Here is a 71,659-nt window from a genome sequence, read left to right as displayed (position 1 = left end):
TCATAATCTGTCGTGTTAAGTGACTTCACCATCATGTACCCGGACTAGCTCTAGCTCTGGTTCTCCATCTTCCCGGACCCCCTTAGTATTTTTGTACGGATTGATCACCCACATCCCACCTTACCCTACCCAACACATACTCACACTCTTGACTCTATCATTTACAGATTACCGTTCCATACACTGGAAGTTCTTGTTCAACCAAAGTCTATTTCTCCTAAATAAAAATAAAGTAAATGAGTAAAACAAACTGACAAACAAAAAACAACAAATAAAGAATACATTTATTACACAAGCAGACAAGGATGGTACTGTTTTTCAAAAACAGTCTGTAAGTATTTTGGTAGATTCTAAATTTCTGACAGTTTTATTGTGCAGATACTTTTTTGTATTCGTACGTATTTGTCATTTGAAATAAATTCCATTAACATAAAGACGACGTTCTGTTTCAAAGGGTGTGCATCTAAATAAATAATGTAATTTATACGCAATGGCTGGAGTTCGCAATGATGAGATGTTCTAGCCTAGATCGGTAGATGGATTACAAGGACAGATATCCTACAAACGTAGCAGCTCCGCCGAACAGTGTTCAATTATTTCACTGTTTTATATGACAAACAGGCAGATACTAGACTATATTTATTTAAGTGTCACGTGGACCGACTACATGAAATAAAATAGGAGCAGTATTCATTCACCCAGCCAATATGGCTTATGAGACACCATGTAATATTTAAAAACTATGTAGATTTCGTGTAAAAATAAGGTTATAAGAGACAGTTAAAATGGATAAGAATTGTCACAGGAATGAAAGTCGTCTTCTTAGTGTGTTATTCACATTAAAATACTTAGTAAGTGAACATTGTTTTCATAATTAAAAGCTTCATTTATAAGCTGATATCTAAGTTCCAGATAAATGTAACAGCTGAAAAGAAAATGTATCTCGTAAATGGAGTCTTCTTAATAGCTGACTAAAGTGACAATTACGTCACAATCATGATTGTATTTTCCACAAAAACAGTAAATGAACAAACGAGGAAGGACTTGTCGCTTTTCTTTATTTGACTCAGGTCGATTTGTCTGATGGTGGATATTTTGTCCTCGAGAATGCCACTAACATGATAACAATTTGGATAAAAATATTGAATGGACAAAACAGAAAGGATTTTGTAGACTTGACATACATTTCAAGAGCTACGGAGCACAGTTAGTAGATTATTATTAATGACATATAATTATTTACATAAAGCCACATTGGTTTACATTTCTCACTGATATGTATATTCCAATGGAATAGGAAACGTTCCCGTTGTATGCAAACCGTTCCTTCACCGAGTTTAGATGTGGATTGTTTTTCATTTTGCACCCACAAAGTTTAACCACATCATCAACAACTATAACACGCCGATTAAACAGTTTTTCGCGTATTTCAGATATATATTATATTTCGTAATATCCATCATGTATATTTTGGAGGGCTTTGTGTTCATTTTGTAATGAAATGTGTGTGTGATGTTTGTTAAATACTGCTGTCATTGATGGACAGGATTTACTCCACTTTTCCATTTGCAAGGTTATCATACCATATGTTCTACACGATCGCTTCATTCCCCTTTAAGGTTATGTACGTGTTTCGGTTTTTCCTCTTGGAATCATATGGCTTTTAATTAGAAGACAGTCACCATATTTTTCGGAGTGTCTTGTTTCTTTTAATAAATGTTGCAAACAGCAAATTTGTTTTTGCTTTTAATCTGAATACTAATGGTTTCTTACGAAGCACCTCCGAAATATTTTGCTGACGAGTATTAGCTATTTTGACTTAATCCTTGTCGTAAAAAATACAATTTGTAAAATGTCAATTTTTCACACCGATGTTTTAGGAAGAATGGCCGATATATATAATGAGCAACTTGAGACGTGAGGCACGCAAAATTGTTCCGGGACAGGAAATTACTGGTTCCGCGTAGATCGCATGAACGACTGAGTGAATGTGATTTTTCGCCGCTCTTAGCAACACACCAGAAATGTGCTTTATTCATTGTAACCATGTCGGCAATCGAATCTAGGATGCTATCTCCATAAAAGAATGATGTGAAATCAAGCGCATAAAGAAAAAAAATGTTAATCATAACACTTCGATAACTAAACATATTCTCTGTCGCTCTATGCTGCTAGTTTAGAATTAATTTCCAGGATCAAGAGTGTCTCTTCACAATTCCATTTGTTTGTTTGTTTGAGCGGAGAAGGGGCATGTATTTACAACTCACACTTATGATGAAACCACTTTGTGCGGTTGCCTCGTCCAACAAGCTGACCATCGATCCTTTGGAGCCATTGATCACAGCGTAATGTTAAATACGCGGTATGTGTTTTGGACTGGAAACCTGGGTAACACATCCCACTAATTATTAAACTGTACAGAGAGGTGTCACATACGCAGACTGGACACACCAGATTTAGATTTAAGAAATGTTAATGTACATGGAGCAGAAAAAACACAATATTTCAAAATCCAAATACTTAGTTTTCTGAACACGTAAAGTTGTAGATACACTGCACGCACATATGCATGACTTGATGAATATTTGTTTGACATAAGACATCGGGTGGTCAGGCTCGTTCACGTGGCTGGTTGTGTGTAGACGTGTTCCAGTACCGTGGATTAATGTTCATAGGGTGAGTCATTTGATTTTTTACTGACACCCTCGTATGCACGTAATTGGAATATGGTGGAGTGAGGCGTTGAAGGAAAAATAAATATGGAGACACATTTATAGGAAAATAGAGTTGTTAAGATTGCAGCGGCCGTGATGAAGTAACAAACATGGACATGATTAAAGAATTAGTAACACTCGTGAAATAAAAAATAATTAGTTTTACTATCAGGCAATTCGAATTCAATGGTTTATTTACAAGATCTATATAGGAATACTAAAACAGGCACAACGTAAGATCAGACTTCAAAATATAACATTATTTTGCTAATATAGGAAAACTTCCTAAATCAATATCATTCATTTCACATTGATTTCTTAATCCATGAAACCCTCGCAAAAATTACTACTTATTAATCCTTCGGTCTTTTCATTTGGGCACCATCGACAGATGTGAGCATTGTTAAGGACACTTTAGTGACTCGGGTCATCCAATTGAACACGCCCACCCGGAAACGGACGCCATCTTTGTTTTAGATTTCTAATCCGTTTGAAAAGGATCGGTCGTACAATCTGGCTAACGGTTTTTCCTTTTATTTTATAATTCATACCTTGAATATGTTTGGTTGGATACGGCACTTTTCGTGATTGAGCTTTGAATTTGAGTCGTGTTGGGCGTATCAGTCTGTCCAGCCCAAGGCTAAAATACAGGCTGACAAATTTGTAGATTAGCTGGAAATCAAACTATGGACAAAATTGATAAAATTGGGTCTTTCAGCAGCAAGTTACACAATACGGAATGAAACTTTAGAAATTAGATGCCAATATGATGTTCAAAAATTAAATCCCTTTATTTAAGACAAAGAAAGTGATGTCAAAGACAGTGTACCTCACAGTTTAATAGAGTGGTTGTGTAGTGTGAAATTGGAACTAAGATAAAACATCTAACATTGAACATCTAAAATGCGAGATCATTAAGGAATGGCGTACGCGTAATTACAAAAATCTACATTTAAATTATAAAACTTATCAAATAACCCAATTTGCATTGATAGAGAACAAGCTGGTGGAACAACAAAAGTGAAAACTTTCGACAGCCCGAGAACATCAGGGTTAAAATCAGTCTTCAGCAACTTATGTTTGTCAGGAGGAGCGACTACCGGTAACGGGTGGTCAGGCATGTTGACTTGGTTGACACACGTCATCGTGTCTCAGTGTGATCACCGTCAATCACTGGATAGCAGACTCGATTATTTTGACTGTCGCCATAAGGCTCATGCAAAGAGCAACAAAGCAGCAAAGTAGAAATATTATGCGGATGACCTAAATAATTTTATGAATTTTTCTTAAATATTTTACACTTTTAATTTTTTAATATTTTAGTCAATAAAATATCTTGTTCATCTATAACAACTTCTAAATGCCACTATAAGGCATTAAATGTTAATGTCTGGAAGAAAATCTAACATGCGGGTTTGTTTTATATAAAATGTAATAATTGGAGACAAAGTAATAAATCAACAACTTTTGGAGGACATATAAAATATATGAAAGCCGCTGAAATGAGCACCACATTATGGAGACAGTGAACACGTTGAGGAAATTAGAGACATACAAAAAGCTAACAAAAACAAAGGCAAAAAAAGTATTTAGAATGTATACAAACAGCTCATGCAGTGAAAAGCAATAAGGGCGAAATGCACGTACTGTTTTTTTCTCAGTGATAAGACGGAGTAATACATCTTCACGAATCCTGGCTATTTTACTCTCTGTGAAGTGTTTAGTTTAAGTTATAATTGAAACTTTAGTCCATTTCCTCTCCACACTACATATCGTATGCATGAATTAGTTCCAGGAAACGCCAGAAACGAGAGAGAGAGAGAGAGAGAGAGAGAGAGAGAGAGAGAGAGAGAGAGAGAGAGAGAGAGAGAGAGAGAGAGAGAGAGAGAGAGAGAGAGAGAGAGAGAGAGAGAGAGAGAGAGAGAGAGAGAGAGAGATGTGCTTGTCTATCGGTGTTTCATCAGTAAGTATACCTTCTAACATAATATCTCCCGTAAGGTGTTGTGACAAAACTGCCTACCTACCTACTACCGAGCTACATTGTTCTGTTGGAAGGATTTTGATACCATAGAACACTGTGTATCGTGTTTCAACAGCGAATTAATCTATGGTCTGATTGAAAGGTCATTAGATGTGTAACGAAGTTGCATTGAGATCCATGTCGCGAACAAAAGTCGATACCCGGACACTTTTAGGCCATCCTACCTGTCGTGTAGGCGGGTCTGTGCTCATGTTTCCTTATTATTTATAATGAATCAGTTTGTGGGTACAGATACCTCAAAGAGCTCCGACAGGGCGGAATGGACAGGACAAGAATTGACGGCGAAAGGACTCGAATGTGCTCTTAGATAAACTAACACGGGTGCTAATTAGCGAGACTGTAATGGTCTGGAAATAGAGCTGCGTGGACAACGGACCAGACGGCAACAATGGCCGGAGCAGGCGGACACAGCACGTGCTCCAGTGTTTTTGATCTGTTGCCCACCCCCCTTGGGTAAAATAGTCCACACTTAGAATCTGGCCTTTGACCTATAAATATACCCGGATGGGATTATATCGAACAATCTAGCGGTTTAGGACCTTGATTACATGTGTCCGGTGGGGCTTTATTGTCCGCCATTCACGTGGACCATCTTGCACGTGCACGTCTTGGGGCCCCGTATGTCGTGCTGGGTCGGAGGTTATACGACGATCGGCAGTCGCGGAGGTTTTCTCGTCTCGAAATCTCTCGAGATGTAAGGCGAGACTAACTAACACTATGACAGACCGTCGGTACGTAACCGAACGTCACAACACGTGCATCGCACGCGACGTGCACGCGTTACGTGAAATCGCTAGCTTTTCATCCGATCGTCAACTCGACGTTTCTTTATGTTTCAAAGCCTCCTGCGTTTAAAAAGCAATTAATCTGACAATGTCTCCTGTCGGTGTCCTTGTTAGGCCCATTGGTTAGGATAGGTTGAAAAGTTAATGCTATGTTTGGAACCAAAATAATCCACACGCTGCACAGAGGCAAGGCTAAACACGTGACGACAAACAATCTACCCAAATGGCGACATATTTCATGCACACTTTGACAAATAAACTTTGTATTTTCCCTGATTGTACGTTTGAAGAGACGGTTTAGCGCTTACCGAGTGTGATCGGGTGATAATGATAGTCATCATAATTTGATGTGGAAATATTGCCTGATATGTTTTTTCTTGTATGCCTTTTTCCATAATGTTTACTGTGTGATGTTTCGCTCCATTTGTTTTGTAGTGAGTGAGTATGCCTGGTTTGACTTCATTTCGCACAGTATTCCATTCAGAGTGCGGTGGGATAGCCTAGTGGTTACAGCGTGTGTTCAATGTTCAGTCCCACATGTGTTCAATGAATGAAGTAGCCCCTTTCTGGTATCCCCGCTGTGATATTGCTGGAGCATTGCTAAAAGCGGTGTAAAACGACACTCACCCACTAATTCAGATCACGGTGTGTCAGCTTTACAGGGAAACAATGACGAATACCGATATGGACTTTGATATCTTCATTACAAAATATATGTTTCCTTTTCGTTTACGTCATATGCTATGAGGAATTCATTAACGTAGACCGTTCAGCAGTCATCTTTGCGTGCTGGTTTATGTTTTAAATGCCACATTCATCTCTAAGGCTTGTCGACATGGTTGATTCGTCGATCGATGTTCATGATATCAATCACAGGATTATCGAGTTGAGTCTGGCCTTTACCGACCGCCGTTAAATAGGTGGACAACTGCTGAGAAGCCACCAAACAAGTAAAACTTACCAGTCTGTAACTGCAATCATTTGGATCACTGTTACTCGTACAGTTACTATTCCAACCACTAATGCCCTTCACTGTTATCTCATTGTTCCAACCACTACTGCCCTTTACTGTTATCTCACTGTTCCAACCACTACTGCCCTTCACTGATATCTTACTGTTCCAACCTTCTATGGCGTATACTGCAAGCTCTACTTTTACCTCAGTGGTTCGATTACTGCCTTGTCTTGTTATTATTACCTTTACCGTCAGCTGAACCGGGCACAACCAGTTAATATCTGTACAGTTGCTGCCGCGACAGTTCACACTACCGTTGTTGTTAGTTGTTCACAGGTGTTATTCCCTTAATCCAGTACTCCCGTTACGTCGCAATGATGTCATGTCTGTGCCGTGGTGTATTATGGCAAGGAACTCGTTTCGCATTTTCACCGAGGTCATTTTTTCACGATGTTTTCACGGTGCATCGCGTACCAGCATACCAATCGTATTAGTTTCGTGAATTCTTTTTATGAAATATGTTTAAATATCTGAAACCATACGTCCAAGTTCACGTTTTATACACAAATTGAGCAGACTTAAATAGGAGGAGATATGAAGAAATCAGACACTACGCCGCTCCGTCTCATATCCCACCGACATAATGTTAAGCTAATATCCAATTCATTAAAATGGATAAAAAGTGAAAAATGAATCTTATGGGTAATATCGAGGAATTTACATTTTTCTCTCCACTCAAATCCCCCAAAAAGTCTTTGTAAAGTAACACGTTCTGAAACCAACATGGTGCATTTTATGGGTTTGTCTCAGTTCTATTAATGGAATCACATTTCATTATTTCCAGGTCACTGCGTGTAGGCCGTCGTGTTAGACACATTGTCTAAAAAAGAACTGTTATCCAAATTAAATATTCAGTGTTTTTGGTCCGTTGCTGGTTTGTTTTTTTGCATTCCATATACAATCTGATGTAGTGTTCTACGTACAAGGAAGATGCCATGTTGAAATAGCAATGTCATATTCACTAACAGTAATAGTTCATGCATTATGTTAAGCTTTTGTAATGTTTGTAATGTAATATGCTTGTAATGTTTTCTGAAAGTGTCCCTCTCAACATGGCCCAAAACTATTTACACTTCCAGAGAGGTTGAGAATAATCATCTACGACACAGTATATATATGGACAGACTTAGGGATGTGTTGAAACCGTATTCATATTTGGTGTGTTTTTAGAACATATGAGCCAGACACCAAAATCTAAGCATGTTTTTAATGTTATATGTTTTATATGTTTACATTCTGAACTTCTTTGAAAGAAAAAAATGTTTAGACATGTTGCACCGCCAGCTACAACTTATCAGAAGTCTTGTCTGTTTACATTTTATGTTGAAAACATTAGTTTAGTCTTCAACATACAGTTGTGGACACGGGGACACATACCCTTGCGTCTGTGAGCTGGTGACTGTGGACAGATCTATGGTCCAAAGGAGCATACGTTTATTGAATAATTTCTTTCAGTGTTTGAGTTATCAGTCAATTATATTTGCATTGTTGGGGGTATGTGTCGTCATTAAAACTGTTGAGAGAGACAACAAATCTCAAAGTTGTGTTTTTGTATCATTTACTTTACCATGGCTTATGATAATGTGCAATACCGAGATGTTCTTCATCAACGTTATGTTAACAAATGTGTTAGATTGAAGTGTCACAGCTGCAATGCAGCCAACATGCTCAGTGGTAATACATGTATGTACACAAAATATAAAACTCCCGATTCCAAGCATGTGTTAAAGAAGAAAAACTATGAAATTACAAAATATAATGCTTATTGTACAGGCAGTAAGTCAGTAAGTGCGAGTTCTTTTAATTCTAGTCATCTTTCCTCAAACTATTTACTGAAAACATTATATGTTATTTTGTATTTAATCACTATTACCACTATAGGATACACGGGGATAACGAATGCTAAACATACGTTGCGAGTATATTAACGTAAATGCATTCTACACTGTGGACACAAAGAAAGGGGGGAAAAGAAAACAAAAGTACAAAAATCCCAACAACAACAAAACAAAAAACCAAAAAAAAACCTGCTCAGTGGTCAGACCCGGCGTACATGACATACTTGTATTAAAGCATCCGTTTTAGAGTTACAGGTACATAGGTAAATATTGTCGAAATCTTTTGGTAACTGTCACGCTAACAGACGTCAGTTGTGTTCCATCCTATACAAATAATGCACATAATATATATGACGATGTTATCTTATTTCAGGAATATAAATCATTATTAATTTACTCGTAAAATATATATGAATAGATGAATTCCAACTGGATGATAAACTACGTCGCCTGTCAAACCTAATTTTTTTTATCAGAACTGGTAAGTCCTTTGGATGAAATGACTTTTTAAGAGTGAGTGAGTGTGTGTGTATGTGTGTGTGTGTGTGTGTGTGTGTGTGTGTGTGTGTGTGTGTGTGTGTTTTCGTACCGATGCAATTTCCCTTGGTCTATGTGTGTATGCCTGCGGAGTCCTATGCATAACACTAGTACTCCGCAATGCTGATCGTTGTCATTACCTGAATGAAGAACATTATCATCAATACATGATTTGTTTGATTGGCATTATATCATGGCATTATTATCATCAATACAGTTTGTCTTTATCTGACTCTTCAATTTGTGAAAATGTTTGTGACCTTGTTAAAAGGTGTTGGAGAATTACCGTACGTTTTCCTACACAGTGTCGCTTTCGGAAAGAGGGGTAATTTTAACGAAATATATGGCAACATGCAGGGGATGTTATGGTTGCATAAATAAATTTGTATGTATTTGAAAATTCACAGAAGTGGTAGGGCGACAAGAATAAGTTTATAATGAGACTTTATAATCAATGCAAACATAGCGGACTTACAGAAAGAGACGCTTGCTTATGAACACGGCGTCACGGACATCTATACTAATCGTGGTGCCTTCTGCAGACAAATTACATGTCTGGGGCACGGTAGTACATAGGTACCAGCTTCCAGAAAATTCGACAAATCGGGTGTCAGAGCTCGTTGCCCCGCATGGCCTAAATGCCGATAATATTGCAGCTGCCGTTAACATGTTCACAAATTAGCGACAGGACTGATTCGGAATTTATCACTTCCGAGAGGCACTGCCGCCTCGGAATTCTCATGTGTCCGGGAACTTCCTAATTTCCTCATGCTGCCATTATGTTGAAGGCGAACACACGTGAATACCGGAGACACGCGTGTGAATCAGCTCTAGCGTACAAAACATGTTCACACCTTACTTGGTGCTACGGCTGAGTCGAGTTGTCATACACTGACATGTCTGGCGAAAGTCACGTTTAACAATACGACACTGCTAGAACAGTGTTAATCGCGTTAATACCGATTACGTATTATAGAACAATTGAGAGAGAGACATGAGAAGCTCATGTGGATTATTAATATAGATTGAAACTGGTTTGATCATAATTAATTAGACTTAACTTTCTGTTTTGATGTTAACGCTGGGAGACTTTGGCTGAACTAGTTGGGTTAGTATGTTGACTGTTTTCGATTTATTTATTTCCATTCCTTTATTGTAACAGAACATTACTTACACTTAGTACAATTTATTGTTTAGATGTCTTCATATTTGCTCTGAAATAAATGTTTAAATTAAAGAATAAACACAGAAAGACCCATCGTGGGCCAATTCTAATGGTAAACTTCAAATTTGATAACAGTGTATCAAATTAATGCTGACGTACATCACGGTTCAAACCAAAGTATTTCACCTCCTTAATATCTACAGGTTATCTACATGGCATTTGTCTTATGCAATTCCGTGTAGGAACTTTTCAGGAAACATTAATGCGGAGCTTCTTGCCTTGCCTGACCGAGGACTGTCTGTCTGCGGAGAAGAAACTAACGCAGGGAGATTTAGGGAAATCGATCGCAAATTAAATAAGTCACCAGCGTTCAAAACACGAACCAATCAGATTGCTGCTAGAGCTAATTAATATCAACAAATATAACCATCGCCGCGACAATACTGTCTTGCCGGAAGCGAGCACCAGGGGGCGCGACTATAATAATACGGACTGAGTCGAATCGGACCAAACCCGTCAATACCAGAGCTGGGACGGGACTAGTCGTGGCTACTCTGACGCTTGGACCTCGAGTTGAGGAAACCGGGTAACAGGCTTGCTGCAGAGGTCTTCTGACTGACGACAAGGAGCCAAGGCAAGAGACATTTAAGTTGGGTTCCGCGAAGCCGAGACAGGTTAGGATTTAGGCTGATGAGGACGGTGTCATCGTTGCGTCTATGGGTCCCAAGTAGTTTTTAATCAGTTGGCATCAGCGGTGACGACATCCACCAGCAGGTACGTCTTCCCTCGAGGACAGCGACTTTGGCAACAACTGAGACTTTGCGTTTACTGACATCAATATTGAACCACCTCAAAGGAAGAGTTTCAGGATGGTTTAACGGAAGAGGAACTCACGTATTTCTATCGCCTGAACTTCTAGACATGGCTACTTGATTGTTAACTGGTCGACACACTATAAGACAAATGAGAGCCTCACCGTTCGAACCCCACCCCCACAGGTGAGTGAAGTTTACTTATCATGGATGTATTTTGCTCTTGTGTCTAATTTGAAGTTAATTTCGTAAACTAGACAATGCTAACTGTCGTTCTGTTGTACTGTTTTTTCAGAGTTCTTGAAACAAGATTTATTCTCGCTGAGACTTGATTTACCTTTCCTTGAATAATTAAATCAAACAACATGCATGATTTAAACATCCACTATTTGTATCATGTTGGTATGTGAGAAAACTGAAATGAGTCTAACTGGGGAATATGTGTTATCAGGTTGTCTAAGTGGTTACGAAATTTGAGTCTATGTGATCATCACAGGCTGGTGTTCCTGCCAATCTGTCAGTGAGATTTGTAGGCTGTGGAACTTTTAGCGTCCTGATCTGGTTTCATGTGTCAGCTTTCAACCAAGTTTTAAACATCTGAATGTGTCATATATGTCAAGCATGAGCATGTCACTGTGGGCATCTCTACACACTGCAGGAAAAACGTGACTTTATGTGACAAAAAACATTGTGCGGATTGGATGAATTCGTAACAAGGCATGGCCGAAATATTTACTCATTTACGCGAAGATATGTACATGATACTGTTTAAGTACCTACAATGTACATGAATATATATTCACACTGTGCTTTGGAACCTAAACCAGAGTTATAGGAGCTGATATGTATGCACTGACATTCGTGAAGAAATCCCAATAATTACGAATATATCAGTGATGTCACAATATTCATAACGGACTTGTATTTGACATTGTTAGATTGATTGGGTGTATAGAGCTTTTTGCTGTTCATTTATGGTATTTAGAACTGTCTCTCTTATGATAACGACGAATATTTGCCAAATTCTTCTACTATTAAACTTTTTAGAAACTATTCAGAATTGAAAACAATTAAAATTCTTTGTGCATCTTTATGAATCGTCATGATTACCAGAATAAAATTAATTGGTATTGATATTTGTCACTTTGTCAGAATATTTCCACCAAAAGACTTGTATCCTTTGTGATAAAATCCATGAACCCTCCTTAATCAAGATTAACGATTATTGAAGATTGTTTGTTATAAACAAAAACAAAAACAAAACCCCATCCTATCCCTTTGGAATTATTTGTTTAAAATCACGTTATGTCTAATCACAGGGTGATAAATAAAGAGAACGGATTCAATCTTCTTAGAATTTGTTATGACAATAGTTTCGTGTTTGTTTGGAAAATAATAAAAAATCACGAAATATCCGAGTCTGGATCAGATTAACGTGTGACCGGCTTAAGATGAAATGTCAACGAGCCTAACCACTCGATCCCGTTAGTCGTCTCTTACGGACAGTTGATAATGTACCCACATTTCGGAAAACTGTTTGAAAATCATACGACTGAAAACGTCTTCCTAATTCCTCATCCACAAACATGTAATTATCCGCACAATATAGTTATTGTTGCAATGATTTAAAAGGTTTGAAATTGCCACTGAGGCTTTAGTCAGCATGTTCTAACGATAGCTAATCACAGAGCACTGCACAGGGCTCCAATCTCAGGTTATTCGATGCACGTGTGCGAACAAAGGTGTGTTACTTCTACCTGTAATTGGAGTCGCCTTGACAGGTGCGTGGGTGTGGGTCAGGTGTTAATTGCAGGTACATGAGACATCGATGTAGAGAGATGGAATTATTGCCAACAGATACAAAGGTGTCATAGCCGATATCTCAGCACGATCAGAGGGTTATAACATGCAAACAATTGATTCTATATATGTCAGGTTATATGTAGTTATGTGTCGAACGTTCGCACTGGATATAATCAGAAAGGTTCATTATTTACCAAAGCACTACTGACAACGTAATTACGTAATGTGACAATTGAACAGAACGTAACTGCAAAAAGGCAATTTCATATCGCAAATATGAATTACAAATGAACCATCATATATAACCCACTTTGACTCCTAGACGCAGGTTATAGTCGAACGATATCGTAATAGTTTATTGGTTTTAATTAACATAAACCATTTATAACTGGTAAACTCTCACATCTGGGATAATACCTATCATTAGTTTCATATCTGTTAAGATATCATAAAACAACGAAGGGTCGTTGATACGAAAACTGAAATATTTGGAAGAAACTGATGATTCAACAGTAAATTTTAACGCGACATATTATGTATGCCTAATTCGGTACTTTTTTTATTAAGTCGATACGCACTAATTTATCACATGAAAGACATTTATTTGTCAATCGAGTTATTATGAATCGTGCTCTTGGGCAACGAACGAAGTTCCTATACCACATTTAAGGAAACAAGCATATTGCTAAAAATCGATCTTCAAAACATACAGTCCAGGTATTATGATGAAATTGATATCCACGACAACGTAAACGGAAACAACATAGCAATATCAATACAAAGACAACATGCAAAGAAAGCGTCCAATCTATAGAAGATACACTGTACTCTATTATACATATACAGACTCATATTGATATTATTTAAATAGCGATATGACTTTTATAAATATGAGCTCTATTCAGGCGTTAAGTTTCCAAGTTTGCAAAATTATACCTACTCATTTTATGTACTTGTTTTCGTTCTCGCAAAGAACTGCCAGTCTCCGTTTCTTGTAATTATATTCTGTTTACACTGCATACTTATAACTAGCATTCATCTGTCTAATTCTACAGCCCCACGTTTCCCTCTAAAGAATCTGCCGTTTCATTAACTTTATGTTGGAATTTGCAATCAACAAGAAGGAACTGTTCTCTCTTACAATGTTATTCATATTAGCTTATACAAACCGTTACACAACTCATATAAATCTGCGATAACAGTAGGCCATAGAAATCAATTGAAATTGTCAACGGCTCTCTGTTCCGCGTCCCCAAACACGGCTTATTGAATTGATCGTGCGTTTAATCAAAGGAAAGGCGATCTATGCTAACCAGATTACGGGGCAGTAGAGGGATTATTACCATCATGAGGAAAAGCTAGTTTGTCAGTGGAGAGACGCTGTGTCCAAGTTTTAGGACGGGTCAATTTAGTGAGAGTGCAAATTAATTACGTCGTGTGAAGTTAAATGCACTTGTGATATATTCCATGGAAGGACGCGACAGAGGAACATCATATTCTGTAGGTTGCTTCAGTTACCTGTGAAGGATGCGACAGGGAAACGTCATTATCTTAAGGCTAGTTCAATGATATGTAAAGGATGCGATATAACACTGTCTTCTTCTGAAGGAGGGTTTGGTGATACGTGATGAACACAAGAACCGACCGATATTTTTCTGAAGATTAGAAGGGGATTAACGGGTGGTCTGACTCGCTGACTTGGTTTGCACATGACATCGTATGCAAGTTGCTTAGATCGATGCTCATGCTGTTAATCCCTGCATCGATTGTCTCGTGCTAACCCGGTTATTTACAGACCCCGTCATATTTTACCAAGGTATTTTATGGATTTAAGCTTCTATATTCTTTCCCACAAAGTGTCGTCATATAGCTGGAATATTACTGGGGGCGTTGTTAAGCAACAGACACAATCAATATTTCAATATGTAACATTCTGTTCATTTTGGTGACCGTGCAGTATGATGTTTGCTTTGCCCTTTTGCCATGTTAAACAGAACGTTGTATTACGAACTTGGTAGTGTTAGTGTTACTGACAGCTACCATGTTTGTATCACTGGATTGGTGGTAGTTAAGTGGTCACAACTACCGTCTTTTTTTGGAAACAATATATTGTAGTATTTTGATATCCACAAAGTTTCGAAAGGCTCAGGTCCTGCGTTTCTTAGCACATTACGACATGGCTGGAATACCACCGAAATGGCGTTGAACGCTAACTCAAACACACTTCCTCAAATGCGGGGCATATATTTATATACATATTTATGTATTTATATACATATTTGAGAATCTGATTTGACACAATCTGAGTCTCAAAATTTGCTAGTCAGCAAACTAGAGTCATTGCAAGACGGTGCACATTTGAACCATGATCCTCAGATTAAATACATTACCATCGAATAACCATTTCTTGTTTCTTTCATTTCCAGCTACAGTTATCATGCGTGCCTGCGTTCATTTGACCGTCTGTTTATTATTTCAGTGATATTTCCTTTTCCATTATTTTCGGTATTATGAGCTATAATGATAGCAGTATCGGCTAAAATCTATTCCTCTGCGTTTTAACAAAAGCATAATGCCAACATTACATTGAAGCAACCCGCCATCCTGATGGATTCTACAGAGGAAATACCACCAACCATATTCCACAGTTCAACCCGAAACGAGGCGGACCAATTTCTTTCAAATCCATAGAAAAATGTCCATCATACTGAAAATAATCCTCTCAGAAAATTTGACAAATTAAGCATCCTAAATTCCCTGGCCAGATCAAGAAATTCGTGGAAAAGTCAAAGGCATCATTCATAGGATTTTGCCATCAAATTAAAATTCATAATTTTAATCATCCCCCTAAATTCATATCTGTTTTGGGGTCCCACATTAACAAAGGCAAGGTCAGGATGAGCTATCCTAGCCATCTGGCGAGCACATCGCACCACAGTCAACGGTTTGTCGCTAATACTGAGGACAGCAGGAAGCTGGTCATCCCGTAAAGCGGATTCCTAGGTCGGAGTTTGTGGATACTCTCTCAATAGCAATAAACTCTCCTTTAGTATATATCCTGCATAGATAGATAGAAATCGACCGCTCTGTTTATTAATTTATTTCTCAGTTCATGGATCTAAACATACGTTTATAAAACAAAAAAATGTGAAAAATGTCTCTGCTAAAAGCCTATAGCATATCCAGCTATAAGAATGAGCATGCGTTTATGAATCATAATTCTAAGGAAACGTTTGCAACAACAAAAACATGTTAGCATATTGACGTATGGATGGATCTTAAAGCCAGTCGAAGAAGGTGACTCATATATTGATTGTTGAATCATCTCATTTACTAGAACATTTCATCCATAAATATTGTTTATCGGTTCATATATATATTATTCTACCTTCTTTCATCGTGTAATGATAAATACCAGTTCATGTTAAGGTATGCTATTTTAAAGTACAATACATGCAAGAATATACCATTTTGCAAACTACATAACAAAACGTATGCATCGAGGTCTGAAGTATATAGAAACCTATAACCAGTGTATGGAGATTATTAAGTGAAGGTCACAAATACCATGTAAAATTATTTTCCAGAACAGAATGGAAATATATCCATACGCAATAAAGCAAACTAAACATATTTGTAACTAACATTATTAGTCTACTCTAATAATTGAACGTATAATTCGTGAAAGAAATACCTGGTTAACAAAACAGTTTGGAAGACTTTGTGCCGAACTGGATTCAACCAAAACCAACTCAATGAAATTCACGAAGTGAAAGTTTTATAATGCTGACAGGACGAGACGATCCAGAAGAAAGGTATTTGGTTCTAGTCTGTGTAAGCGTTAAGTGACTGAGGGTCGCTATCCTGTCTAGAACTTGACTCAGCATTACCACAGCCTGCACTCCATCTCACTCACACAGTCTGATAGAACTGTCACGTTGAATTTATGTTGCCCGTATCTTCGTCCTTTCGTCTCAAGCTTTACTTAAATTTGTGCTGGCGATGATTTGTTTCAATGCGTTTGGAATAGCAATTGCCGCTCTCTTGTAAAGCAAGTGGACTTGACTTGAAGTTGAAAGATGAAAAGAAAATAATTTGGGCAAGGAGAGAACTCTTCTTAAATGGTGTTGGTCTGGTGACTGACTTGGCACAAGTGGAATAAATAGTAACCTTCCCACACCATCCAAATGACTTGTCTTTTCGAGTAACCTGTTTCAAATACGTGTAGCTGCTTTTGTTCTCGGTATTTGAAGGATAATTTGTAATCATCATTTAGAGATAATTCAGGTCCTATATCAAACAGATCTCTGGGCACCTACTGGAAAAATATAAGCCTTGTTTCAAAAGCATTGACGTAAAATCCTGTCATTCCATAGAAGTTTTATGGGATTAGAAAATCGGATGATCTTCAAGTTGGTTTCAAGTATTTGTTTGTGTTACATATGTTGGCTTTGATGACGACAGAGAGCTTGTGGGCATAAACGTAAATGCTGCAGGTTCAAAATCTTCAGTATGATGCCTTAGATTTTCATGAAGTTGCTTTTTTAATACTGGTAATAAACATATGAATTTGAACCGATGAAATCGTTACATAGACGTCTAACGATTATATTTTTCTCTCCTGCATTTTAGGATTATGGTGAATTCGAACTGGGGCTGGGTTATGTTTTGAAGTCATTAGTTAGTCCTGGCCAACAATCACAAAATTACTATGGATATTAACTACTTGGTTGCATACGAATTACAAAAGTCAACAAATGTAAACTATCTATCTATCTATCTATCTATCTATCTATCTATATATCTATCTATCTATCTATCTATCTATCTATCATCCATCTATCTGTAAAAAAGACCAAAAAGGAAACAACAACAAAAAACAAACAACAGAAACAAAAAAATCTAACGAAAAAAATCATTTAAAAAAAAAGAAAAAAAGAAAGAAAAAAAAAACCCCAAACAAAAAAACCAACAACAAAAAACAAACAAACAACAACAACAACAAAACCCAACACCCCCCTCCACAAATAGCATATGTTATTATACCTTTGCTTCTATTAACGTGTAATAATATTAGCAATGCTCATGACACAACAAACAAATAACCAAAACGAATTCTTGGGTAATCAAATTCCTTGCCCACAAATTCTTCTCATTTCCAAAAATTCAATTTCAAAAAGTCCTTTCCTAACAGAAACGACTTTGAAGCTATCTACGCTGTCGAATCGTATCCAAATTATGCGACAGATTGCGTTTCAATTCCTGGTCACGTGACCCCTCTCACAACCCTTGTTCACCTCCCCTCGGGAATTCCCGTAATTCCGAATGCAATTGACTCGGGTTTGAGAACTGTCGTTTCGCTAAGTGTGCTCCCAATGTTTGGATAGAGCCTCCGTGTTAAGATTCGCACACAATGGAGACTACACTCGCATGTTATCACGGCAAATTTCCTGAGATGAAATTATCCACACCAGCATAAAATGAACAATACTGATATTTTAGAGGTTCATCTCGCGGAGCGTAAATGACGTTAAGGTTTGAATAATATTCAGTTTCAGAATAATTCACATATGATATGTTACGTCTGTATAACATAATAATATATATATATGATATTATATATATTGCAGTGTTTAGGCTGGATGTATTTCCTGTGGCAAAAATGAGTATGTTTCACATTAAAAAGGAACTGCTTTGTTTCGAATCATTGAAAAATATTCTGTTTGTCAGCGTGGTTATTTATCGATGAAAATAAACTAGGTAAAATAACCATTATTTAGTTAATGAAAGCGAGATATTTTATCATTCTGACAAAAACATTCATCTGGATTTACACAAATATTATCCAATACTTCTAGTGTATAATTCACCTTCCGCACTGATTTCGATATTCTGAAAAATATATCCGAAATAGTGAAAAATACGAACGAAATGATCTGTATGCGAACCGTCGCAACAATCAATTTTACAAACCCTAACACTTACACTTCATACGATAATGGTCCAAATGTTATTGTCTGATCATTTTCGCAAACACCTGGTGTCAGCACTGATTTATATCGATCCGTGCATATTATGTCAGAAGTAAATGTGTTTGGTTAAATGAGACTACTAGAGATATGTTGTTGCTCTGATGTTGAAACTTTGTATTTATATGGGCATAACTTAACTGTTTGATCAGTCATGACTGGGATAGAGTCTTAAGATATTACCATTCTGCCGCCGGGTGGGAAGATTAAAAGATCGTCTTCATAAACAATTTGTGTGAATAGTGATATTTAAATATATTTAAATAGCTGGAAGAATATGCTTAGTGTTTATGAACTTTAGTATGTAAAGGATACAATCGCATATAGCTGCAAGACAATATATTAAAGCGTATTTCTAAAACAGGAATGAATTCCAACCAGCATTTTTCAATAATTGTTTCTAGCCGATTGAACTTGGGATAATCGTTTTATTGTACGTTGAATGTGTGTGCTATAAAACACACATACACACACACAGACAAGTAAGCACAAAAGAGCAAACATACAAACACAATCAGAACAAAGTACCAAGGTTAAGTTCCTAAAGAAATAAGAAAATAAGCGCAGTGTCATCAATTTAAAAAGAAAAAAATCGCTTACTCAGCATATTGTCGATATTTCGTTAACATACAAACAGCGAGTGAGTATGGTTTTACCCATCTTTTAGCATTATTCCAGTAATATCACTGCGGGGACATCAGAAATAGGCTTCACACATTGTACCCACAACATACAAACACTCCAGTTGAGAACATTTATCTTTCATTGCTAACGGATTCAGAGAACGTAACCCTATCATGTGACGGCAATATCAACTTCGACAATAAATAACTCTATTAAAATCAACACCAGTCTTAATCTCCCATTCGACGTCCCAGATGTGTGACTCTCCAGGCAAATATTTTCTGACAGCTTGTAAACTATTCTCCTACGACTAATATCTGAGGGGAAAGGCTCTTATTCGGTAGGGGTCCCGTGCCGGTGATAATAATGGATTTTAGCCACATCCTAGAATATAATCGCTTCTGAGCAGATTATCCTCACAACTACTGTTAGGTTTTGATCGCTGTCTGGGGATTTGTTGTGAAATGACTGTTGATTTATTATCTGATCAGTTTTGTTTGTCTGAAGAAATAGGTCAGCTAAAGAATTTGAAAAGAAGCCTAAACGCTAAGTTAAAGGATCGATGTTTTCCCACAGATATTGCCATGTGGCCATTATGTTTCTTCATTTCGTGCACCGTAACATGCACATGTAGTGAAAGTTCGAGATAGTGTTTGCCTTCAAAAGCATTTTGTTCTGTCCACAAAATTAATTTAACCAGCATTATATGGATCTCAATTATGACCTCTCATTACATTCCTGTTTTCCGTGTTCTCAGCTTTCTGTTGACCAGTTGTCATGGAAACATGTAATTATGTATAGAATCAAGACAAAAAGTATTCTAGCAACTTCAATGAGGTATGCATACCCGAAAAGTGAGTGTGGTAGCCAGGTTTGCGTTTTCACTAGTCACGCTGACGATTCAGGTGTGATTCCTCACAAAAGTACAATGTGAAATGAAACGTGTTCGTTTACCCATCTTAACCGTACTTGTCAGCAAGTTTGGATATTTATCTAGAGCAGTTTTCCAAAAAGAAGTTGAAAGGCAGTTACTGACATCTGACAAACACATGGAACTATCCGAATCTTATCTAATCAGGAACCAGACAGAACCACCACGCAGGAAACGGTGTGGATTCCATTCACAGCGATGTCAACACGAGGTCATTTCGACGTATTATGACGAATTCTCACCTGATATGATTAAAATCTTCTCTGTAATTATCCCCACAAATGACGATGATGAGATTTGAAAGAGTGCTAATCCCCTTTGTTTATAAAGCAAATTTAATCAGATTTAGACAAACGAAACGAAATCATCAACAACAATTAATCACTGCAGAAACCGTAATTATTAATATTTCATATTTCCTCAAGAGGTGAAGTAGTAATTTTCTAAATTAAAATGACAAGGAGGTAATAAAAGCGTTTGATTTGCACGTGCACACGTGCGATCACCTACGACTCGACAAGGAAATCTTCTGAGTCCGATTGTTTTCATGATCATCCAGGTATGAAATTATAATGCCAAGTTCAAGGGTTCGAATCGTCATTAGGGCAAGTCGTGAAGAGAATTGTGCCTCTATGAAATGAAAATAACAGATAAACAGGAATTCGGTACCGCGGCTAGTAATTTAATTCGTAAACTAAAATATCCGAAGAGGCGTAACGAACGGGTTTTCTTTTGAAAACTGGTAATTATTTTTAGTGGGCGGAAACAGGACTTGCCTCGAAGACAAAGATACAAAAACACTTGTGAGAAGAAATACGATTGTCTGACGGACGTCAGAAAATAAAACAAAATACCTAAAATGCGTCTCTAGTCCTGAGTCAGTTTGTTTAAATGTCTCAAACATGTAATATACAATCTTATTCTTATTTTGCGAGATGTAAAATAAAGGTACACTACTGTGGTATAAGGTGCCGTGTTGGGGTATGTTTTTGCTCCATCAATAATCTGACTTTTATATGTATCACTTCTCAAAGAGCTGGAATGCAGACGCCATTTTTAATTTAAGAAATTTAAGAATAAAACACACACACACACACACAAACAAAAAAAAAACCCCAAAAAAACAAAAAACCCAGCAAATGCCTTTTAAGAACCTAGCTTAACATTGATATATTGCTGTCTTATGTTAGGATGCCTGCTGATAACTGACACTATATAAGTGAGGACTGAGATACTGGGTGAACATGCATTATAATGTACCTAGCTCATTTAGCTCAAAGAGACCTTTCTTTTTCGCTTCTTTTGGAATGGATTTGTAAGCTTTTCAAACCTAAACGAGGTTAAATAGAGTACAGATGAATTCGAACCATGTAACACATTAAGAAACTTTTCAGGAAAGTAAACAAACTGCAAAAAGAATCAGTTTTCAGCTAATCTATGGCCAGCTTTTATGTTGTACTGTCCAATGGTTCTAAAGGTTCCATACTAGATTTAGTGGTAAATGAGCATGTGATATCCTAGTTGTTTTTCTCTCCTTTGACGACGGGTTTTGTATATATCTAATTTACATTATATTATACACACTTTGTATTTCAGTGGCAAATATGTTCTCGTCACGATATGGTTGAAATATTGCCGATGTGACGTTGAATATTAACTCACCGTTTTTAGCTTCCAACCCCTACTATTTTCCTCCGAATATGAAGCCATCTCAGGCAAAATATATAAAAAAAGTGTAAGCGGTTATCATGAATGTCTGACGGTGTTTCTCAATTGAATAGTATTCTCTTGACGGATCATTGATTTCACAGTCGCGAACTTTGGCCCTTTTAGTGCTGCTGAAGTCATTCTTTACCTGCACATATGGTACATTTTCTCACCCTCTCTAAATCTACTACCCTGGAAAATTGATTCATTGAAGCAATTGCGCCCCCATATTTTTCCTTAATAGAGAGCCGTACCCCGGGGCCACCTCCAATTGTACCACGTGTGTGTCGCGCAACCCAGAAACAAACTATCTCACCTGTCGTCTATCATTTCAAAAGGCAGTGTCGCGTGGCCTATTCACGGAGTCACGTGACCTCTACACAAAATCTCATGCTGAATCTCGTCGCGGTCACATGAGAGTTTATTCTGAAACGGCGCATGCTTCCGATTTGCCGATATGACCGATCGCTACAATAGGAGCCGTGCACATAATTGAACTCCTTACCAGAACCTGCAAGGTATTTTAGTCACTTGTAATAAGTGTCCAAGTATTTGATATGACAATATTGACATATGTTTCATACACGTTGAAGAGTCGACAGATTGAGACGAGGCACTTTTATATGCCGTGCCACGCGACACCGATTAGCCTGCTATTGCAAGCCAGTTTTTCATTTTAATTGACATCGTATTATAGGGTCGATGCGGATATGAAAAAGGTTAAACGTTTATACGACAAACTGATATGTATCGCATATGTCAATTGTAAAGAGCGATTGTAATATCAGCGTCACGTGACAGCCTCGGGGGAGCCGTACGCTGGTACCAGTTGCCGAGATTGTTATGGGAGAATGGCATACTTCTTTCAACCTCCAATGCATGTTAAAATGCATTTAGAAGCATGTTCCATTCAACGGAACGGATCGTTGACGTAAAAGCATGTAGCATTTACGAACATATGGGTAAACATTGACAAGGTGACGGTGAGTGTGCCTTATCATAACATCCTCCAAAGGAACACGTGAGGGGGGAAAAGTGTTTTTTTTAATAATGCGTTTCATCTCTTTCTTGGACACTGAGTAAAATATATTGTTGCACCGTCATATTGCATGTAAAATATCACCTTCAGTGGGTAATGGACTACTTGCTGAAGCATAATTATTGTATTACATGAAGCGGAAAAGCGAAATAAACGGATCGCTGGAAATCAGTTATGACTCCAGGTGTTCGTCAAAAGGGCTACCATTATCAGGGATTAGAAAATCCCATCGCCCGATTCCCGGGACAAGTCAGTTGTCATTTCAGGCAATCAAATAATGGTGTCGCACTTGTCCACAACCTCCACATTATTTCAAACTGCAAATAAGCTTGGATTTCATTTCATAATTACATCGGCATGATTATGTCATAAAAATTAGGAAAAGTGGAAAATTAGTCAGGACAAGTTACTTTCTTATATTACCGTGGAAAGTGGCTTTTAAAATAAGATTTGAACCCTTGCAGCATGTCCTGTTTTACAAAAAGACCAGGCTGGGGGAAATTAAAACTCAGTTCATTCATCTTAAAATGATATGTTAACTTTGAATAACGTCTTCTTATATGTGAAAGAAGAGCGATTCGTAAAGAGAAATGTTTAGAAATTTGTACTACTAGGGTAATATGCCATTCTGTATATAGATATATTTTTACGCTTTGCTTGACTGTCAGTTACAATGTATATTAAGTGTTGAGTGTCTGGCTAAGGCTGCAGACTAGTAATACAGCGAAGCTGGGGTGCGGGGATCATCCCCACTTGTGACTGAGAGTAAAAACTTAGAGTCAGTTTTGTGTGCAGAATCTTTCAGTGATGCCACAGCCCCTACCGAACAGAACACAACCCTGTGCATTTAAATGAACCCACAAATCCGTTGGTAGATGACAAGGTGGTGGCCAAATGAATACGTGCAAGCACCTAGTTGCGGGTACAGCAACGTGCAGTAGACTTGGACGACCTGCTGTGACTATGTGTCCCAGTCCACCCAGCTGGGTACCTCGTAAGGATTGAAAAGCCGCAATAACTCGGTGCACCTTATGGAAGGAAGGGTTGTATGGTCCCCAGGGAGTTGAGATTGGTAATAACATATGCTTTTGAGACTGACATCCAATGATCCACGGAAAAGTACCACAGCCTTGAGCATGCACTAGTACTCGGATATATGTGCTATGTAAATATCCAACAATAAATGCATTAAAAGATCAAAATAGTTTGTACGAGAACAAGTCAGTATATGTTTCGTATAAAGATAGCGTTTCTGTCTTATTGGAACAACATTGTATTAACTTGTCTGTGTTTATGTTTATGCTGATTCAACTGTCACATTCTTATGTGTTACTGGTCAAATGGCGATAATGTTTCTAGCCCTTGACCAATAGTCGGGTGTTAACACATTCTTATGTGTTACTGGTCAAATGGCGATAATGTTTCTAGCCCTTGACCAATAGTCGGGTGTTAACCAGAATACTCAGTAACTGATCTCTCATGAACAACGGCGACCTTCGTGGAAGCAACCAGCCACGTATCCAAGTTGATCGCATGATCTACTTAGCACTTCCTACGATTCCAGAGATGTATTCTAACCACGATTCAAATTCACGGCGAGCTACAAAATATTGGTAAGATATTCATATTATTTACAGTATCCTGCGTAACCGAATTGAAAACCTTTTCAGAAATTCAATCTATCTAAAATGTAGTTTATATCTAACGTTTTATCAGATTTCTCAAAGAACCCCCTCGCTGTCTGGCTGAAGACAATCACTTTCTTTACAACAGGGAATATTTCCTGATTAGTCTGGTTGAAACTTAACAACACTGTCCATTTGTCTGACCATGGGAGTAACCGTTTAATGCTGTGAGTGGCATCAGTCTGGAGCTGCAAAGAAATACTGTAGAGCTTGTGAATTAGGCCCCCTGTTCCACAATACCACAGAAACGTTAGCGGGCAGTAAGAGCGACGATAATTCTGTTTAAACGCCCTATTACCATCATAACGATGGCGACGCGACGATGAGCCAAGCAGAAGAACAGAATGTGACAATAATTGATCTTCTGGCGAGTAAACCTTCAAGTTGAACCATCAAGGTCACGACCTTCACGGGTTGAGTTCTGCACGCGCCTCACGTGAATCAGCACGGTTGAAATTGACTACCTCGTTTTGGACCAAAGCGTCGTCAATTAAGCGAGAGCCTGTATCTTTGTCATTGTTAATGTGATTGTGCATTCCACTGCTGCAACTTTCAAATGCATGCGAAGACATCACGCATCGTAAGGCGAGAGCAAATTACGACAATTACCAGAAATGGGTCTCTCGGGGCCGCCATCTTGTGTTGGCAGTGAAAGTACTTGGCCGGGGTCCATCTAACGGCACTCGAATACTCATTGAAATTCACACTTCCTTCCTTTTTTGAAGTGGGGGTATCTGGCGTTTATTATCCACAAATGTCAATGGAAATTTTCACTTTATTTCGTCATTCTCTCCTAACTACCCCCTCCCACCTGAGTCTTAAATCGATTCCGTCGCTGATGGATTACCTCCCTTTTATCGACAACTAACATGGCGTATTATCACGTATCGGAATTTTAGATAATGACAAGAGCCGGAGTGATAATTTAGGCTAAACTGTCTACTTTTCCAGTTAGTTTTCCAATAAACATTCGCTCAATAGGATTCACACTTAATCTTTTATGAATCTTCTCCGATCTCGAATTAACTGATGTTATTCGAGTTGGCCGCAGACATAATCTAATTTGTGCCCTCTGCACCTGATCCCGTGCGAAAACGAGGCTATCCCGTAAATTCTGTTTGCGTGTCCTATTTACGTATTTCGGGATCTAGTATGGGTCGATTCTCAAGGCGAAGTGAACACTGTCTTGTCTGGTAATATGACCAGGGCTTAAGGGCTATAATATCGGTTTAACCATCGACCTCCGTCACTTAACCCGGAGTTGCTTTTATTCATAAATCTTTGACATCACACTATTTGTTCACCGTCACCTCTATGAAGAGAAAGTCTTTGACTATATTCAATTTCCTTTTGTCAACCACAACACACCACTGACATTACCCCAAACAATATAGTTTGATTCTTATTATTTCCGCTGCGTAAATTGATAACTTACTGATTTATCTCGATATTGTTTACATTCACTGACCATGTTCAGAAACACAAGGCTCGAAAATGACCATTTGAACAAGTTATACTACTCGGAGTTGGCTAAGGATTAGGTAACATATGTTAGATTTGGGATTACACTTTCTTACTAAAGTACAGATTCTAGCAGTGTTTTGGGTTTAGTCCTATCCGGGAATCGAAGTCGCGGTGGCTGAGGGGGTTAGGCGTCTGACCTTGTCTGCTGACGATTTGGTGTCTGGCTCAACTCACTCACTCACTCACCCACCCACCCACCCACCCACCCACTCACTCACTCAATGTCACGTTGCAAACGTCTTTGGTGTGATCCAAAGTGTCAACACTACGGCTTGGAATCGATGTCAGACCATCGGATAAGCATCACAGACATCACTGATGTACAGCGTTGTTGGATGTAACTAATCGGACATACGCGATGCTAGACCCTAGGCTGTTTCGTTATAAAGGTAGGGGTGGTAGGGTGGTCTCGTGGTCAAAGCGTTAGCTCGTCACGCCGAAGACCCCGTTTCGAGTCCCCACATGGGCACATTGTGTGAAGCCCATTTTGGTGTCCCCGGCTGTGACATAGCTGGAATATTGCTAAAAGCGACGTAAAACTAAAGTCACCCACTCACTTAATCGTTACAAAGCTGGTGACACAGTTCCGACATATAGCGGGAGCAAGACTTCTCCTGACTGCCGTCACTCTCAAACAAACTGCATGGTCGTGACGATGACGTAGAGACGTCACGTCTTGTTGCAGTCATTGTACAGCACATGGCTACAGTCTTGTCTTCAAATAAGAGTGTCTGAGCTATTGTTAAAGATGCACATAATTTGACCAACAATAGTTGGAGATTTAGTAATCACACATGTATTACGGTGTCAACATTACCACACGTATTAAGTAAACAACGACGTATGCATTACGTCAAATATGTCTATCTACCTATCTACATTCTACTATAAATCGATGTTGCGTTGTTTGGTACTAATAATATACATTGTTGACAGTAATGAATGTATCTTATGACAATGTATATTTCTTAAAGGAGGAATAAGCTGGCCACTTCGATACTTTCCTTTGCTGCACCACGACGATCGACTAAAGGTTGTTCGTGATATGGTTGTTTCCATGTTCGAAGGGACGGTGGGGTAGTCTAGTGGTTAAATAGTTCTCTCCTCACGCCAAAGACCCGGGTCCGATTTTCGACATGGGTACAATGTGTGACGCCAATTTCCGGTGTCCTCCGCCGTGATATTGCTGGAATATTGCTAAAAGCGGCGAAAAACCAAACTCACTCACTCACACCATGCTCGAAAACCGCCCACAACATGATCTGAAGACAGTAATTAAACCTTTGTTGGTGGACACTGGTCAAACGCGATGGCCTGTACAATCCACTTCGGAACTATACAAACGACTGTTGGCCTGAACAACCCTTGAACACGATTTCACCAAACCAACATAAACATATCTTGTAATAGCAACTGAGAGGTGTCAGATTCCATCTAATGATGACTCTTCTAAGGATGCTGTCAGGGACCTCTCTGGAATGCAGAACTACCCAGGCAGAAACAAAAACCAGTCTCGGAACATGTTGACAAGGACCGCAGAAAATGAAAAAAAGTCAATTTTGTCCCCGCTGACAACAGAAGAAAATTGTCAAATAACGCGACCCCCTCGAGACGGTGATAATCAGATTACTTCGCGTTACCTTTACAATTTGAGGCGGAAGTGTTTCGATGACATGCGTAATTGAGAGTTGCCTAAGAACCGGAAGTTGCCAAAACCAATATGGGAGAAAGTCGTGTCCTTTAATTAGCAGCTTGGATGTCCCAGGGGCAGTGGCAGTTGACAGGCTAATCTCTCAAACTTTCAGCTCAATTTATGTTATTACAGAAGGTGATGGGAAACAAATAGTAGTGACTGTTGAAGACATTCACATACTCTCGTCTGTGCATGTTCTCTTACCCCACCCCACCCCATCAAACACAGTAACGTATAGTTATGGCATTTTTATAATCTGCTGGTATAATTTCTTCATTGTTCCAAGCCGAACTCAAGACATGTCCCATTTTCAATCCGGTTTAAAACATTCCGTATGGTTTACAACGGTTGAGAATCTTCTTGTAAACCTTCTTTTTAAAATTTATTCCATATGAGTCATCCGAGTAACACTAATGTACACGACCTCCGAACATCAGAGGAGCGAATTTTCTGAAACATCAGTGTCATACGAATGACAACCGAGCTCAATACATCTGTGAAGACATCACAAACAGTGTTTATGAATTCTTTGAATGACTAGCATAAAGGGTAGTTATAATGTTTACAGAAGTAGTTGTTTGTTTTGTGAGATAATTAGAAAAGATCTGCTGCTGGTGCGACAGATAGAGAATCGGATTGTGGCATATTGATCCACGTGAATAGATCTTCAATTAGGTTACTGCTTAATCTCTGAATATATGTAGTTCTGATAGTAACAAACAAACCCGTTTCATTGACAATGAGACCTAGAGAGTAATACATACGTATCATTCACGAATATTCACATCCGCATTACGTCTATTGTATACGTTTTCTATGGTCACTACTGGAGAGTGGGTTGGTCAGGGATGGACATCCCAAACAGGCAGCTTCGATTTGGAATGCAAGCACCTTATTGAGATGATGTTGATGTCCTTTCTCAACTTGTCTGTTCGAGCGATGATTATGTTTCATTATTAAACGAAAGCCGATTCCTAGGGCGATGCGCATAATGTGCATGTTTTCGGGGTGTTTCACACACTGTTGACACTAGTGTCCTTGCCGTCTGAATGGAGCCAGGGTTCTTGAATTGTTTTGTTTGTTATCTATTCGTTTTAACCTATATTAGTTTCACTATTGTGGTAGATGCCAAAGACCCGCCTAATTCACTCACTCATCTTCAGATGACACGACATTATATAAGTACTCAAAGCAGCGTCAGACTATCCTCTCACTCTCCGCATTATCCTTGTTTGTGCAGAATAGTAACCACTCACACGTGTTTCAGGATTCATTAAGAAAAACGCTCAATTTTTTTTCGCTTTGCGTTGATCAGATTACAAACAAATCGGAAATCCGCTTTAACCAAGGAATCTAAGATGAAAGGATTTCCCTTTCTGAAGTTTAGAGGAAAAACATATTGTTTTCAATCAATTGGTCACATAGAAGTCTTGTATTCAGTATGGGTTTGATAGTATCAGTGTTCTTGCAAGTATCTCTAAAGGCTACACGTTCTTTGAATGTTACACATTTCCAAATTGCTACTTCAGGCATATCTATAAAATGCGTAAATGTCGGTTTTTCGAAAAGCCACACTATTTTATGAGCCTTACATGTACGGGATGCAAAGGTGATTTCAAATGAATGTTTCAAGGAAGTTGCCTGTCTTTACAAATCATCTCTTAGGCTTTGGGTGTTTCACACATCAGGCTTTAAAACAGAAACATGATGCTAGACCTGAGTATTGGGTCAGAGCCCGTGCTAAACTAGACGTGTCAAACATGGCGTTGCGATAAAACATTTAGGCTGAATTGGATGAATATATTAAGACATAAAAATTAACCAAAAATACCTCAATGTATTAAAAGATGTTTGGCAACAAAAGTACATTTTCCCATTTCATTATCAGATTTATTTGACATTGAAGACTTTTTTCATTTTACTTTCTAATGCCATGTGTTGGCTGTGTTGAGAATGTCTGCAATGGTGTCACAAGGCGTGGACGATCATGAATAACTCTAGCTAACTTGCGACTTGTCTGAGATATTCAAGGGACAGATGGCATCTCGTTGCCAAGATTCCATTGTCCATTCCTCGTCCCCAAATCGAATCTTGCACTTCTTGTTAGTCAGAATCGATTGTGGGGTTAATTCATCCCATGGACACAAAACTAGTCGCAAGTTTTGATAAGCCAATCACGTGACTAATTCTGTCAAAGGAGGAGACCGTTCTGGCGAAATTTGTCACGTGACAGTAAACGATTATGCGTCTCCAAGGAATCTGGGCAGATGCCATCACAAAGACAAAAGAAACTGTTTCCGAGATTGTGACATTATGATACTCTCGCTGATTGATATGCATGATAATGAATTAGAAAATGTTCTCGTTGTTGCCTACATTGAATAACGACAGAACAGTACATGGACAGCCCGTTCATAAATTAGGCAATTAAAATAAGTCAGTATGTGGAAAATATGTGATGATTTGCCAGTCATGAACATGGTTGGTAGAAAATTCTAAATAAAAATCGTGTCTCATTTGGATGGGGCACACAAATCCACTAGTCAGTGCAATAATTGTTTCAAATATATATTTAGTAATGTTAATATATTTAGTTGCGTGTTAATATTAAATGTCGTATTTTCCTCTCCAAAATACATACGATGTACACATTAGATAGAGCACCAGAGTCAGTTAATCTGGGCACTCTACTAGGGAGACCTGAGAAAGCCTGCGCATATATACAAGATCTTTAATGCATACACAAGCGTCATTAACTGATTAGTGTTGATCCTAGTAATGCTAATGAGACTAAGTTTGAAAATTGTGATTTTTCTGTAGAAATTTTCGTACGGTGGTGATCGAGAAGGAGACATTTATGGTTCATGTTAATTTCTTACAAAAATATTATTTATAACATTTTCTGAATCAGATAAACTGGTCGTCTTTTCTATGCTTACATATTGACATGTAGCTTTAAAGGGCTTGCTGAAACGTAATACCTGATGGTAATTTGTATTTGGAACTATTCGTCCAAATGTTTAAACCCGCTTGAGCTATCTGGGGTAAAATGTGCCTGCTTTGACTGTTAACACTATGAGAATTCACCCCGTGAATGGATTTTGGGCCAATATAAATGCACATATTAAACCCCAGCTCAAATGAAGAGTGTATGTTGTTGTTGTTGGTGGTGGTTGTAGTGATGTTGTGAGTGCGTGTGTGCATGCGAGCATGCGTGTGTGTGCCTCCACAGTTGCACCTCGGTTCTTTCATAACATCCGTTTCTTTTCCAGTGGTATTTTACCACACCCTTCAATATCAAGTGATCGGTTCCTAAACAGGATAATTATATAGTATGCTTATTACTCCGTCATTTTTCATACCGGCTACATTTCTTCTTTCAGAATTCCTGTTGATGAACCGGAAGTTGGGAAAATGCACACGGAAGTGACATCAGACAAAATGACTTTTACGAGCATAGAAAATGGTTTGAACTCTGAGAGCGACGTCAGAGATTCAGATGATGACTGCAAGGACAGTTTACCTTTGGCCTCCAGAGGTCATCGTGGTGGAAATCAAGAAAATACACAACTCAGTAGAGAAGAGAGGAGACGTCGTCGCCGAGCAACAGTGAAGTACCGCACTGCGCATGCAACAAGGGAGAGAATTCGTGTCGAGGCCTTCAACGTGGCTTTTGCTGAGCTGCGGAAATTACTACCAACGCTTCCGCCGGACAAGAAACTGTCGAAGATAGAAATCCTTCGTCTTGCGATCTGCTATATTTCATACCTCAACCACGTCCTTGATCTTACCTAAGTGTCACCTTGATTTGACTTAGATGTTGACCTTCGCAACGATGAAGAGGAGGCTCGAGAGAACGGCCAAGTCATCTAGGTAACCACGCGCAAAATGTCATCACCTCTTGTTAACACCAATACTATCCTGAACTGAATTGAAACGAAGACAACCAATGTTTCAGAAGTGTATTTGCTTGTAAATTGATGAATATGTTTTGATGAACTGAGCTCGCGAGGTAACGGAGTGAAGTATTTAATGCTGACAGAATAAATTTATGAAAGTGACATGAATGAGCCAGTCGTCTTGAGTGCCGTAAAGAGTTGCATACGTTAGACACCCGCCCGTCACCTATCTTCCGGTTCTTGTAGTACTACATAATATACGTCTGTGTAGGGTTCCCAGAAGTGGGAAATGTTCTAGACCCGCATTGCGTTCCTCTCACCTCTAATTTAAATATACTCACACGCAAAAGTAACTCAAGTCAAGTATAGACAATACATGTATGCAATTTTCAATATTAAATACATGAAATACATACAGGTCATATAGACAAAAATGAGTGAAGACATATCATTGGCTACCAAGAATGATGACAAGAATGGATCTCGCTGGTGTTGAACGGAAGTCTTGTCGAGAGGAGGTGACCCTTGGACGACCACTCTCACCTATCGTCTGTGTAGCGTTGTGTCGATGTTGGGTGCTGTAAATCGTGATTATGCTTGCGTCGAAATGGCGGGCAACATTTAGCGGGCGTCCGATAGCCTGGTTTCTTTCAGTTTGAGTTAAAAGTGGAATGGTTGAACAAGGATTGATAGAACCAGCTTTTGTGCAGTCTGATACCCACCAATGGCAGTGACAATTCGTGCATGTTCGTTTTCACGAGACATGTGTGCATGATACCCGCATATTCACTGGCATGGCGAATAATGGATATTCCTTCTATTGGTGTGTTTGTACTTGGGCATTCCAAAACGCAACACAAATATTGATAACACAGCTTCACTATATGCTAAAACTCATATTAATTTAGGGCTCAGAGTTTGTTCCTGTTTGGATAAAAATGTTTGCGTTTCTTATGCGTGTGAGTATATATTTCAGGGGACTTCATACTAAACTCACTCAGTCTGAATGTTTCAGTCATTAACGTCAGTCGCTTATATCTAACACAACACACTGAAGTTCACGAAACGTATTCACAGCTTGCACAGTGGTTTTTGTAGAACGTTTTTGAGACAGAAAAGAACCTACGACAGCTAATTGTCGTGCTGTTTCCAACGTCAGTGCTTAGCTGTGTGAGTAAACATTGTCGGTAACAACACTGTGTTTTATGTTGGGAGAAAGAAACGTATTGTAAATATATATTTTTCGAGTTGTTGCATATGTGAACTTTAACTCACTGCTACACTTTTGATAAGGCTATTTTATATCTTTCCATGATCTTCAAAGATGATATCATCACATGCCAAGTGTATTGTTGAATGACATATCTGACATATCAAAGTTTGGGGTGTATATTTCACGGGGGTAACTCGTGAAGACATATGATGAATACATGAGCGCGCGAAAAGCGTCATCCTGCAGTTTGAGTCCGAGTGTGATCAGCTGAGGGGGGAAGTGATAAAGTTAATATTGTGCTTCACTGCCATGAGAGAGTGGAATGTACATATTGTCTATTTATTTTAATGAGCATGAGTGAAATAAAATTATGGAAATGCTACATATATATAGTTTGTCATTAATTCACTTGTTTGTTGAGTCTGGATTAACGTGGTCGCCTTATCAAAATGATATCTAACGTCACATTCAAGATTCGGGGGTTATGGAGCGACATGTGTGTGTGCGTGTGTGCGTGCGTGCGCGCGTGCGCGCGTGTGTGTGTGTATATATATATATATATATATATATATATATATATATATATATACGTGTACATCTATGCTCCTGCGTTTAATAGTATATGTGTTTGCACGTGTATGTGCATGGGAATGTGTTTCCATGTGAGTATATGGGTGTATATTATGAGTTGTTCACTTGTTATGGGCAACATGGGCTCCAAGGGACCAATGAATAACGTATTTATCTTACCGAACACTGGTAGAAATCTTTTTGCAGCCATCACTATATTTTGCACACGACAAGAAAAAAAGATTTAGATTTATCACCGTGAGCGGGCTACTTTGAAAGTAATTGAATATCATCCAGCTAATCAGAAAACTACATTTATGTGTGAGATAAGATAAGTGGGCGTGTACTTGTGTACTCGTGAGAGAATATGCGTGTGCGTATTTGAGAGTGTGTATGTGCGTCTGCGTCTGCGTGTCTGTCCATGCGCTTATACTAGTGCAGGGCAATGTCATTTCCATGATAGTGTTTGCACATTGATGTACGATTCAACAGTTCAAGTCAGACACCGTATATTGTCCGTGGTCGACCAGTCCGTGTTTCAATGCCGAGTTCCATATTGTAACGTGTTTTGGTATGACGCTTTCAAGGACAGTTGGTATCAAGAGTTAAATCACCCTTCAGACGTACGCGTAGTTTGGGACTTTCCCTTTATTGAATTAGGAAGCGCTTAAAGACAGAGTCAAATTCAGCGTATCGACGGCGATGTCCATGTGGTATGGACCATATCGATGGCAGTTTCAACTGGGATACATTGTCGTGAAATAGAGCTTGTGAATTCCATGTCTCAGTTCAATGATCCAATGAGGATAGGTTGTCTTGAAATAGAACACGATAATAGGTAGTCCCAACGACCCATGGGTGAGTTTGGACACAACATCAACGCCTCGTCATCATTCACACAAAGTATCTTCCTATAAGTATTGTCGTCGTCGGTGTCGTCTTGTCTCTCGCTAACACACTGTAAGCGAGTGTCAACATGTACATGGATGCAGTTATGATTCGTAATCGTGTAACACCGCAATATTCCAGGTGTATGGCGGCGATCTGTAAATAATCGCCTCTGGGCCAGACAATCCAGTGATCAGCATCATTGGCATCGATCTAAGTAATTGCGATAATGACATGCGTCACCCACGCCAGTGCGTCTAAACACCCGATGCTGCTAGTCGCCATTACAAAAGGGAAAGTTTGCTGAAGACTAGTTCCAACTGTGCCTTCACAAGTGACATACATACTGTATTTGCTATGAAACGAATTTATCCCTGTGTCGTCTGTCTCTGCCTCTGTTTGTATGTCTACCTGTCACGACTTTATCACGAAAGATCGAGCAGCCTGAATCTAACTTAGAGCGTCTTAAGTACAGAGAACAAATTAGTCACTATACGTCTCTTTGTTTGAGATCGAATGACTTAGGCCTGCATCAGCAATATTACTGCTAAACAATTGGTATTTGCCACAAGTCCAATTTCATTGGGATGAATCACCCACAGATATCCAAGCTATCAAAAACACAGCTGTCAATGTAGCTAGCAATGTACAGACTCGACGCCTGTCTTTAGCTTGGCGAGTCAACACTTTAACCACTGGTCTAGTCTCACCGATCAGACTGGCAGTGACGTCATTGATTACGACTGTTTTTAAGATTCCAACACTGCGAATTTCGAAATATATTTCACTCGTTTATATACGTCTTTAATGACTAAATTGGGGAGGTGAGGGATAGTCTATTTTGGATAAATCGTTCGCTGGTCTTGCCGAAGACCAGGGTACGATGCCCACATAGGTACAAAATGCACATCCCATTTTGGTATCCCCGCCGTAATATTGCTGGAATACTGCTGAAAGCGATGTAAAACCACATTCGATGACTAACTTATGAAAGCGATGGGTGGCATTTAAGTTAGACAACGGTCAGTAATGTAGAGTTGCTCAAGTGGAAGTCGTGGTGGCTGAGCGGGCTAGGCGGCTGACTTTGTGTGCTGGCGATTAGGTGCCTGACTCTAAGGGTGCGGGTTCGAATCCCGCATGGGACTCAACCAAGAAAGTACTAGAATTTGTGCTTTACTGAGAAAGTGAAGTTCAAAATAATTTGACCACTTTCTAAATGGCATCGTGTAATCAGCAGACGTGTTATTTTACCATTTATAATATTTCAGTGCAATCGCCGACAGCCTAGATTCCATGCAGGTAGTCAAAGTTCCCATCGCCATATATATGGTGAATGTATTGCGTTGACCTAACTAGAGCTCTAATTTGAACGTCATATGCCTGCTAGTATTAATTGTTGTTTTTCTGTTCTTCGCTGACAGATATTAAATATCCTGTATTGCTTATCAACGTTTAACATGTTTTAACACGATATGGCTGAAATACTGTCGATGTGACTAATAATGTCACTCACTAACTCGCTCATTGCTAACTCTATTATACTAGCATTAAAATGTAAAATTGCATTACATCACATATCCAACATAATACCAATTCTTGCCCACATACCTACGTACATTTAGGCATGCGCCTACACATTCACCCTTTAAACCATTAAAACTGGGGACACATTTACCTTTTCCGGTTTTCTATATTTGCCCATTTAGATTTTATATATTTTCTCTCTCTAACATGACCTTAATTTATTATCAAAGTGTCATTGTGTCGACAGGTTTAATTTGCTTTACGTCACATAAGGAAATAATTTTCAAATTTCAGAATAAGTTGACTCATTTTGCTTTTGAAGATTTCCAAATAATAATTTCGCATTGATTCCTTTGTGAAAGCAATCGAATGTGCTGTTCTGTGCCTTTTATCAAATAATGCGTTTAATTTATCGAAAACGCAATCTCCCTTAAACTTTAAAACACATATTTCGGCAGATGCTCGGTGCAGATTACTCTGTGGCGCTGGCGTTTCATGTTTATATTTATATTTAAATGACAGGAACGGTTTAGGAAACGCACGCTTAAAATTATCTCATCTGACTGAATAAATAGGACGGATATAGCATTTTGTACTGTAGAAAAAGACGCGCCTCGAAGTTCAAAGCACTTGACTTGCGTCCATACACAAACACGACTCTTTAAACTGGTTACCAGACGGCGCTACTAGCCGTCACAGATGGGGAATTTCTACAATTACCGCGACTAATGCAATCCCTCCGCCTCCCGATTGTGCTTCCATGAGGAGTGGACTCAACATGGCCTTTCATACCACCGCTTGACTTGGACCGGCGGAATAACCCTATCATAATTCCTTATTAGCTCCCTTTAATGGACCTTTTATGTAGATCACGCGGGTCTGAAGAAATCTCGTCACTCGCGTGCACAATGAGGACAACAATGGCGGCGCTCTTGAGAGTTCTCGTCTGGTACGAGAACAATGGCGAGACACAATGAGAGGCCATGTTACCATATGTTACGGGAAGGTTACAATAGGGGTCGTGAAGGGTAGAAAGGTTGTATGATAGAAACACTGATTTTAACAGAAGGTTGAAGGGAGGGGGAATTATTGCAACATTAATTGTCAAGCAGGTAGTAAAAGCCAGCGTTGTGAAGATCGGCGTGATTGTGATAAACAGAACAAGAGATATAACTGCAGAGGTCTTGCGAAAACATGATTAAAAAGTATTTAAGCACTTCATGAATGTGTAAAACCTGTCCCATCAATATACAATGGGGAACGGAACTTGTATTGACGTGTCACGTGACTAAAACAGTCAGAACAAGTTTTCCTTCACCACCTGAAAATCCCATCTGATTATCAAACTATTCTTTAGAGATATGTGAGTTACTTCAACACCCCCTATATCACTCTTGGAATGTAAGAAAGTGAGAAAAGGTGAAGAAAGAGAGCAGAAAAAGATGAGTAAAGGAAGAAATAAAATAAAATAAGAGGAATATATGATGGCAGGAATCTGAGGAAGAGGGAACGAAAGAAATAAAGACAGGAGGAGAGCGTTTCAGCTTTATGTTGGTGTAAATCCCACAGTGGTGGATATTGGTGAAACAGACAGCACGGGTATAGTGTTGACAGAACTGGAAGCATAAACATAAATACGAACATTCGAACCTTAGACCCATACTGGAAATCGCGACCGAAATCGGTTCTTCTACGTGACGAGCGGGCACCTCAGTTACTAAGTTACCAAATGATTTTAAATGGCACAACCGTATTAATTTCGATCATGGTTCACCTTTTTAGAATATAAAGGTCGTTCCTGTGGCATTGAGTGAGTGAGTTTGGTTTTACGCACCTTTCAGCAATATTCCAACATCACGGCGGGGAACACTATAAATGGGCTTCACACAATGTACCCATGTGGGGATTCGAGCACGGGTCGTCGGCGAGACGAGCCAACGCTTCAGCCCTCGGCTACCCAACCGCTCCGGTAGGTAAATGAAATTAGTACAGAACGATTCACCTGGGCCAGAATGCCGAGGAGTGATGAAAATTGTGTATAAGTGACCGAAAATCAGTGATTTTCGCAGAAAGGATAGCATTGTTCTAGCCTTCAACAAGCACCAGAATAACATTTTTTTAACGCAAGTGTTTGTTGCAGTATACTAGATTCTAAAGTTTAAAAATCTAAAACGTCATATATTTTATGAAGACTTTTAAAATAAGCATTTTGTGATAACAGTAGGTGTCCGTGAAAAATGTGAAGGTGTTGGGGTACGGAATACAGTTGCGATATAGCTGAGGTGTATTCACAGCCCAGACAATCAGGAAAACCAGCGCCAGTTTCAACCATTGTTTATACTGTGAACAAATGCAGTCGCTGCTTCCTGGACTCATTTACTCCTTGTTGTTTTTGTGTGTGTTCTTTGGTTGGTTTGTATTAGTTATTTTAGCTGTACTTGATAATATTCCAGCTCTATGGCAGTCTGAAAACAGAAGGGTTTTGACTACACAATAGGTTTAATTTTCATCGCGACTTTAACTTTCTGCTTTCAGTACACACAATAATTTATTCTTTGTCTTTCTGAAGTTTCACAAATTATTGCCCACATGAAAAGTCTGAGGTTCCAGACTGATGATACTAGTGCATGTTACAGCATAGCACGTTTATAATATATTGAAGATATATAAGATATATTTGAGGAAGATGTATTTAACGGTTGTATTTGAAATCATGTAAAATATTTCACAAACCAGCTTAAATGGCCGAGAACATACCAGCCATAGCTTCGGAAGATCAGCTGGTCCCAACATTACAAAAACTAACTGGAGTACAATGGACTGCTGTGACTCTGGCGATTCGCGTTAAGAATATAGGGCTTGTCATAAAGGGAGACCAAGCCGTTGATGACTGCATGGTTTTAGAATTGAGCAACGATGTTCGTGATGTCAATCGCTGAAACTGAAACGCGAGATGTTTCATGTGGTTAAAGCGTTTGCGCCTATCACCCGGGGTCAATTCCTTGATGAGGTCCGTATGTCATTTATGGTCAGTGCTGGGATAGTGCTAAAAGCAGTATAAAACCATATAACTGGCAGGATACTGCATACTGCGTTTTACAGAGAAAATAAATATAGCTAAAATGGCAGAGATGAAGAACCTTAAGCAATCGAGGCGATATGACAACAATACCAGAAACAGGTATTACACATGTGGCCGGTGTAGATTTAAAGTATACACGCACGTTAATAAGCTGGGTTGTGGCCAATCAAAACGTAAAACAACATACACGCGCCGGACTAGATTGTATATTGCAGTCACGTAGTATCCCATCTTCTTTAAAATGGTAAACAAACTGCAAGTGCAGCGAAACAGAAAAGCTGAGGTGAGGTGAAAAGGGGTTTAACGTCATATTTGAGGCTATTCGCCAGTATGACGACGTGAATGTGTGTTTATGTGTAGCTGCTTGTAGTTGCTGACCCTTAAGCTGATTTTATACTGCTAGTTCACGTGGATACCTTGCCGCAGGTAATCCAATCAGACATATTATACTGGCCCAGAACTGACCAGTCCCTGTCATATCCATGAATGCTGAGCGACAGGCATGGACCAACAAGTACCATATTTTGGGGAATGACATGCAGCAGGCGCCGTAACCACTACAGCAGTGAGGCGATACGGAATAACGCTCACTCATCGCAGTATAAAGAATATGTTTTGTTTGTTTGGTTGTTTTTTATTTACTCGGTAATAAGCAATATTCCCGCTAACTGGCAATAATCACGTCTCGGCCAGTGATCAACAGTGTGAGCATCGATCTGAGTAATTGGGTTACGATGACATGTGCCAGCCAAGGCAGCGAACCTGACCACCCGATCCTGTTAGTCGTTTATTATTACTGCTGAAGAGCCCCAGTTCTAAGCTGGATTTTCATGCTACAAAAGAATATGACCAGTACTGGTTTCAATACATTTTCTGGTTCGCGATTACATCGTTTACATTCTGAATTTGATAGAGACGGTACCGACAAAGTAATTGAACGTTATAGCCTATACCGTTCATATCGTTGCCGCAGAGCTATTTCTGGCAACAAACTGGCACGTTGGCACCTCTCATAAACCGTCTAACAAAAGCATATATTACAGTGCTTTCAGCACATGACTAAAATGTAATATAGTGTAGGCCATGTTAAGATAGATTTGACCAAATATATCGTACTGCAAACAATAGTTTGAAAACCTCCCAAAAGAAAAAAGATGAGCTGTATTTTCTATTGCTCCCATATTCTAAAGTCTCATTGACTTTGCTGACGGTTCATATTGAAGAGAGCATTATACTGATAATTCAAGTTTATCTTGTTAAATATTACAGTGACAAACTAGAAAGCTAGGCAGATTGTTATCAACACTCCCACATTCAGAAAAAGATGCTCTGCTGCCTGAACTTAACAGTTGGTTTAAGTCTGACAGAACTGTTACATATCAGAGGCATCCAGTGGATGATATGCTTACTGAACGCATCGACCACAGAATTGACGCTGTAATAACGACGGCGGTGACGACGACGATGATGATGACGGTGGTAATTAATATAATGATAAAACGTGATCACCGTATGAAAAAAGTCACTGGTAGTGAATATATGTCGTCGATTCAAGTCTGTGATTCATTTTATCTCTAAAGGGTACAGGCAGACTGGATATAACAACAGCGATAGACGCCATCGTAAGTCACTTAGACCTTCGGTTACCCCACCGCACCTCGGGACACTATGGTAACAGAACAACGCAAGCAACGTATTATCAGTATACCAAATACGCGTTAACGTTTTACTCAGTCAAAGAAACAGTATGTGCTCATGTGATATTTTCATCCCCTGGGGAGGATACATGCCACCTGTGAACCACAGAAAGATTAGCAATCACTAGTCGATTTCATCCTATCGGGTATCCATTTATTGCTATATGTACAGGGGTATGTTTCGAACTTTTCGGTGAGTGAGGATGATGCAAGGATTCGGCATAGGAAGGGTTTGGGAAACGCACGTAACACCCAGATTACGCAGTTAGTATACTGATTGTTTCAGGTCCGTCACACAACTTTTGGAGTCTATATTGAGCCGCTTGCTGGGGATTTTAAGTGCGCATTAGACAATATTGTCCACGAAATACTGACGTACGTTACACTTTTAGTGAGTGAGTGAGTTTAGTTTTACGCCGCACTCAGCAATATTCCAGCTATATGGCGGCGGTCTGTAAATAATCGAGTCTGGACCAGACAATCCAGTGATCAACAACATGAGCATCGATCTGCGCAGTTGGGTACAGATGACATGTGTCAACCAAGTCAGCAAGCCTGACCACCCGATCCCGTTAGTCGCCTCTTACGACAAGCATAGTCGCCTTTTGTGGTAAGCATGGGTTGCTGAAGGCCTATTCTACCCCGGGACCTTCACGGGTCTGATACACTTTTAAACCATACGCATCTACTACGTGTCAACAATGGAATCCACCCGAAGAGCGGAATATATAGTATTTGCTCTTCCCTGTCTGGCGCTGGACATTAATAGGAAGAACAAGGACAAGTCGGCTCCGAGTCAGTGTAATGTGTCAGAGTGGGGTATTCCTGCCTAACGGCGGCATGGTATCTCAGTGAGCTAGTACCATGAAACCAACCAAGTCTGGGCTGGTACAAGCAGAAACACATACACACGCAGGTACGTCGTAATATGAGCGTTAAACCTCATTTCATCTCACCTCAGCAAAAACAAACATGTAACATATTATTTTATTGATCTCGTGAGAAATACGTGCATTCTTGGGTTAGTATAGCAGATTGTATGAACGCTTCAAATACTTGCTACAAGGCCAACATATTTGTCTCTCCTGTCCTCGTACGGGCGTTCCAACAATCTCTGTGAAACACTGCAGGTGTGGTGAAGGTGTTAAACACATCACTGGACATTGAAGGGTTCTTAACAAAATGTAGATAATGCCAAAGTCGTCATATGTGTGAATCTGTCGTAGCGCCGATGTTTGTTCATTCAGTAATCTTATGAACCAATACTGCTTCAGAAATAAAACAAATCAAATGTTTACAAAACAATTATTTTCACAAGCCTCGTAATATTCATGAGATCTTTAGGTCTTTAACTTTACATGGAAACGTTTCACGTGCATCACGCGCTCGGCATTTTCACCAGAAATCACTGGATCACCACGACATCAAGACCACCACTTCCTAGTTTGTCGTCTTTTAGGTTGTCCAAACTATTCTTTCCCAGATTTTCCCCAGGCTTCAGCTCGAGAGTTCATGAGTTTGATTTTACGCCGCTTTTAGCAATATACCAGCATTATCACCACAAAATGGCTTCACATACTGCACCCATGAGTAGAATTGAAGACTGGTCTTCGGCTCTTCAACCACCAGGCTACCCGTAAGCTGTGAAAGAGTACCGTGGTCGTTTTGTCACAAAGATGCGTACGAGATCAATATCCAGTGACGTGCTGGTTTCCCCAAAATATTCAAAAGTGTATTTTGGTTCTGAGCTTTGCGACGAATTTGTTAATATATGAATGATCACATTGTTGTATCTGCATGGGAATGTTTCTCAGTCAATCTGCTTCTTCAGATCAGTAGGCAATCAGTCGAACAATGGACCGTTACTGACTTTAAATTGTCAGGCATTTTAGCAAGACGATATATGAAATCTCTTCAGTACCTGTGTAAATTTTGTATGCTGAAAGCGAACCACGCTTGTAAGGGCGATATTTACATTTGTATAACTCATTTTTCATTGATGACCAGAATGTAAAGGAAAAAACAGAGCGGGGAAATAGGAAAAAGACACAGACAAGTTGTTTTCTGCACTAAGATATTAAATTGCATAAAATGTCTAGAATCAACACTATCAGGTATAGAATGTGGCCATAATGGTTTTTGACAGAAGCAACCGGTCCACGTTCAGTTGAAACATGATTAGTTAGTCCGTCCTAATCTGAAAGTCGGTCATCACCATGGAGTAGCCAATCACAAACCCGGATCTCACACGCCTGTTTAATACCAGGCTTTTTTCACATTGGTTTTTCAAGAACGGGTGTATAAGCCAGTGCATTCCAATAACGTGGTATCGATGTCCCTGACGTTAGTCGTTGGGTTATCTCAGTTTGGATCTGCTTTGTTACACATCTTGAATACTGCGGGCGATGAAGCAGAAAAAATCCAGAGTAATGAATCTTTCGCTTCCAATGGTATATGACAGTCCAAGCCTCAGTCTCTCCGAGTGACTTGGCCAAGAAACATCATACACATTAGGATGGTGACAGTTGGTTCTTGTGTAGGGGATCTTGCTGTATATCCTGAAAATGTAGAAACCAGTAGTATTGACTGAGTTGGGTTTAAAAAGGCACCGCAGCTAATAGGCCAAGTTCAATATCATGACAGCTGACCCCTAAATTTTCTCTTCATAGACTGTAGTCATGTAGGGAATTGAACCTGGACCCTTTAACCACTAGGCTACTCCTGCACGACTGCTTTTTGGAGGAAATATAACGGATAGGAAAGGTGGAATCTCTTTGGCTAACATGACGTGTAAGAGACATTGATCGCAATAGCTTCTGAGGCGCCACGATCTGGCTAGGACATTCCGGCCTTAATCTAAAGCTTCACTCCCTGCATCGGGATGATCTTCTCATGTCATTTTGTCACATCAGATTTGTAACGAAACACCCCGAACACTTACCTGGATGCCTCTTTCGAGGGTCTTCGGAGAGTGTTGAAACTGAAAACATAAAATAAAATATGTGGACAATGTGATACCGACTTTAAGTTACAAAACCTTAACGATGAATGTGGCACGACACCGTATAGGTAGATGTTTTCAAACTGAAATTTGGATTTTATGTTTATTCAGTTTTTATGAATTCAGTTTTTCTAAAGTTAGAGAAAAATATTAAGAACAAGAAAAACCCACATTACGAGTTCTAACCACATAGAATAATGGGATAAAATGGAAAAAGAAATATGGCTGGCCTTACATGAGTGCGTGGTCGACAGGCGACTTGGGGTTGTGTCTGTGGAGGACACAAGCAGTATAGAGTAGAAACGAGTAGAATACTCTTTGGTCTTGAGTAATTAACATAATGATTTATATTAAGAATGTATTTCAGCTTGTTGAGCTGATTTATTCAGACTGTGACAAATGAAGGAGCTTCAGAAGTACTCAGAAGTAAAATGCAGCTTAACATTGATTTACAGCTCCCAGTACTTGCCGTTAGAAGGACGGCATAGGCAATCTGACGTGACGGATCGCACCTCATCGCATATGTTTACGTATGTGATTTTGTGTGTGTCCGTGTTTTTTGTGTTTATATTTGCATGCATGTGCCTTTGTGCGTGCGCCTGTGTGTCAGTGTCTACGGTGTCTGTGTCTGTGGACGTATCTGTTTGTATCCGTGGTCGTGTGTGTGGACACCTACCTGTCTCTCTCTCTCTCTCTCTTTCTCTCTCTCTCTTTCTCTCTCTCGCTATGGTTGCATACAAACAGTTGTGTAAAACTTGTGTATGCATGCCATAATTTGAATAAGAATATCACAGTTTGTTGAAGGTCACATGCAACCGTTTTGCGTATAACGCAACTTAGAAGATTCTGATACCTTTCTGTATGCACTTACCAAAACAAATCATCCAAAAAGCCAATTCAACCTATAAAGTTGAAGAAAACGATGAAAGAAAGCCTGCGAAATTGGAGTTCAAACAATTCACTAATGTTCCTTTGTGCAGCGAAAAGATTCGTGGGGCTTAAAACAGTATGCTTGTGAGGTGTGTGAGGTCGTGATCAGAAGTCTAATCTTGGTTGTGTACACGAACAAGTAAATAATCTACTCGTTACATACATACTCGTTTTTGGTTGCATGTGACCTTTAGGAGGAGTTGGGGATTATGATTAAAGGCCGCCCTAAAATCCTACCAACCTGCCTACCTTGGTAATTAACCAATGTGTGTGGTTCCGCGGCCTGTGTTCTACCGTAACAGTGTCCAGTCACCTCAGAAGTATCTTCAGCTGTTTTGACCACACTCCCTGAAGTGTAATTGACTATGCAATAATACTGTGTGACGTCTTCACACAAGACTGGTGACAGATTAGCTTCCAACCGTACTATTGACGTATTTTCAATTCCACCCATCAAGGTTAACCTTTCTGAAATAGATCCGCCCACAGGAACCCGGTGGGTTGTGTTGAGGGCTGCAATTGGAGACTTCTTTCCATTCACTTTCCGTCCTAACACAGCGTAATGCACATTTGTTGTAAGCCTCTCAAAGATACAAGTTACTGACATGTTTGTAGTCTGGCCCGGGACGTAGGTGGACGGTGATATTTCCACTGTGACATCAGATCCTGTTAAAGTCATGAAAAGACATGCACTTAAAAATGTTCTTCGGGATTAAAGTCACTAATAGTTTGCTGTGGTCTGGTCGTGTTTGACGCCACGCTCAGCAGTATTGCAGCTATATGGCGACGGTCTGTATCGCCGCATACAAAGAGTTGTGTAAGATGTATGTATGTATGACATGATTTACATATGAATTTAAAAGCTTGTGAAGGATTTTAATTACATTCTGTAATTAATCGTGTATAGACTAGGCAATCCAATGAGCGTGACCATGAGCAATCTGGACAATTGGAGTCAACCAGTGAGCATGACTTCTCATATTAAACGAGGATTGTTGAAGATCAATCTTAACCCGCATCTTCACGGGTAACATTAACATTAAGGAAGAATCAAATGGATGTCACCTGTCATTCGGGCATTTCGGAGTATACTAATACCCCTTCAGCATTGTTCGTCAAAACAAAGAAAATGACATCCATAAAATGTTTGCCTGTGAGTGTATCACCTCTAAACGTCATTCTAATACATTGAATCAAAGTATGACAACACCTCTTCAACCCCACACACATACACGCAGACTCTTCATGACTAGTGAAAAGTAAATGTAACCGGCCATACTAAGAGTGCCATAGGTAGTTAATAGTGAATATGGTTTCAGCATTAAATCCTAATAGCCCGCTCATTTCCTTATTCGGCATACAAACCTTTGACCGACAGCATCCTTCTGTCTTCTTGTATCGCTTTCTGCGTGGAGTTAACAAAGAATGTCAAACAATAGTATGACGTAACGTCTTCACAAAGAGCATTGGTGACCTTGACCAGAAGGTGTGATGATCTTGCTCCGATTCGACCTTGAGATTTCATGCGATGTATGTTGGGTTTATCCAGGACGTGAGCTGTATGGGGGTCCAAGGCAGATAGGGATACCATTGGATGCTTGGATTGGCGTCCAATCTCGATAATATACACGTCTTTGATGGCACTGGTATTAGTCATTGAACAGCTAAGCGTAAACCATGGCGGAGAGCGACCGTGTAAACGTAGATGGTGTGGTTCGGCAGTAAATATAAGTTCACTTCCTGCTCAAAACATAAAGAAGAGCTAACTGTTCCATGTTTTTATATTTTACTTATGTATTTAGAATCTATATCATTTTAGTCAAATATCGCAACATTTGAGTAAACATTGCAGCTAACTGTTGCAGGAGACTCTTTGACAAAAATTTGGTTCTGAGATATATGAAGCAAACATTTTCCGTGATGGAAGTCTTTTATCTAACAATTTTGAGACTTTTGAAACATTATGGTATAATAGCTTTCTTTGTACAAAATTAGTGACGCTCTTAGAGTGAGATGAAACACAAATAATGTACAATGCATACCCAAGGTCCTCAGTTAATTACTAGTAATGTACTTCTTTGCAACTGACGTTTTATGTACAAGGAAATACGTTTCCTTTCTTTGTTTGTTGTTTAACAGCACTATTCCATCTGTATAGCGGCGGTCTGTAAATAGTCTGGACCAGACAATCCAGTGACCATATATAGCTGCACAACTGTAATACGATATAGCTGCACAACTGTAATACGACGACATGTGCTCGACAAGCCTGACTAACTTATCCCGTTTGTCTCCTTTTACGACATGCATGGATTGCAGAACACCAGTTCCAGCCCGGATCTTCACGAGTCTAAAACAATCTAGTATATACGCACCTGATTCACAAAACCAGACACCCAACAGGAGATACATCCAAATGGAATACATGCTCCCAGTTTGTGTATGTCCTCTATTGTTTTGTTGAGTGCAGCTCCCGAATACAGAGCGTGGTGATCAGGCCATTACAATCGTCATGTGTGTTTAGTACGCTCTGAGCGCCACGGTGACCCACTGCTGCATATTGCAGAGTTGTTTCACTTATCTCCAAAATTTACGTCGTCCCATATGAGTGAGTGATTAAATTTTTTAAACGCCGTTTTCAACAGTATTTTAGTATTCTAGTTATATTTGACAATGCATTTGATGTTGGCGGAAACCCAAAAGCAATGAGGCGAACCAACTTAACTCACAATAAGTCCTGCGTGAAGTTTTCATTCCAGTATGAACGAATTCCTAGGATATATTTACGAGACTAACGAAACTCAATACAAAACACAACTGATCAGAGAATATGAAGAATGTCAGACTAGTCTTATTCCTCAATCTGCACTTATAATCACCAGATAAGACTGTGATAGCTATAGGATACAGGGACGATTGTCTGCCTCGGGTTACCATCACCTAATAAGCAACGTCAAAGAATGCTATCTCCAATCTCAATTTTGGTGAAGCGCCTCCATGCTCTGAAACAATGCTGACCCCGCCCGGTTAGATGATGGAGCATTTTGTAACCTAACCTGGCGATGGATTATGGGATGTGGGCCAAGCTCTGGTCTACTGGGAGTCAGTATAGTGTGTGGTAGTAGTATATCTATGGTAAGGTGAGGACCGTGAGCTTGTCGTAAGAAGCATCGGGTGGTCAGGCTCGATGAATGTTTGTCGTAACCCAATTGCATAGATCGATGTTGGAGGAGGAGTTGATCACTGGATTGTGTGTGAGAGAGAGAGAGAGAGATAGAGAGAGAGAGAGAGAGAGATATTACGTATGATTTAGTCTAACACCACCTAACAGGGTCCCAGATGTTCTAAGAAAACTCTAGGGATCATAAGATCAAACTTGCAAAGTGCATGCTGCCATTAATGCAAAACCCGTCATTGTTTTGTCACGTATTCGTGAGTTTGTAATTGTACAAATAGCATTCATGTAGAAGTCATGCCCTATCGTCCTGTGAGTGTGTGTGTCAAATATGAGAGCAGTGTAAGGCCTTACTAAACAGCTGTTTATTTACAATTTGTCTGCTTCATCAGGGGCCAGGTAGCACGGTGGTCAAAGCGTTCGCACGTCACGCAGAAGACCCGGCTTCGATTCCTACGTGGATTCTATGTGTAAAGTCCATTTCTGGTGTCCCTCGCCAACATGCTGAAATACTGCTTAGAGCGTCGTAAAACCAAACACAATCACTCTCTAAAAAAGAGAAAAACTTCATGTGATGCAGATCACTGGCGGTTACCGCTTTGGGTCGTGAGAACAGGAAATACTGACCTGAAACTGACAGTGAGACTCACGATAAAGGGACGCGTTCTCCGCCAAGAAACGTGCAATGAGCTTGCTTAGCCTCAACTAAAACCAGTAGCCGCAGTAATCAGCAGACATTATGATATACACATTACTTACAACGACTGCAAGCAGCGAGAGGTGTTGCCCAGATCGACATAGTCATTACACTCGTATAGGAACTGAGTAGATCCGGGCAACGCTACAATTGTTTATCAGTTTAGTAGGAAAGTGGACATTAGCAATGCGATAAATGGATGACTTAATTGAATGCTACATACGGGGGATATATGTATGTGAGATCTGAACGTTGACAGTCGATGAATCATCGGCAGGAGTGCCACCAGTCGTGATCTTATCGGTTTTTAATGTTGTATTTCACGCGTAGGCTTAGGAGCTCGGGTTAGAATTGATCATTAATAACCCATGCTTGTCGTAAGAGGCGACTAACGGTATCAGGTGGTCAAGGTCGCTGACTTGGTTGTCACATGTCACCGTATCCAATCGCATAGATCGATGCTCATGATGTTCATCAGTGGATCTAGACTCGATCATTTACAGCCGAAGCCCTATACATGGACTATTGTTGAAACATATTGTTGCTAAACAACACACAAGCATCACAGATGAAAAACACACTGCCAAGGACTTTTTTTATTTTCGAATCTAAGAATTGTTCAGCAAAATGACAACCGTCTAAGACTTCCATTACACATCAGGATGACATGCTGTGATATACCTGGAATATTGTCCAAAGCATATAGTCATGGATGTATACATCTAATATCACCATCTAGCGCATTATTTCGTTGTAAATGAGCATTATATGGCCGTATTTAGAGTTAACGAGTGTCATCGGCACAATACTATCTGGAGAGTGATCAAGTGCTACGCAAGTTCTGTTGTGAACCCGCACTCTAACTCGTTTAGGGACCGGTCATAATTCATGGCTTTGGGGTAATGGTGAAAACTATTGTACACACATTGTCACAATTTGTCGTAATACTCACAGCCCGAGCCCGCATTGTGAAATGTAAACAGACCAAACACGTGTAAGTGAGTGAGTGAGTGAGTGCGTGAGTGAGTGCATGAGTGAGTGCGTGAGTGAGTGAGTGAGTTAATATTAAACGTATTTTTAATATATTACGGCCTCACTGAGAAATGCCGAGACTTAAAGGACGTAAATGCACCAGTCAATCACAGATTTGATTTAAATCAGCGTGATACAACACTGTATCGCCACAGTAAACAAAAGAATATAAAAGGGACAGTTTATGATGAAATTCGGGGACTTCAATTGATTCATTTGGTCATCAGAAACACCGACCCTGTTAAACTATACACAAGGCGCCTGTGCAATAGCAAGAAACATGTTGCAGGGGTCACTGCTTCTGATAGAGGTTTTCACTGAGCCGATATGGTATGGAGATATGCTGCTGTACATTGGACTGGCTAGAGTCTTGTCCAGTCTAACGACTCCAGGACAGCTACGATAGCCTGAGGGTGGATCTGATATGTGCTTTGTCATAGTACATATACAACCATACATGCATACATACATACATGCATACATACATACATACACACACACACACACACACACACACACACACACACACACACACACACACACACACACACACATATATATATACACACACACACACATATATATATATATACACACACACACACATATATATATATATATATATATATATATATATATATATATATATATATATACAGTAAATACAGTAAATAATTAACAGAAACATGAGAGAGAGTTAATATTTAACTTCACATCGGCAATATCTCAGCCATATCGTGACGATAACATTTAACATTTAAATGGAATGTATGCATATATTAAAAATCTGTCGACAAAGGACAGTAAAATAACTAGAATATCACAGATATACATGTAAAACTAGTACTTATATATAAAACATTTTATCTAGAAGGGACAATACAATATAAAAAATAGACTATAGATCGCCAACACTAGGTCACCACACTATTGACCATGGGGACTTAAAGTGCCTTTGCTACCTGCATGGACCCTAGCTGGATTTACACCATCCTTTCAGTCGCTGACGATTGTAGGAAATCTTAGCCAAAATTAAAATAACAAAAATACTACATTTGAAAATCCTGGTAAGCTTAAATTTACTTTGAATGTTTCGGGACTTACGTACCCCCTCAAGAGGACAATAATTTTACAATACTTCAACCCCCTTTGAGGGTACAGCCACTCTCAGTTACTAATTTAATCTACTAATCATAAAATATGTAATCATTTACAAGTCACTTAATAAATATAATTCTTTTAAAAATGCAATAATTAAATGATTACTGACATTATTAAAAAGATCCGTCATAGATTGGGGTTTGAAATATGTATCCCTTGTGATGGAATACTCAACACAGTCAAGCAAGACATGCATGACCGTGATTCTTTCATCACAAGGGATACAAAACGGAGGATCTTCACCTTTAAGCAGATATTCACGTGTATATCTTGTGTGGCCAATGCGACACCGTCGCATGATGACCTCTTCAAATCTGGACTGACACCCCAAGTAGGTGTAACCAATGTACGGTGATATTTCATGTAATGTATTGATACTTACTTGAGTGTCCCACTTTTTCTGCATCAGATCAAGGATATACGTTGCAAGCTTTGTAATGCAAGCTTTGTAATCAGAATATGGAAGAAGAAGTGGTGTCAGAAATTTGTTGAGTGCTGCTTTTGCAGCAAGATCGGCCATCACGTTCCCAGAAATACCTACGTGACTGGGTAACCAACAAAAGACGATGTCGTATTGGCCAGTAGCAAGAGTATTATACAGTTCAATAATTTCAATTAAAAGTGGATGTTTACAAGAAATATTTTTTATAACCTGAAGGCAAGAAAGAGAGTCGGAATATATTGTACACTGTTTACGTTTCGGGTGCCTTTGAATATATTTAAGAGCTGTTAATATGGCGTTAGCTATTGTAAAAATAGAACTGTTATCTGGTAATCTAGATGATATTGTTCTGGATCCAATGACAGTGGCACAAGCCACGGCGCCACCGTCCTTTAACTCGTCTGTAAATAAGGATTTATAATTGCTATATTCATGTTTCAGTTGATTATGTTCTTGTGTATACTGGCATTCATTCGTTTCTGGTTTTTTAAATGTCGTTAATGTCAGGTCAACTTGTGGCCTAACCAACTGCCAAGGAGGCGACGAAAGAACACGGGAAGGAGCTATGTTTTCCAGCTCAATGCTGGCAGCAGAAATAAGTGGTTTTATTCTTAAACCAAGAGGCGGAACAAGAGAAGATTTCTTATTGTATAAATCCTCATACACAGGATTGAAAACACAGATATATGCAGGGTTTGACTCATTAGAATATATTTTTGTTACATACTGATAAGCTAATTTTATACGTCGCTGCTCAAGAGATGGTTCATCAGCCTCGACATACAGGCTGTCAGCAGGTGAAGTTCTAAAGGAGCCAAGACAAAGTCTTAGACCTTGATGATGGACTGAATCTAATAGTTTTAAGTTGCTTTTGCAGGCTCCACCATAGACGATGGAGCCATAATCAAGTTTAGAACGTACGAGAGATCGATAGAGATGGAGAAGGGAAAGGAATCCCCTCACCATTTAGAATCTGAAACCACTTTCAACAAGTCAAGTGCTTCCAGGCATTTTGTTTTAAGTGACTTAATGTGTGGTAAAAGCGTTAAGTGTGATGAGACCCAAGAACTTAGCTTTCTTCACAACTTTAATTGGTGTGCCATCTAGAGATAGTTCAGGGTCTCTATGTGGTTTATATTTACGACAAAATGTATGCAGTTTGTTTTCGAATTAGAAAATTTAAAGCCGTTTTCAAGACACCATTTCTTAATCTTGTTTAAACACAGCTGTAGTTAACGTTCAATGGTATGCATATTTTTACCACGGCAACAAATATTAAAATCATCCACAAATAACGATCCGTCAATTGAATCTTTTGATAAACTGCTTATCTATATACTCACAGGTGTGACTGACAAAATACGGCCTTGTGGATCACCCTGATCCTGATTGTAATGATCAGACAGGGTAGAACCCACTCGGACTTGAAATTGTCTGTTATTTAAGAAGTTGCATATGAATTCAGGCAAACGACCTTGCAAACCGAAATCATGTAAATCTCTCAGAATGCTATACTTCCAGGTTGTGTCATATGCTTTCTCAAGATAAAAATACGATAGACACAGCATGTTATTTATTATCTGTGATAAGGTTATTTGTTTCCAAGTACCAAACAAGTCGATTATTTATGATGTGTTCCATGGTCTTGCAAACACAGCTAGTTAATGAAATCGGATGATAATTGGATCGATCCGTATGATCACGTCCAGGTTTAGGTATTGGTACGACATCACGCCATGAAGAAGGAAATTTTCCGGAAGTCCAAATATCATCAAAAATTGATAAGAGCGTCTCTAAACAGGATTCTGGTAAGTGCTTCAGAAGTTGATAATGTATTTTATCAACTCCAGTAGCAGTGTCATGAGTTTGATCAAGAGCAGAATGGAGTTCATGAATAGAAAACGTTTCATTATAATCTTCCCCATTATCAGAATTGAAATTAATAGTTTCCTTTTCTTGCTGTTTTTGATATTGCTGAAATTTAGGTACATAATTAGAAGAGGAAGAATGTTTAGCGAGAGTTTCGCCCAGTTTATTCGCAATATCTGATTTTTCAGTAAGTAATTGATCTCCATGTTTAAGATGATGGACAGTAGCTTCAGTAACTTTACCTTTAATTTTCTGTGTATGTTCCATTACCTTGGACATGGGTGTCCGAGAATTTATTTTGGATACATAATTTTGCCAAGATTGGCGTTTGTTCTGTTTAAAAGTACGCCGTGCTTTAGCTTTTAAAATTTTAAATTTATTTAAATTATGCACCATAGGATGGCGACGGAAATAATGTTCTGCTATTTCCCTTGCTTTCCTAGCTTGTTTGCATTCATCGTTGAACCATGGTTTTCGAATATGTGGAACTGCAGAGGAGTTTGGTATACACTCATCGGCTATGGAATTCAATTCATCAGAAAAAGATTTAATAGCATCAGGAACGTCAATAAAACGTTCGGGTTTAAGTTTCTCAGCACACGGTGTTTCATTTAAAGCCCAGTTAGCCTTTTTAAAATTCCGCCTTGATGATGGAGGAACATCAGATGGAGTTACAGTTTTTAGTATAGTAGGAAAATGGTCACTTCCACAGAGGTCATTGTGGACTGGCTGTTCAAATTCATTTAGTAGTTCTGAAGTTGTGAGTGACGAGTCAAGAGCAGAGTAGGTCCCTGTACTGGGGTGTAAATATGTGTGGGAACCATCATTATAAATACAAAAGTCATTGTCAGAACAAAAGTAATCCAACAACTTACCTTTAGTGTTTGTAGTTACACTACCCTAGAGTGAGTTGTGCCCATTTAAGTCTCCCATTAGAATACAGGGCTTCGGGAGTTGGTCATAAAGAGCTTGAAGATCAGTTTTGGCAAACGTCGAAGACGGCGAAACATAGAGAGAGCATAACGTAAACGCTACATGTAAAGTAATTCTCACTGCAACAGCCTGCATATTAGTATTAAGTGAAACAGGGCTGTGAATAACGTTTTGTCTGACTAGAATGGATGATCCGCCAGTGGCCTTATCACCCGGAGGTGAAAAACAATGATATGCATTAAATTGACGAAGGTCAAATTATCTGTTTCTTTCAAATATGTCTCTTGGAGACATATCGCTGAAGGTGTAAAATCTTGGACTAATGACTGTAATTCATGTAAATGAGTCCTCAATCCTCCGCAGTTCCACTGTACAATATTATTGGAATAAACTATCTTTTGGGGTAATTTATTGGGGATCTACCCCTTGCCTTTCTAGAGGGCGACAAGCTATGTGCCCTGTGGGGGATATTTTCGGACACATCCATGTCCTCCAACGATCCAAATTTGTTAAACAGCTGGATTTTGTTTGTTGAACCTTTCGAGGCTCTGCCACTTTGACATTTTGTGATGAAGATACATTTCTTGATTTCACCGGGTGTTTTGCAGTATCTTTCACATTTGTTTGAGAATCAGATTTAGATTGTGAGTGGGATTTAGATGCCTTAGATATAGATGCATCCTGAATACGGGCTGAGTCTGGAAGTACTTCCGCAGTTTGAGTGGATATTTCAGGTGACAGAATCTGAGGGGAATCAGTATTTATCCATGTCCAGTTGGTTTGACAGCTCATAGACATTTTGGTTATTTTGGCTGTATCAGACGGTGATCGAGATACGGAAGCATAAGTTTCAGATTTTTGCACTTGTTTTTTGGCTTCAGCAAAGTAATGTCTTGTGTAAATTTTATGTTGTTGATTTCCATTTGCTGTTTCCAAATGGGACACTCCTTTGAGAAAGATGAGTGATTTCTTTCACAATTAGTACATTTTTTTAAAGTGCTGTTGCAGTCATCTGTCGTGTGAGTTTTTTCGCTACAGTGAGCACATGTAACGGATCATTTACATGTATGGACACCATGGCCGTATCTTTGGCATTTAAAGCATCTTAAAGGATTAGGAATGTAAGTATCCACACTGATGTTACAGTGGCCAACCTTTATTCATTTTGGAGCAATCGGACACGAAAAGGAAAACAGGCATGTGTTTGTCTCAAGGGTTTCATTATTTCTGAATTTCATTAGTTTTGAATCGCTTTACAAAAGTGACTCCTTGATCCTTCATCTCTGACACGATATCAAATTCTGTCATATCAGCAAACAAGTGATCACGGTCTCGCACTATTCCTTTACTGGTGTTCAAGGTTCCGTGTGCTGAGACCAACACAGGAATGTTCACAAACGATTCAATCGCCATTAGGTTCGTGGCTTGCTGCAGGCTACAACATTCAACAAGTAAAGCACCTGAACGCAAGCGTCTGATGTTTTTGACTTCACCCGCAATTCATTGTATTCCCTTGGATACCGAAAAGGATTCAGTTTCAATGGTGTCTTATCCAGAGTCTCAATTACGATAAAGCGTGGCCAGTAGTCAAATGCTATAGTGGATCTGTGTTCTGTATTATCACGATCAATGTCAAGTGGACGTTTTGTCTTTTTGGTAGGGGTTTGGTTTTCCATGGATAGTATTTATTGGTCCATCCCCACCCACCATGGGATATCACAAGGACAATGCTAAAAACAAGCGGATCTCCAGCTTGCAGCACCAAGGATACCCGGATGATATGATAGGACTCTAGGCAGAATCATGAAAGTGTGTATTTGAAATTACGAGGGTAAAAAAATTTGCCAAGACTTACAAGGATAAAATTTTCAAATTTTTACTTTACATTATGTAACACTCAGGGCTTGGCGTGACCAGCCGATTGGTTGAACCGGGCCCATTCAACCTCCCGTCTAGGTGAAGTAAGGGTCGAAGGGGTGTGTTGGGCAAAGGGAACGCAGTCACAGGTCCCCAGTGCCCTCAACCCCAGACTCCCCTCCTCCACCGACACAGGGCCGCAACCCACGGCAAACGGGTTGGTTGACCAAATATCCCCCCGGGCCCACAACGAGGGTGTTGGTGAGCTCTTGGCGTTACCCAGCACCCACCACTTGGAGGTGGCTCGCCACGGGTGCCAAAAACATCAGGAACTAACTACGCAGCACAGTATTTGCATGTAGGATGTACAAGCCAGGAGAGTATGGACATGTTTATACAAGTTCTTAGGATGATTGATAGGTTGTATGGAAGTACAGGAGCACTGTGTTGACAAGGGATTACATGTAGGGGCCAGTGACAATAGATGGCATACGGAGGCCAGTGGGTGGTACGTAGTTGGAGAGTGGGACATGTTACAGGCATACAGCGTTGGTTCATGAGTTCGTCATATGCTGACGTGCCACTCTAACCATCCACCGCAGGTAAAGACTGGCATCATATCCACTCTAACCAGGAGAGCCAAGAACGTCTAATCTATCACTCTTCAAGAGGAATTAAACCATCTCAAAGACGCGTTCACTGGTCACAATTATTATCCACCCGAATTAGTCAACAGGACCATTGCCTCCACCCTATTAGCAACATTTAAGTCACCAAGAACAGAGCCAGCACAGATAAAAATCTCCACCCCCTACACTGACAAAACCTCACACCAGATACGCAGACTCCTGAAGCAGCAAGCCGGTATAGAGACCGCATTCTCCACGTCACGAACGCTAAATAACCTTCTACATGCCAACGGGTGTAACCACTCCAAAAGCAGGAAACCCAATCCCAAGGGTGTTGTCTACAAAATTGACTGTAACTGGACAATCGTATATCGGCGAAACAGCCAGGCCAATCAATACCAGAGTGAAAGAGCACCATCAACATCAACAAACAAATCCGACAACAAATGAGCCATATCAGAACACATCCAGTCCAACCACAATCACCAAATCAACTGGACAGAATACACACTACTGTCCACTAACCAACCCGACTGCACCAAACGGAAATTAACACAGGCCATCCACATCAAACGACACCGACCCCGGATCAACATAGATCAAGGTTACTTCATCCCGTCAGCATATGACGAACTCATCAACCGACGCTAAATGCCTGTAACATGTCCCAGTCTCCAGCTCCATACTGTAATCCCTTGTCAACACATTGCTCCCATACTACCTATCAGTCATCCTAAGAACTTGTATAAACATGTCCACATGTCCACATCCCTATCGGCTTTTGTATGCAATCTATTGTCCTGGCTCCTACATGTAAATGCTGTGCTTCGTAGTTAGTTCCTGTTGTTTTTGTTAATTATTTACTGTACCATCCAGTCTTATCTGCCTGTTTCTTGCTTGACAACGATACCAGAAGCTATATTGAAGCGTCCCTCCAAGTAATTAAAGAAGTTACTGGTCCATAAAGTTTTGTCCTTATCTTTACTGCAATTAATTCAGGTGGAAATCATATAGAGAGAGACATGATAAGCCTATAGCGGAACATGTCAATAAGACGCTTGAAGTCAATCGCTGTATTGTTTGGTTCAGATTCGATCAGTTACAAACCGCTATCATATTGCCGAGCGAGGCCCTGAACAAGCAAGCAAATAAACACATGGTCATAACATGACTACAATCAACTTGGCTTTTAGCAGAGATTTCTCATGGATGTGAAAACATTTCGACGTAAAACAAAAAAAGATTTCGTATGAAATAATGGCATATTACGGATTGGAAATTGTAAAAGAATGGTGCATAACAAACTAACAGGCCTCGTTCCAGTATTAAACCCACCTGTGGACGTATTGATAATGTGCGTCAAACATAACCCAGGGTCAGTATCTCGTACCGTGCCGACCAGGGAGTGTAAGACAAGCGCACTGAAGGCGTTATACACCTTTATCCGCATCTTTGTCTCCGTTTTTCATAGAACATTATCTAATCATACAGTCATTTACACAACGGCGGCAAAACAGCGAGGCGACCGTCAGGTTGCGAGTATCGGATGGGACCCAAACTCGCAAAGTACTAGGTTCTGTTCTTCTCGTTGACTAAATTAAAATTATACTATTTCATTTGAGAAGTTGCACTAGCATACTTACACACGCTGATTGACACACAACATACTGACTGAATCACAAACACATACACGCTCTTTCTCTCTCTCTCTCTGCAACCTATCAAAGGGGTGCACCTAAACCTAACACGCGTACTGTATTTTCCTACACTAATGTTTTTTACCTACATTATACCATGCTACCCACACTCCCAGAGTAGGGTCTCCAATTAAATAGTCTGGGTTCGAACGGGACGTATGGTTTTACGCATCTTTTAGCGCCCCTTCCAGCAATAACACGTCGTCGCGACACTAAGAATGGGCTTAATACGCGCAGGTTCCTACGGCCTAAATACCTCCATTATCAATAGTTACACTTGACAAGCATACTTGACTTATTTGTGATCAAAGTACCTTAAACAATCAAGCGCAAAGCACAACTGTCACGGATGTTCTTTATTTTGAGGAACATGACATTTTGAAGTTTATTCTGACTCCTTCATGTGGTGATGGAGTAACATGCAATCGGAATCGTCGGGTTCATTTACGCGAATCACTTCTAAACGCTGTTCAACTGCTTTTACATTTGCATGAATTAGACAGGATGTTGGAGAGATGTTGTTCCTACATAAATTTGGGCAAAGAATACGGATGTCTGGTTTCACAATTACGCATTCAGATGCAAATAATTCGAAATTTCTTAAATATTACAATGAAAATCAATTCCTTCTTGAACCTGAAATGTAGATAATACAATTACATGATAAATAAGAAGTTCGTGTGTTACGTACATAGACTGGACATAAATGATTACCGTAAAGCTAATCGTGGAGACACAGAAGACGAATCTCATGTGTTATATTTAGTTAAAAATATACTCCGTACACCTACATCATCTACTAATGTAAGACAAGTTAGTCTTCAAAATACTAGAGCTATTGGTGTAATGAGAAATTTTGCTGTTGATTTGAAACGTGTGTTTGCTTTGCGTTTAATATGAAAGTCATACTGTCATGTAACTTGTTGAAAAAACATCTCCAAATACAGTTGTATTTTAGGCCATATGGCTAAAATATTGAATAAATTCAGCTCTGTTCTAGACGCCGTTGAAAGCCCGTAATTATAGGTAAATGTGAAAGAAAGACAAAACAGTGACGTTAAATAAAATATACATCACCCAATTCTCAAATTGTTTTAGTTATTTTGTTTCGAAAAAAATAATGCGAAAGAACACATCGTGTTGTTTAAACACATAAATTACCATTCCTAATATGAACCTTTTCCTAGTTTTGTATATAGGGTAATAATCGTCGAATTCATATACTTGGGGTTTATGAACTTATTGAACCTGAAGAGCATGTCTGTTCCACAAATCTAACATGACGTTCCTTGCAAAGACTCAGGTATCCACGTTCGATTACTTCTATTGCTGATCGCCCTCAGGTAACATCGGTCAAGTTTCTCGAGGCCCGCAAATGGAGAAAGGGGGTGGTATCTAACTGTATCATGTGGTTATCATCCTTCCCCAGGCTTATTGAATGTAATAACGATGCGATTGGCTGCAAGATAAGTTTATCCGGGTGTATATATACATACACAAAACCGAACGGTGCATCACTGGCCTGGTCTTTACACACACATGTAAGTAGCAATATTGTTTCACATTTTTCGTGTCGATATTAGTTTTAGAATCTTCTTCGTTATAACGTTGGTCCAGGAAATACAGTGACTGACATTATCAGCGTCTCTCCATGCATTCGAGCATGAAGTGCCTGGATCAAACTCACCGGTGACCGGGTGTAAAACATCTTTGAGTTAACATTGAGTGCAAACTCTTTCAGTGTTGGCACACCCCGTAGTGTACAGTATACAACCCTGTGCACTTAAAAAAACCCACGAATGTGTTGATATATGACCAGATGGTGGCCACATGAATGCGTGCAACCACCTAGTTGCGGGTACAGCAACGTGCTGTAAACTTGAACCACGTGCTGTGACTAAGTGTCGGAGTCCACTCAGTTGTGAATGGGTACGTCTTAAGGAATGGAAAAAGGCAATGACACGGTGTGCGTTATAGCAGCAAGATTTGTAAGACCCTCAGGGTGTTGCGATTGTGAATACGATGTGCCGATGACAACCATTGATCGAGGAAAAAAATATCAGCATCTTGAGCATGCGCTAGTGCGTGAATATGTTTGCTATCATAAATATCCAATAATAATGTTAACAACAATTCATTACGACTCAAACAATGATGTCACACATATCCTGAATAGGTTGGTGGGCATCAGCTGTAACCCGAAATCTAGATTGGAATAAATTAAAAAGGAGTGAAATACTCCAAATCACAATCCGAGAAATATGGCTGACTTTGTCGATAAATCAACTCGTAATTTGTGAGTATCTGTTGCATAATTGTTTGTATGGTTCTCAAATGACAAAATGAAAATTAGCTTTTTCAGACTGTACATTATGTTACGTTTTGCACATTTTCTTGTTACAGAAATATTCCTCAGAATGGGTTCCAAGCACGTTTTCGTCGTTGCTGTCATCTACAGTCTGTGCGCAGTTGCTGGTATGTTTGGTATATTATATTTGGTAGCCAAATGTTTAATAAATCCGCTGGTCATGCGTGAGGTCTGACTTTGATTTCACTGCCCAACATGGCGTCACATGCCGTTTCAGTCCCAGCACATTGCTGAAAATAGTAATGGAACACTTGCACATTGTCATTGCAAACAATGTTTTCTTGTTGTTTCCGGTACGTTATTAGTATCGAGAATGAATGCACTTGGGGAAGAATATCCACATTATGCTAGCATTGCAACTCTCTGTTCAACTTTCTGTCCTTGGCTGGAGCAGGATCCAGACATAGAGGACTAGGTTCTTGATGAATATGTCTCATCAGATTTGAAACTAACCAGAACAAAGTTAAGCGACTAGCTCGGATTTCTGATGGGGATCGAGCCTCGAGACTGAAACATTGAGGGGCAGTGGGGTAGCCAATGATGGACGCATCCGCTCGTCACACCAAACACTCGGATTCGATTCTCCACATGGGCATAATGTGTGAAGCCCATTTCTGGTGTCACCTGTAACATTGCTGCAATATTGCTAAAAGCGGCGCAAAACTAAACTCACGCACCCATTCAAACACTGAATTTTGTGCTGTTTATTTTTAGAATCGCCGCAACCATGCAGAATCCTTTGCTTCGATGAATTCGTTTGGCATGAAATGTAAAGTGCCCTTCTCTTCACTGCTAAGATCTAGGCCCGTCAATGCAATTTCCCATTAAACTGAGATCATGAAATATAGATTATTAAATGTATTTATTCCGAGTCTCCAAATGCCGAACGTTGCCACAAACGCAGCATCTCACACGGCACCATAGTGATGTCCATTCCACATTACATAACTACCTGGTAGAGAAATACTAGCACATGTGTACTCATCTGACACCAACGAATTGATCACATCATTGAGATAACATCTTCCCTCTTTCAGTCGCATCCAACCCTTGCGTCTCGACCTGCGCAGGTCGTCCCACCGGAGACTATCAGTCCCGCAACGGCTGCAACGTGTACGCGACGTGTGTCAACGGTTACATCTGCGACAACCGACCCTGTGTTGCTGGCACAGTGTGGGATGACACCCTCAAACGCTGCGAGATGACTTCAACCACCTGCCCTCCGTGAGTACAGTGAATGAGTGAGAGCGTGCGTGCGTGCGTGCATGCGTGCGTGCGTGTGTGTGTGTGTGTGTGTGTGTGTGTGTGAGTGAGTGAGTGAGTGAGTATTGTTTTAAAAGATATTCTCAGCTTGACGTAAGAAGAAAGCGTGAAATGCTACTGGTCTTTAAGGCTTACCACTTCCTTCCGGGCGATCATAAGTCTCTGACACACCTAGGGACGCAACTCTGCAAAGCGTATTGCCACGCCTTAGCGCCCTTCACAATCAAGCGAGGGTCTTGAATACACCATGAGCATGGATACACACCAATAGTCTCTTCTTAGTCACTTTATCTCGATAGTGTGGATCGTCAAGATTTGTACCTTTTCAGCCTTGAGACTTTTCTTACGTTCTGACTGCCACACTGACTAATACTACCGATTGCTGCCACATATTTTTATCTAAAACATGAATTCAGCTTCTAAAAAAATATATTTCATTCAGTAAGGGGAGTATTTCGCGAATTGGTGACGGAAGTATGGATACCCCCATGAATACTAGCTAGGGTTTTACTTGGCTGGTGTTCTGCTTATATAAAATAGTTTCACAGATAATTCGCAGAGTTAGTATGGCTCAATTAATGCACTTTGAAATGTATATAAACTGTTCTGTTGATGTGCATATTTTTCCTGGCGTACATTTTCTTCATAAACTTCCTGTAGTCCACTTCTGGTATAAATATTATCTGCTGATTAGTAAGGCAGTGTTCAGAATCATCGAGTCACAGGGTACAATGTCATCAAAATCCTTTGAACTGGTTCATCAGGATATGCATTCCACTTTTAAATGCCTTTGAAAGATTGAGTTTTTGTAGACTGGAGCCTATTAATTCTTTCCTTTGACATCCTGACTCCATGGCGATGGGATTCAACGAAAGTTATACACATGTCGAGAAAATGTATGCTTATACACCTTATTCTACCACAGAAACCCTTGTGTTACCTCCTGCAACGGCTTGGTCAGTGGTGATTATCAATCCTGCAATGGCTGCAACGTGTACGTAACATGTAACGCTGGCCATCTCATCGACAACCGCCCCTGTCCATCTACACTTGTATGGGACGACAGTCTCAGGGCCTGTGCTAGGACCTCTTCAACCTGCTCTTAAGGCTCCCTAATTGGTGTGTTCATAAACGTCGTTTCTGAAAGCCTGTGTTCAAGCATCACCTCCGATATCCTCTAAAAGCACCGTGGATTCTTGATTGGAACCTCTTGGTCAACGAGTTTGTTGACGACATAAGAAGAAGCTGACGGTTATTCCGATATTGCACTGTAATGTATTTTCCTTTGTAACGAACAATATAATGCTTGGCCTCCCTGTAATGGGAAATGATACTGTAATCTCACTTTGGGAATTATTTATTATTCTTGGAAATCTTCGTTTTTGAAGACAATAGGTGGAGATAATTTCAAAACGTAATCTAGGGATTATCTTCCACCTATCTCCATAGTTTGTATATGACATGAACGCAACACTTATATAACTGTTTATCTTATGTCGCACATGAATGGCGATTTCGCATTAGCTAAGCGCTGTTCTATTATTTTCAATGTACCCCGCTTACAGGCGATGTATTATTTTCAATGTACACCGCTGGGAATTCCGAACTCTTCTGATGCTTCATGGTAGTACTTCTTTGTCTCGAATAACATTGAATCACGCATGAAGCACGGAAATTACCGATGTTTTGCGATTGAAAATCGATGGAAGTGTAAATGAGCCCATGGACCCCGAGGGACCAGTGAAAAACTTAATGTATTCATTATAAGGAATTAAATAATATAAATTTATAACCACAAATATAATTTATAACCTCGCCTAGTCAAACCAAGACTGTAAAGTGGTATTATTTATATCTAACAGTACCTATTGAATGAAACATATTTATGTCTAACACAAGTGTCAAATTTCATGGCTTCATGATTTGCATACCATTGTTTTGTCGACAGCAAGATCTGTTTGTACATTCTACATAACAACAATGCAGGCTGAATTATGTAATTTACTTGAACAAATAAATCTTATTTGAGGTTCAGTTGTGTTTTAATACTTGTTATCGACAAGCAATGCTTGGGTACTCTGCCTTCATACAACGTCCGTCAGTTCTAACTCGAATCTTCATGGGTGGTATTTAGGCATGAATTTACGGTCATACGAAACAATCTCTTGAAAAAATAGGGTGTGCCAGTATGTAGAATACAATCTAAATAATTAGTATGAAACAGTAGTGAAGTGAGTGAGTGTGATTTTTCGCCGCTTCAAAAAATTCCAGCAATAGCATTTTCTGTTCATTAAATACATACTCAAGTTATTATTCAAGTTAGCATTGTAAACGAGGCAAAGAGGTCTCTAATGCCACCAGTTGTCCAGGAGATAAAATGGCATTATATCCAGGGTGGTTTTATAACCAGGCAGCGGCCCTATGCTATCAACAGGGTGGCTGTGATGATATCTCTTGTATTGAACCTAGAATAATAATAAACTTGATAATTCCAGTGTACTGTCACACCTGTTACTGAGTGTGGTCATTTAATTTAAGTCATGTCAGTCAACGTTAACGTATGTAAACTACAAGCAGATCGAGTACATTGCATTATAACCTTATGTAGGATGACTGTGTAGTGGCTATACTGGGGGAAAACAAGACGGTTGTTGCTGGATGTTTGCGGTGGGGTCGGTGTGTAGAGCATCTGGTGAGGGTGGAGACTATGCCAATTTTGTTCTCGTGTTTGTGTGTGTTTGTGTTTTTTTGTTTGTGTGTGTGTGTGTGTGTGTGTGCGTGTGTGGTGTAGGGAAGAGGGTGTGGGTGCTGGGAGAAAAGGGATATAGGATGGGGGTGCGATAGATGAGCGGGGAGATTGGGTTGGTGCGCGTTAGGACTAATAGTGAGTGTACTGCTCGGAGTGCGTTGGCATCCTGCAGAGACTGGTTTGGATCTTGGATCTTGCTAGATGGGTTCTGGATATGAGGCCATATTGACTGAATGAATGGAGAGCTGGGCGTTGATCTCACAGGTTAATCGGACGCAACGGTGTTGCTGGTTGTTGTAGGAGTACTTCTGGGTCTTGGTCTTCTTGTAGGATGACTGTATCAGCAAATGGACGTGATGGACAATATTCTGAGTGTTTGCTGTTGAAAACAGGCACTGCGAATTTCTTTAAGGACTGAGGACAGAGGGGAACCAGGGACAGAACAATGATCAACTCATAGTAGTAATCTCCCGAGACAAAGAACGTGGAAGTGCTGCAGGCGGAAGTCAGACTGTTGTTAGAATCAGTGGAAAGGTTTGTGAGGGGTTTCTAAGTTGCTGAAACGTCGGTGGAGGATTTGAGGTGTTTCATCGTCATGACCACAGTATCATACCTATGGCTCAGGTCCCATTCGGCCTTTTCAGGAGATTGGTACAGAAACTAGTAGAGCCAAAACTGGACCTTTTTCCTGGTGGGGAAGGCTTTTCATGAGGTGATGGATGATACTGTGGAACACTGTGTTCCTAGAGCGCACACGCATCCTGGCCTTGTCATAATGACAGATGGGAGTTCCTGGGTAATAGAGCTTCCTTAATATGTCTGGCAATGTTCAACATAGTGTTTATCTTATTGCATGTTAAAAGAGTTTTAAACTTGAACATCGTGGGTGGATTATAATAATATCTTGGTATATATTTTGATCTGAGATGGCCATACAATGGACATTTTAGGAGGAGGTGGTATTCATCTTCTATATAACCTAGCGCACAAGATGTACATAATCTATTACAGCGGACAATGCCGCCCCGTCTACCAACATTGACCATTAAAGGGAGCTTACATATACGTAATAGACATAAAAGCCTTCTGTATTCTGTTTCCGGGATAGCATACAAATAATATTCAACTGACAATAGAGATTAATATTCTTTATAATGACATAATTTACTTGAATCACAAATTCTAGAGTATCAATTTTGTTGATGACAGTCTTTAAGTCTCTGGAGATTCATATTTTTATCGCCCACTTCGTGTGTGATCCACACTAAACCGAAGCCATAACTAAATAGTAGGTCGTTTATCTTTGATGCCCAAGTGATACGATTACATTCATCTAATGATTTACATAACAAATAACATTGTTTTGGATATCTAACAATTGGCATTACTAACAACTTTAACCAATACGTCATACATTGTTTATGGTAGTCAATAAACAGACCATGTATGCCACATTCACCCAAAGCAGCAGCATTTGGGACGCAATACCCAACACCTAAAACATGTTTACAAATTTTAATGTGGAAACGTTCAACACACTCAATTTTGGAGAAACCCCATATTTCACTGGAATAAAGTTAACTTATACTTTAAGTGTTTGACTGAAAATAACGCCCTATTGGCTTTCTGAGCAAGCACATTGATTGCCTTCGACCAGCATGGTCTGCTATAAAATACAGTTCATAGATGATTATAGTACGTTGATATTTTATCCTGGTCACTTCCAAACATCCATGTTTCTGTTCCCCTCAGCTTACCCCCGTTTCTAAACACTAATATATCTGTCTTATCTAAATTAACATTCAATCCCCATTCAGTACTATATTGTTTAAGTACATCTAGTTTTCTCTGCAAGCCAACAACACTGTCATCAAAAAGACAGAAGTCATCAGCGTAAAATAACAATAATGTACCCATAAATTCTTGACCAACAAAAATACCCCAAACACTAGATTCATACAGCATATTTTCAAGTTCTACTACAAATAATGAGAAAAGCAAAGGACTGAGCACACATTCCCTGTTTCACGCCGCACAGTGTATCAAAATAATTGGATATTGAAGAATTTGTCATTTTAACAGCAGACTTTATATTTGAATGCATGTCAAACAGGACATTGAATATTTTACCATGAATGCCTCTTTTCAATACAGAGTACCACAGTAATTTTCTATTGACAGAATCAAACGCTTTTTTGAAATCAACAAACAGGCAGTAAAAACGACCATTGGTCTTTGTAAGATACTTTTGTACTAAGCATTGTAAAACAAATATGTTGTCCAAAGTGCTATAACCAGCTCTAAACCCTGCTTGTGATTCAGGCAACTGTTCATACAAAGAACAAAACAGAGTTAGTCTCTTATTCAAAATAAACGTAAATACTTTCATAATATTGGCAAGTGTTATGCCTCTATAATGATTAATTTCTGAGACTTTTCCTTTTTTTGTACAATGGTACCACTAATCCTTTGGCCCATTCCACAGGAAATTTACCACTAGTTAGTATAATATTAAGTAACACATGAAAATATGGCAACAGTTCAGATTTACAACATTTAGTCATCTCAGGTGTAACGGCATCAGATCCAGGCGCTTTCCCTACACTTAGATTGTCAATAGCATTCCGTCGTTCGATATTTCATTGGTTAATATGTGATTAATGTCATCGTTATTACAAGCACTGCAATCATGTTCTTTCACAAACTGATCAGCTTTATTAAGATAATCTAGATCGATATCAGTATTTATAGTATTGAATACAGTTCCAATATATGACACCCGCTAAGCAGCTGATATAGAATTTGATATGCTGTGTTGTATTCACAAAGTGATAAGGATCGCAGAAAAGTTCGTGCAACACTTATCCAAACATATTCACAGTAACGTACATCTGCATGAGCAGTTGCAGGAAATAGACAAAGTTGTAAAACAGTTCCTGGCTGATTTCATATTAATCCTTAAGTACTTGGAGGCTGGCTTTGAGTTGGCGACTGAGTTTTACAGTGGGGCCTTTCTTGATTTTGGGGTTGGTGGTTGGGTCTTGAAGGATCTTGTCAAACTATCCTGTGAAAGTCTGGTGTGTCTAATATAATTCATAAACGAGTTGTTATCCATGAAGTATCATGCCTTCCTTACCATTCAATAACTTAAAAAACAACTATCACATAATGATATTTTGCTTTAAAGAATTTCTACATTTTGAAAAAAATGACCCCCAAAGCGTAGCAAGTATTGGTCTAATTGTTAGCAGCTGAGCAGTGTAAAGTTTAAACTTAAACAAGCCTACAGGAAATAATCCATAACTTTAACACACTTGAATGGACAGTTTTCACATTGTTAGATGACTTTCATTTTCATGGGGGGAGTGCAGTGACCAGTAATTATATATATTTAAGTCATCAAGAAACTTAAAAATACAAATTGTGAACTCGGAGGGAAAGTCCGACATCGAACATATTGAACCACTAACTTCACAATCAGTTAATGGACTGTTTTGGTCATGGCGTGTTTGTTTGTAGGAAAAGTGCAGCGCAAAGTTTGATACAAATGTTTTTCGTGATTGTGGGTTTTAGAGCACATTTTGTTGCATGTTATGACTGTATTGTGTGTTCAGCATTTTTTGTTCCGGCATCTCTTCAACACAGCATCTGCAAGGACCCGAGAATACTTATGCAGGAAGAAGTCCTGTGAAACAGAATCAGTGAAGTGTTCCTGTGTTAGGTTGCGGTAATGATGCAAATGAGCCAAGGACTGTTTCACTACTTGGGTTTGGTAACCTGGCTTAAATTTTCGGACGTAATGGACGCTCATCTCTTCCACTGCATGAGGAATAATCATCGATTTTGGTGACCTTGTCACATGACTTACTTTTTTTCTTGTCATATATAATAACGGATGGATATCATATCGAAATGCATGTTCTTTCAGAGGAAAGTCGACCGTTGTCCTTTTTGCGAATAATGGATAGTACACGTTTCGGAAGAGAAGAGCTCCTGTTGCTTCTTGGCCATTAGTTGATTTCTTCATTAGCTCATCTGCCAGATCAACAAGGCTCGTATGCTTCCTTGGAACAACGATTTCATCAAAATCATGGAAAATTACATACTTAGCCGATCCTATTTGGGACAGACGACAGTCATGCAGTGTGCTTATTTGTGGCCAGTGAACATACTCTTGTATATACTTCTGCATGGGACCTGCAGGCAAAGTAAAGTTTCTCAGTTCAACAATACCTTCAGCTTCATACTCTTTTAGAACACGCACAACATCGTTTGACTGAGAGTTAAGATAGAAGATGAATTTGTCAATTCCAAACATCCGGCTAAGCTCAATATTCCAGATCAACTGCGACAAAGTACTGTAATTTTTCTCAAAGGGTTTGCAGCATCTAGTTATGTTGTTTTCTTTCTTCTTGGGATACCATACTGTGATGTTGTTCCTTGAAGAGAGTTCCCCATATTTGTGCACCGAGAGAAAAGAGGGTTCACCAGCTCCTAATGGACGAGAGCAGACAACGTAGCCGTTACAGTATCTGAAGTAGAAATGCATGGTTTAGTTATAATCTCTTCACTGTAGCAATGTCCCATGTTGTAACGTAAGATTCACATACAAATCACACATTTTACAGCCTCTCCTATATTGATAACGGGCCTTGCATACGAATACTTACAGCTTAAACAGACTGCACAGAATCAGTGAGAAAGCGAGTAAGTACTGTTCTACCCAGCTTTAAGCATTACTCCAGCAATTTTCCGTCGGGGGATACTTCCCACACTGTACCCACGTGGGGAATCAAACAGAAGTCTTGAACAAAAGGCTATCGTGTGGTTACTTCAAGAGCCCCAGCATTTTATATTCGAACTTAAATATCAGTAACAGCATCCCAACAACAGCAACAAAATAATGTATACAATAAAATAAAAATACAAAAAGAATGTTAACTTTCCCCAGTAGTCACTAATCCTTTTATATCGATAAATTTTGTACATCCTCGATAATCTTCAGTTCAAGCCTCTGAGGTACAATGCAGTATGCTCTTGTAAAGAGAACCATTCTGATGCGACTCAGGAGTTGTTCGATCAAGGCTACAACACCCAAAGCTTCATGTGACTGCATTTCACGTGAGTAAAGCCTTTAACAGTTCTGTGGTAGACACGAGGGGAAAACCCGTGAAGCTAAAAACATTGCCTTTCAGTAACCCTTGCATATCGTAATAAGCAACTATCGGGATCGAGTGGTGGGGCTCGCTGACGTCGTTGACACATGTCAGCGCTCGATGCTCATGGTGTTGGTCACTGGATAGAGTGGTCCCCACTTGATTATTTACAGACCGGCACCATATAGCTGGAATATTGCTGAATAATACTAAAAGCACTCATATTAAGAGGACATTTAATTTGACGTGTTAGTCTAAAAAATCCCTAAATCACACATCCCCGATTTATTTCAGGTGAACACCGGACTAGCCTTTAAATGTGTTTGTAACAGGTTCCATCTGATTGATGTAACGGTATCATGGTATTATTGTTGCTCCTTCCATCAATTTCATAACTCTTCGATCATTTGCTCGTCCTATATATACCATTAGCAAGTAGCTATAGGGGATATTCCAGTTTGCGAACATACCACTAGCAAATGCATATGGCAAAATGTAACATATATCCATACAGACGAAATATTTAAAAAACAGTGGAATAAATTGTCCCTTAATTTCTCTTCACCATCTGTTTCCTCCTTGGATTCATCATTTTCATTTTATCAATCCTGTTAATCCATAATCCCCGACTTTATTTTAATGGTAAATATTACAAATACGCCCCTGGTAGTGTACAAAAATAAACTCATTCTAAATCAACCTATGTCTGAGTATAGTTATAGACATGCTGTGTTTGCTTTTGAAGATATGGAAGGTTGGTATCACTCTACGACTAGATTGTACCCTGTCTGTATGATGAGACTACAAAAAGGAAAAGGTGGTGACTGACGCTGTACGTATGTTCATAATGAAAACAACCTGTGAAGATCCGGGTTAGAATTAGTCCTTAGTAACCCAGGCTCGTAAGAGACGACTAATGGGATTGGGCGTTCAGGCTTACTGACTTGGTTGACACATGTATAACTGCGCTCATGCTGTTGATCACTGGATCGTCTGGTCTAAAATCCAATTATTTACAGACTGCAGCGACATAGCTGGGAAATTGCTGAGCAGCGTACAGGAGCAACCCAACAAGCCAACCAATCAGAATGAAAATATTGTTCGGTAAATTTTGCGTCATGTCACCTTTAACAGACCCACCACTCTTAGAGACAGTTATTTATGACTTAATCAAAGCCACACACTATGCTTGAAATTGTTGAGTTCCAACTTACATTCTCTTCTTTTTATTTCTAGGGTAGCTGTTGCATTGTTGGACACCAACTGTTCTGACAGTTTTCCCATTGGGGTATTCAAGCATGCACGTGAACTTATGCTTGGTGTCTTTTCGAATCATTGCGATGACGCGGACAACTGGCAGTCCATCCTGTTGGTCAATGTATCCTGCATAAACAAAAGTGACATTGTCATTGACCCACTGGAACCCACCGAATCTTCGTTTTGCTTCTTCGCTTTTTCTGCCATCTCTAACACCTTCAAGCGCAGCAATAGAAGGTGCTCTGGTATCATCGATAACAGCGTTTCTGGGACCTTGCAGGTAGCCTTGTTCAGATGTGGCAAGTCTTTGGACTTCATCAGTAATCTTTATTTGTTCAAGTTTTTTCATTTTCATTTCTTTTCCATACCATATTTGATTGTTATACAGGTACATGACGAGATACAATGTTAACGGTATGATAAGAACCACCATGGCCTTCCACTTCTTGACAGTCATGTCTTGATCAGGCACCAGATGACTTTATTGTCTGCAGATTCAAAAGAACAAATTAGCACTACAAGGTTTAGATATGCGACGACGACTTCAGTGTGTGAAACTTCCCAGGAATTCAACCTGGAATTCAAAAATACTAATTTACTTACTTTTACGAGTGAATTAATGAAGATT

General features: G+C 39.5%; 3 protein-coding genes across 3 annotated transcripts; 2 read left to right on the top strand and 1 right to left on the bottom strand.

Annotated features, from left to right (window-relative positions):
- Positions 1 to 10,990: 10,990 nt before the first annotated feature.
- LOC137285019 (helix-loop-helix protein 15-like) lies at positions 10,991 to 31,821 on the top strand. Its single transcript, XM_067817212.1, has 2 exons — positions 10,991 to 11,093; positions 31,326 to 31,821. The coding sequence occupies exons 1-2, from the start codon at positions 11,059 to 11,061 to the stop codon at positions 31,735 to 31,737; spliced, it is 447 nt and encodes a 148-aa protein (XP_067673313.1). The 5' UTR covers positions 10,991 to 11,058; the 3' UTR covers positions 31,738 to 31,821.
- An 11,463-nt stretch (positions 31,822 to 43,284) lies between these two features.
- LOC137297950 (uncharacterized) lies at positions 43,285 to 47,173 on the bottom strand. Its single transcript, XM_067829994.1, has 6 exons — positions 47,122 to 47,173; positions 46,112 to 46,489; positions 45,041 to 45,412; positions 44,052 to 44,087; positions 43,757 to 43,795; positions 43,285 to 43,373 (listed from the first exon to the last, which is right to left on the bottom strand). The coding sequence occupies exons 1-6, from the start codon at positions 47,171 to 47,173 to the stop codon at positions 43,285 to 43,287; spliced, it is 966 nt and encodes a 321-aa protein (XP_067686095.1).
- A 13,482-nt stretch (positions 47,174 to 60,655) lies between these two features.
- On the top strand, positions 60,656 to 62,975 carry LOC137284950 (uncharacterized). The gene is made up of 3 exons (XM_067817074.1): positions 60,656 to 60,713; positions 61,644 to 61,830; positions 62,795 to 62,975. Exons 1-3 carry the CDS (start codon positions 60,656 to 60,658, stop codon positions 62,973 to 62,975), a joined length of 426 nt encoding a protein of 141 aa, XP_067673175.1.
- Positions 62,976 to 71,659: the final 8,684 nt, after the last annotated feature.

Source organism: Haliotis asinina, chromosome 1 (assembly GCF_037392515.1).
Source record: "Haliotis asinina isolate JCU_RB_2024 chromosome 1, JCU_Hal_asi_v2, whole genome shotgun sequence".
Taxonomy (NCBI): Eukaryota; Metazoa; Mollusca; class Gastropoda; order Lepetellida; family Haliotidae; genus Haliotis; species Haliotis asinina.
The sequence above is the reverse complement of the archived record's forward strand: the minus strand, read 5'-3'. Positions and strand labels throughout refer to the sequence as shown.

What these genes read in the sequence shown, in the direction of transcription:
- LOC137285019 (XM_067817212.1), top strand. Translation starts at nt 11,059, where the DNA reads ATGAGAGCCTCACCGTTCGAACCCCACCCCCACAG. An exon ending in TTCGAACCCCACCCCCACAG is followed by an intron (nt 11,094 to 31,325) that starts GTGAGTGAAGTT and finishes TTCTTCTTTCAG; the next exon opens with AATTCCTGTTGATGAACCGG.
- LOC137284950 (XM_067817074.1), top strand. Translation starts at nt 60,656, where the DNA reads ATGGGTTCCAAGCACGTTTTCGTCGTTGCTGTCATCTACAGTCTGTGC. An exon ending in CAGTCTGTGCGCAGTTGCTG is followed by an intron (nt 60,714 to 61,643) that starts GTATGTTTGGTA and finishes TCCCTCTTTCAG; the next exon opens with TCGCATCCAACCCTTGCGTC. An exon ending in ACTTCAACCACCTGCCCTCC is followed by an intron (nt 61,831 to 62,794) that starts GTGAGTACAGTG and finishes ATTCTACCACAG; the next exon opens with AAACCCTTGTGTTACCTCCT.
- LOC137297950 (XM_067829994.1), bottom strand. Translation starts at nt 47,173, where the DNA reads ATGTATTCCATTTGGATGTATCTCCTGTTGGGTGTCTGGTTTTGTGAA. An exon ending in AAGGATGCTGTCGGTCAAAG is followed by an intron (nt 45,413 to 46,111) that starts GTTTGTATGCCG and finishes TGACTTTAACAG; the next exon opens with GATCTGATGTCACAGTGGAA. An exon ending in CCCTCGAAAGAGGCATCCAG is followed by an intron (nt 43,374 to 43,756) that starts GTAAGTGTTCGG and finishes CTACATTTTCAG; the next exon opens with GATATACAGCAAGATCCCCT.